General features: G+C 40.9%; 1 protein-coding gene across 1 annotated transcript; it reads right to left on the minus strand.

The window, feature by feature from the left end:
• Window positions 1-8,898: 8,898 nt before the first annotated feature.
• On the minus strand, window positions 8,899-30,724 carry LOC120999205 (amine sulfotransferase-like). The gene is made up of 7 exons (XM_040430079.1): window positions 30,577-30,724; window positions 30,317-30,497; window positions 27,684-27,895; window positions 25,754-25,883; window positions 20,161-20,255; window positions 17,813-17,993; window positions 8,899-9,089 (listed from the first exon to the last, which is right to left on the minus strand). Exons 2-7 carry the CDS (start codon window positions 30,492-30,494, stop codon window positions 8,899-8,901), a joined length of 987 nt encoding a protein of 328 aa, XP_040286013.1. The 5' UTR covers window positions 30,495-30,497; window positions 30,577-30,724.
• Between the last annotated feature and the right edge of the window lie 23,952 nt (window positions 30,725-54,676).

Raw genomic sequence — 54,676 nt, forward strand, 5'->3', positions numbered from 1 at the left:
ACTTTCCGAAATGGGGTCATTTGTGGGGTGTTTGTACTGTCTGGGCATTGTAGAACCTCAGGAAACATGACAGGTGCTCAGAAAGTCAGATCTGCTTCAAAAAGCGGAAATTCACATTTTTGTACCATAGTTTGTAAACGCTATAACTTTTACCCAAACATTTTTTTTTTATCAAAGACATGTAGAACAATAAATTTAGAGCAAAATTTATATATGAATGTCGTTTTTTTTTTACAAAATTTTACAACTGAAAGTGAAAAATGTCCTTTTTTTGCAAAAAAATCGTTAAATTTCGATTGATAACAAAAAAAGTAAAAATGTCAGCAGCAATGAAATACCACCAAATGAAAGCTCTATTAGTGAGAAGAAAAGGAGGTAAAATTCATTTGGGTGGTAAGTTGCATGACCGAGCAATAAACGGTGAAAGTAGTGTAGGTCAGAAGTGTAAAAAGTGGCCTGGTCTTTCAGGGTGTTTAAGCACTGGGGGCTGAGGTGGTTAAAGATGGTCACCCCAGCCTAATGTCATCGACTGGTGGTAATGTCGATCATGGACCACGGCATTTGGAGGCCCAAAAACCCGGAAGTGGGTGTGTTACAGCTTCCCCCGGCGAGGATTAGGGGAGCTGGAGTGTGTGCAGCAGTCTCTGTATTCCTCAGTATCGTCCTAGTTCTGTTTGCCATGCCCTTGAGTCTGTTCCGTGTGAATTCTGAATTCTGAATTCTGTCCTAGTCCTGTTTGTCAATTAATTCACTAGTTCAGGTTCTTACATAAAATTATAATATAAATGGTGACCTGAAAAAAGCAGAAATTTATTATAACAAAAGAAGAGGTAACTAAAAGACTTATTGCATATTCATATAATAAAGAAAAATGGGAGAAAATATGTCATATGGAATAAATAGTGTCTATAAAATAATATTTATACTTTTGACAAGTGTAAATAGATACTAGAATTTGTATCCAAAATCTCTGGACAAATCTCACGTTTACTGAAAAAGACTGATAAAAAAATGGAGGGTATATTCAAATTAAAAAAATCTGTCTATAATATACTTTAAATTAAAAAAATCATGAAAGCCAAAAAGCTCATTAAAAAAGTAAAATCAAATTCTTTACTAGACACATCTCCAATCACTTATTTTTTCGGTAAAACTATCCTCTTTGTATCAGTGTGGAAGCAAGTTTATTAACTTATAAATTCTGTAGCCAGTTTTCCTGATTTCAAGAAAGGAGAGGGACAGAGAGAAAATCATGCAACAGCGGGAGGACTGGTGGTGCAGAGAATAGTGCCAGAGAAAGAGGTAAGCATTTATTTTATTTTCTTTTTTTCACAGCATTCGGGTGCATGTCTGATATTTTTAGGCATCTCAGACAACCCCTTTAAGATAGCATAGACAGTTGGCAAATTAGCAAAGAGTTATTCATTTTGGCCCGAGGGTAAAGAACTAAATACAAATGTCAATAACTAGTATAGAAATATAGCTATGTGTTGTCATTATATGCATATATTGTTATACTGTAACCTTCAATTACAGACCTCTATATACGGTATACGTATTTACACTTTGAATTTCCATATGTAAATATTAACTGAAAATGTTCCCTCTCATGCCTCTCCTATTGTTTAGTTTCCCACATAAATACATTTTAAGGAAGATACAATTCTTGCTTACGAGCCACTTTCAGATACTGAATGACATGTGATGCAGTGCCATAGGGAAAAAAGTCTATCAAATATAGATAAGTCACCATGCTCTTACCCTATCTACCTGTGATATGGCTTCGACCCTAGTGCTAAGTTTCATTAACACTATACTATCCTTGATGCCACTAGTGTACAATAATATCTACAGGTACCTGAGCAATTGGTAGGGAAACACTGATCAAAGTGGGGGGTTTTGTCCCCAAAAGAATCAACCCTTCTATTTCAGAAGGTGTATTTAAAATATCATGAGCTTAGATAATTAATGTGACTAGAACATTAAAGGGGTTTTCGATGACAACAAAAAGATGTCCGCTTTCTTCTAAAAAACAGCACCACGCCTGTCCACATGTATATGCAGTGGTGGTCTTTACCACAACGCAATCCATGCAATTGCCTGGGGTCCCGTCTGTCCTCCTGCTTAGGACGCAGATACAGTTGTGAAAAGACAGGAAACCACCAATGGAATCGCTATTCCTGGTGGTGGACCCTTTAAGAATCAGGGCACGCATGCTGGACACTGCGCATGATGTCGTAATGCACAGGCCTGAGTCTGCGGGAGCAGAGCATGTGAGCTGCCCGCACTGTTATGTATTGACTCTGCTGTACCTAATCCTGGCTCTAGGGGTGTGTAACAGGGTGCATGACCCTGTCTTAGTAAGAGGGGCGTCAGATTAGTTTCCCCTAAATCAGCAGACCGAGCAGGGCTGCCATCAAATAGTTAATTTATAGCGCAGCAGGTGGTCTGCAAGCATCACCACTGCTGCTAGTAACAGCAGTACCTGCAGATATTTCCAGCAGAGCTCAGACCCAACATGTGATGGTGGTGGCAGCGCAAGGGAGGCTGTAAAGACCGAGCCTGCTGCCAGCTGCTGACAAGAAAGAAGCTTCCTGTGAAGAAAAGACAGATCTATCCCTACTCTGGGAAGCAGACACAACTTAATATCAAAAAGGTGAAACTACCAGACCTTCCTGACCCTGGGCTGCATGACTCTTCTTCTGCCGGTGTCATGACAGTCTGTTAGTTATCGTGCAGGTAAAGGTGCCTGCTCACTGATGTGAGTTATCATGAGCTTAAAGTTTAAATCATGATAATCACTCACTGTGCTCTCTGAGCCCAACACCCTTTCACCCCCTCACTCCTTGTATAGAAGATGGCTTCCCTGATCTGGAAGGGACACAGCAGCTTCCCTTTCCCCCCAAGCTGCTGTCAGACACCTCTCAAGAACCTGGTCTTTGGCGATGGGTTTCCCCAACCAAACCCCCAATGTTAATAAGACCTCAGATCAGACCCCCAATCAGACCTCAGCTAGGACCCCAATGTAAATGACCCCCAATCAGACCTCAGATAAAAACCCCCATGCCTGAGGAGCCAGTCCCCCCCCCCCCCCCAACTTAGACGATTGGGTGTCTTGGCTGGTGCCATCGTCAGCATCGTCCTCTTACTCCTCCTACTCCATGTCAGATTCCCTTTTTGTGTCCCCAACAGTTTTGGGCAGACAACAAGATGCGGTAGCTGTTCTTCTTCCGCCATCGTCCCCTGATACATGAGTGTCAGCATCTGTTGTAAGATAAATAGGAATAGTGACAAACGTTATGGCCTCTTCGGAGGGTTTCAGCACCCGGCAGGCATCTTGGATGAACTGCCACTGCCTGACCTCGAAGCAACACATGCTCCCTGCTGCTAAGGTTGTCTAGTGCATGACAAAATCATTCATGGCTTTCCGCTGCTCATACAGACGCTCAAGCATGTGATGCAATTTAATATCAATCATGCACAAATAAAACAGACTTTTAGGAATAACTGGAGAGCTCTCGAAAATGACCCCTTTTGTGTGAGAGTAGTGGAGTGATACATGTTTTGGAATGCCCGTGTGGGCTGCAATATGTGGGAAGAACTCTGAGAAAGTTGAATACAAGGATTAAGGGAACGCATACAAAATATTAGGAAAGGTTTGGAAACACATAGTGTATCAGTACATTTAAAAATAAAGTCATAGGGGTAGAATTGGTTCAGAATAAATGGAGAGGTGGAGATCCAGTTAAGAGTATTAATAGGAGAGAGGTGGAATGGAACTGTAACCTACAGTACATACCCTTCAATCGATGGGGCTTAACCCCTTAAGGACCTGTGCCGTACATGTACGGTGCAGATGTCCATGACTTAAGGACCAGGAGATGCGCCCGCCCGATCAGCAGAGTTTGTCAGCAGTTTTGACCATGCTAAACTGCTGACAGCACTGATTAAGGGCTGGGGAGAGCAGGATAAATATACTTTTTGGGGCCATTTTATTATCAGAAATAGTGTGTTTATGAATTTTTATTTGAAACTGCAGAATGCAATTGCCCAGGAGGTAGTGCTGTGCTTCACTGTGAAGCGCTCTTTGCTCTCTGCATTCAGTTGCCTTACAAGCCCTTCCTTCTGCTCTGTGTGACATCATTTTATCCCCATTGAGAGAAATCTGTGAGAGGAAGGGCAGGGCCGACTCCAGTTTCCAGTGGGCCCCCTTGTGGCATTTTTTTTACATGTCCCCCTGTGGCTTCCACACCGTATGATGACCCCCAGTGGCCCCCATACAGTATAATGACCACTAGTGGCCCTTCACACAGCATAATGCCCCCCCAATGCACTCCCACACAGTATAATGACCTCCTGTGGCCCCCCCATATAGTATAATGACCCGCAGTGGCCCCTTCACTGGGGTCATTATACTGTAGGGGGGTCAGGAAGCTAACAGAGGAAGGAGTGGGCAGAGGTTCAGATGGCTGCCTGGCAGCTACATGCCAAAGCCTGCAGCATGCAACTGCCAGGTAGTCATCGCAGCCTCTGCCCACTCCTTCCTCTGACGGCCTCCTGTTCTATAGCATGGATCCAGCTAAACTGACTGAGGAGTCTCTGGGAGAGCGGACCCACTAAACTAACAAACAGGGGGTTATCGAGGGGTCAGAGAGCCACCAACGGAAAGTAATTAGCCAAGATCTATATGTCGCTAGAAAAAGCCTGTTGGAATCCCCCTTTTCCTACCGCTGTATGAACATGCCACTGGATATGTCCACCTGTAGTCCATTTTCATCCAGGACGAGTATGCTAGTTTCTCTCTTTCTACGGCGGTCACAGATCAGTGCCACAAAACCACGCCTGTGCAGTCCTACAGGCGCAACGCACAAATACAGTATATATATCTTGTTTCACAGAAAGCTAGCTGTCAGGAGGGATCCATATTCTGTAGATTAGTCATTAGTGCATCATCTCTGTTTTTTTCTCTTTACCCTCCATGACTGCTGGGTTATCACAGACTGTAGTATCCCCGTCCTGCCCAGAGACAGTGCTGATAACGGGAGTGTGCTGTTGTGTGCCTCACACAGGTCAGGGACGTCAGTAACTGGGACACCCGCGGTGCAGAGCTAGGGACAGGGCTAAAAACAAGCCTATTCAGGTCGGGGAGGTTAGTGAGAACATCGCTATGTGAAGAGTTACGGCCAGCCTGCACTGGGGCCATCTGTGAAGCGTGCTGTGGGGGATGGGGGCTCAGGTACTTCATTACACACAGAAGCAACTTACCCCGTCAGATGTCGAGCTTCGCCTCTGCTCTGCCCCTCACTCTCTCTGCTCTTTCTCAATAAAAGAGACAGAATACACATAGGGGCCCGGCCCGGGGAATGCATAAACACTAAGTAGCTCTGACGGAAGGCTAGTCCGACACTGCCTTCCTTTAATGAATTAAGGCAGCCTGACAAAATCATAGAAGTACTGATCCTGAGCCCCTTGTCAGCTCAGGCTCAAAGCAGTTGCTTCCCTGGTAGCTAGGCCACTGGGCACTGCCATCTATATTGATGGAAGCGCTCATAGCAGTGCAGTGGCACCCCCCCCCCCCCCCCCCCCCCCCCCCCCCCCCCCCCAGAAGCAGCACTTGCCGGGGTATGCCAGGTGCTGACGCCGGCCCTGAGGAAGAGTATGCTGCTTATCGAAAAAGAAAATAAATTATGCTCTGAATACCACAAAATGTATTGAAACACAAAAGAGAAGCTGTAGTTATACAGTGGCGGAAATAATTATTTGACCCCTCACTGATTTTGTAAGTTTGTCCAATGACAAAGAAATGAAAAGTCTCAGAACAGTATCATTTCAATGGTAGGTTTATTGTAACAGTGGCAGATAGCACATCAAAAGGAAAATCGAAAAAATAACTTTAAATAAAAGATAGCAACTGATTTGCATTTCATTGAGTGAAATAAGTATTTGAACCCCTACCAACCATTAAGAGTTCTGGCTCCCACAGAGTGGTTAGACACTTCTACTCAATTAGTCACCCTCATTAAGGACACCTGTCTTAACTAGTCACCTGTATAAAAGACACCTGTCCACAGAATCAATCAATCAAGCAGACTCCAAACTCTCCAACATGGGAAAGACCAAAGAGCTGTCCAAGGATGTCAGAGACAAAATTGTAGACCTGCACAAGGCTGGAATGGGCTACAAAACCATTAGCAAGAAGCTGGGAGAGAAGGTGACAACTGTTGGTGCGATTGTTCGAAAATGGAAGGAGCACAAAATGACCATCAATCGACCTCGCTCTGGGGCTCCACGCAAGATCTCACCTCGTGGGGTGTCAATGGTTCTGAGAAAGGTGAAAAAGCATCCTAGAACTACACGGGAGGAGTTAGTTAATGACCTCAAATTAGCAGGGACCACAGTCACCAAGAAAACCATTGGAAACACATTACACCGCAATGGATTAAAATCCTGCAGGGCTCGCAAGGTCCCCCTGCTCAGGAAGGCACATGTGCAGGCCCGTCTGAAGTTTGCCAATGAACACCTGAATGATTCAGAGAGTGACTGGGAGAAGGTGCTATGGTCTGATGAGACCAAAATAGAGCTCTTTGGCATTAACTCAACTCGCTGTGTTTGGAGGAAGAAAAATGCTGCCTATGACCCCCAAAACACCGTCCCCACCGTCAAGCATGGGGGTGGAAACATTTTGCTTTGGGGGTGTTTTTCTGCTAAGGGCACAGGACAACTTATTCGCATAAACGGGAAAATGGACGGAGCCATGTATCGTGAAATCCTGAGCGACAACCTCCTTCCCTCTGCCAGGAAACTGAAAATGGGTCGTGGATGGGTGTTCCAGCACGACAATGACCCAAAACATACAGCAAAGGCAACAAAGGAGTGGCTCAAGAAGAAGCACATTAAGGTCATGGAGTGGCCTAGTCAGTCTCCGGACCTTAATCCAATCGAAAACCTATGGAGGGAGCTCAAGCTCAGAGTTGCACAGAGACAGCCTCGAAACCTTAGGGATTTAGAGATGAGCTGCAAAGAGGAGTGGACCAACATTCCTCCTAAAATGTGCGCAAACTTGGTCATCAATTACAAGAAACGTTTGACCTCTGTGCTTGCAAACAAGGGTTTTTCCACCAAGTATTAAGTCTTTTTTTGTTAGAGGGTTCAAATACTTATTTCACTCAATGAAATGCAAATCAGTTGCTATCTTTTATTTAAAGTTATTTTTTCGATTTTCCTTTTGATGTGCTATCTGCCACTGTTACAATAAACCTACCATTGAAATGATACTGTTCTGAGACTTTTCATTTCTTTGTCATTGGACAAACTTACAAAATCAGTGAGGGGTCAAATAATTATTTCCGCCACTGTATATACTGCTATAAACCACAGAGAAAGTTAAGCCAGCCAATGCCACACTCACTATGGAAGGTGTCCACGTCACTGCTATGGGGTCAATGGTGAGCGCAGCCCCACACTGAACTTATTTTCCTGCTTCCTGATGTTACGCAGTGAGTGTGTATCCACTGTGAACAGATTTGGCTTGGCACTACATTCAAAGGCGTTATCAAAGTGCTCCCCTGCTTTTCACCCTTTAACCCCTATACAGGGATCTGGACTTTGCTGCAGGGGAACCACTAGGACATTACCTCTTGGAGTAGTCATAGTTGAAGTGACTGCTGACCTATTTAGGTCAAGAGACAGCAGGGTGGAACACTGAAGGATCAGGCAAAACTGTAGTAAGGGACAGGTTGAGGCAATGGCAGACAGTATTTGTGCAATGTAATAGAGACAAGCATATAACATAACACTTTTGCATGACATAAGCAGAGTAGAATCTATTGGTCAACCACCCTCCCACTGGGGAGGGTGCATTAAGTACACCAAGGTGGGGAGTCATTGGCTAATGAGCTGGGGGAAGCATGTGCCCTACAGGTACAGTGAGAGGGGCTTAGCTGGAACAGGGGGACAGAGCTACCTCACAGGCTGGGCTCGCTGGGAAAAAGGGGACAGCAGGAGGTGGGTCTGTGCCCTTGGAATCAGAGTTCTGGAGCCGGGGAGCAGATTAGCAGCGGCCACGGTCTGCTGCTATAACACTCAACATGAAACAACAGCAATTTTTTCCATCCATCACTAAGGGGAGTTCATAGAGATTTTACAGCTCACCCTGAGTTCGATTGTAACTGTGTAAATTGTTATGTACTGGAGGCAGACAGTTTTATAATATACTCTGTGGGGGTAAATAGGGATATACAACAGTATAGATGAGATTTATCAATGCATTTATGCCAGTTATCAGATTGAAATACACTGAGAATGAGCACGGTATTTATAAAGCATCTGTTTCACTTCTTCAAATATGGAAGTCAGGTAAATTGGGTTAGGCAGAGCAGCACTCTAGGGGAGGAGGCCATTAATTAATTTTGCTAATGACACATCTGTGTCCATAAGGGAAGTCATTACACATAAGATCGCTGTCAGCTGACCGCTATCTGCTGAACAGGTAAATGTTCTCTGTAGGAAGAGGCGCAAGAAGCTGCTACCAGATACCTCTGGCAGCTTATCTCCCTGAATACAAAAGGCTCAGGCAATGCTCAATCAAAAATCCAACATGGCTCATCCTTATCTCCCTGTTGGAGGAGAGATGGGCAGCACCCATACACATTAGATGGCGCCAGGCTTTATGGCCAGCTTTATACATGCAGGCTGATCGACCTATAAAAAATTTACTCAGTTGCGCACAGTTCTACATATGACCTATGTTATGATAAAATGGGGGCACATAAAATTAGTTTTTATGCATATTTTGAAAATATTACAAAGAGAAATGTTAGACTTTTTGCACTTTGAGTCCCTTATGGGTTAAACGCATTACAAATGATTGTACTTCTTTCAGCTACAATATAGATCATACTAAATGGTTAACAGTAGATAAAAGATGTCAAGTTGTAATTGATCTCCAGACAAGAAGGGAAAAGGTTTCATTTCTTCATCAATGTCCCAGATAAATTTGAGTGGCAGATCTTCTAACTTCTCTTTCACAGCTTTATCAATCTTCTCGCTTTGTGCCACAGTCATTATATTTTTCCAGTCCCCAATAGTACCTGGAATAAGAGACATTCCTATATTATGACTACATTTAATGGACCATAGTTAAGCTGCTGCACAGTAAAAGGAGCCGATGGAAGAATGAACATATCATATGGTGTTTGCTTTGTTTCTAATAAACTAAGAGATTAACAGTGTCATGTGGCATTATAATTTGCTGTTGTTAATTTCAAAGTTAAAAGGGTATTCCCATCTCGCATATGCCCCAATGTCTGATAGGTGCGGGACATTTCTTGGATAAAACTCCTGGAAATGCATACATAATTTCATAATTGGGAGTTACCATTCCCCTTATCAATGAGGCATATCCTACACTGACACTGTACAAACGCTGTTACTGTTGACAGTGCCAGACTGTGTAGGGACACACTCTGTTGGCAATAGAGGTAGAAATATTTAGGTATATCAGAAAAATGGCAAAACACAGAGGCCCAAATTTACTTAGCTGTTTGCACAGAGAAACAAAAAGGCAGATTTACTATTACTGTCTAATACCAAGATGGTGTAAACTTACAGTAGACAGTCTTAAACAGTGCCAGATTTATCATAGTGGTTGATGCTGGATGATAAATCTGATACATCTTTAGACTATCAAGTCTAACTTTACACCACCTTTTTGTTGTCTTAGTTTGGTCTAATAAATGAGCCCAAATGTTGGCCCCTTTGGCACATGATTGCACATTGAAGTCACCCTCATTTCCCTGTGAAGTCAAACTCCTCCTGAGAACCCACAACTCTCTCATTGGACGAGATAGAAATACTGTCTAAAAGTGTCTAAAATGGTTAATAAAGCACTGTACAAAGAATATAGACCAGTTTTTTGGGCACAAATTGCACCGCAATTCTGGCACATAGTGAATCTGTCCCAACGTTTAAGTGAAATTTATTAAGCCGAAAGCCTGAAAGTGTATCTAATTGTGGCACAAATGTAGATTTGATTAGGTTCATTTATCATTCATTTGAGGTTGTTTTTGTGTCAGTTTTATATCTGGATTTGCTTTGTAAGCCTGCACCAAATTTATGAAATGGTGCACCTTAATAATATATGTGAGTGCAATGTGGTTTACACCTTTAAGTGTAAAAGTAGACCGGGGGCTTGCCTGGCGTAGTTTGCAACTTTTGCAAAAGTCACACTTAGTAAATGAGCCATAATCCAGTATAATCTCACTTTTAACTCTTAAACATAGACCACTGTGAAAAGCAACAATAGATAACAAAAAAGAACTCAATTTATACTCTTCGACCAGCCTATTTTGGGATTTAGTGACCATTTTTTTATCATCGTATTCCAAGAACTATAGTTTTTTTTAATTTTTCCATCAATGTAATTGTATGAGAGATTGTTTTTTGTGGGACAAGTTGTAGTTTTTAATGGGGTACACATAATTTACTAATTAACGTTTATTAACTTTTATGGGGGGAATGGGAAAAAACAGTAATAAAAAAACAGCAATACTGCCACTGAGTTTTGCGGCATTCATTTCTTGACATAAATAGCATGATAACTTTATTCTCTGGGTCAGTACGATTACTACGATTACAGTGATACCAACATCCATAGTTATAGGTATATTTACCTGTTTATATGTTTTTTTAACGTTTTACTACTTTTGCACAATAAAACCCCTTTATTTTTTTAGATAAAAAGAGAAAATGTTTTTGCATCACTGCATTTTAAGACTACAGTATGTGAGGGCTTGATTTTTGCATGACAACTTGTACTTTTCATTGGTATCATTTTGGGGTATGCAATTTTTTATCACTTTTTTTTTTTTTTTTTTGGGGGTGGATATTTGGAGGGGATTTGATTTTTGCTATTTTTTTTCCATTGAAAAGATGTACTAAAAAAACAGTAAGTGAAAACATGTTTTTAAAAATATTGAAAACTTATTTAAATCACCCCCCTTTCCCAAATTTACACCTAAAAATAAATAAACAATAAAAAAATGATGATAGGTAGCACTGCATCTGAAAATGTCCAGACTATTAAAATATAACAATATTTCATATTATGTACTGTTCATGCCATAACAGGAAAAAAAAATAGCTGATTTGCAGTTTTTCGGTCATTTGCCCCCCCCCCATCAACAAAAACAAAAAAAAGTCAGCATTGTTTTTTTTTCCAATTTTACCTCACTAAAACATTTTTTTTTTAATTGTTAAATGGTGCTGCTAAAAAAAACAACTTATCCTGCAAAAAATAAGCCCTATATGGCTATGTGAGCTGAAAACTAAAAAGTTATGGCTCTTGGAAGATGGCGAGGAAAAAACTAAAATGCAAAAATGAAAATTGTCTACATCCTTTGGGCTCATGCACACGACAGTATTTTTTCGTTCAGTATACTGGCCATTTTTTGAGTTCAGTATGCGGTACATATACTGAACCATTCATTTCAATGGTTCAGCAAAAAAAACTGAAGTGTCTCCGTGTGCATTCCGTTTCAGTATTTCCGTACCGTGAAAAGATAGAACATGTCCTATTCTTGTCCGCAAATCACGGTGCTTGGCTCCATTCAAGTCAATGGGTCCGCAAAAAAACGGAACACATACGGAAATGCATCCGTATGTCTTCTGTATCCGTTCCGTTTTTGCTGAACCATCTATTGAAAATGTTATGCCCAGCCCAATTTTTTCTATGTAGTTACTGTATACTGTATATGGCATACGGAAAAACGGAAAGGAAACTGAAACAAAAAATGGAACAACGGATCAGTTTAAAACGGACCGCAAAACACTGTCGTGTGCATGAGCCCTTAAGGGGTTAAAACTACTGACGTGATGGAATAGCATTCATTATTCTGTGACAAGGCATGTGATTCATTAGGCAGCAAGTGAACAGTCAGTTTTTGAAGTTGACGTGTTTAAGATGGGGAAAAATGGGCAAGTATAAGGATCAGAGTGACACTACCAAGGGCCAAATTATGATTACATGAGCGTCTCTAAAATAGTATGTCTATAATGGGGCATTCCCATTGTATAGTTGTTAATATCTTCCAAAGGAAGAACCACCAGGGAAATGGCAACAGGATCATCAGTACCCAAAGCTCATTGATCCTAGCAGAAGCACAACCACCCACATGATCACCACAGTGTACATGTGCAGCCTGGTGCCTTAGGGTGGGTTCACACTAGCGTTAGGGATTCCGTTATGGCTTTCCATTATAACATGGTTATAACTGAAAATAATGAAATGCCCAGACAGAATGCAAAACGGAAGCCTTTAAAAGTCCCGCTTTTCTGGCATGTATATGCATGGAAAAATCGCCTTATAAAGTACTCTTCTCCAGCTCCACAAGTCACGGTAGAAGTCAAGGGGGTAGCCCTTCCCTCACTCCAGGCTGTAACTCCCCTGCCCTAACCCCGCCTCTATGCAGTCTAATTGACACCCGGCTCAGTCGCCGGGACCGCGCTTGTACAGGTGGCACATGCGCCGTCGGACTCAAGCGCGATCCTGTAACTGAATCGCGCATGCGCCGTCCCCGATGCCTGCCTGTCTTCTCTTCCTCACGCGCGATTCAGTTACAGGATCGCGCTTGAGTCCGACGGCGCATGCGCCGCCTGTACAAGTGTGGTCCCGGTGACTGAGCCGGGTGTCAATTACATTGCTTAGAGGCGGGGTTAGGGCAGGGGAGTTACAGCCTGGAGTGAGGGAAGGGCAACCCCCTTGACTTCTACCGTGACTTGTGGAGCTGGAGAAGAGTACTTTATAAGGCGAGTTTTCCATGCATATACATGGCAGAAAAGCGGGACAAGACTGTATGATAACACAATGAGGATGATCTATAAGGTATTTTTGATAGTTTATTAAGTGAAATCCAGGTGAAAGGTTCGCTTTAAGATTTTCTATATCTCTTGTAACCTTTGGTATTATTGATATTATTGGAATTATTTTTATTTTGGAAAATGAATATTATATGTGTTTAGATGTTTCTAAACTTCATATTCCGGTCCAGAGGTTCATGGAGACTCAATTTGATAATTACATCACCCTCTTGGAGCGACTATTTAAAAACTCTTACTAGTCATATCAGATAACTATGAGCCACTGAAGAAGGAGCAGGGATTAGCTCCAAAACGGGTTTGGTATAAACTGTTATATACAATTCTATTAATTCCTGTGGATCGGCTGACTGCTGCCAAAACCTACTCCTCACCGCTAAAGTAAAAGGTGTTTAAACTTCTATTCACCTCCGAGGAGACAGTGCAATTGAATCAGGGAAGAACAAGCAGAACGCCCTACAGTGTAGGGCGTTCTGCTTGTTCTTCATCTGAGACGCCAAACAGAGCAAGCTCGCCGGTTTCTTTCCCAGGCTGAATTCAGCCATATTCCTTGCTTAATCCAGTGAGACAACGGAGCAGTAATGTACTGTGAATATACATATCAGCTACTGCTAGTTCAACATTAAAGGGAACCTGTCACCGGTTTTATGGTGTCCTAACTAAGGGCAACATAAATAAGTGACTGATTCTCTTAGCACAATGCTGGGTCACTTTCTTTAATTGACCCAGTCAATCTGCCAACATCTTGTATTGAAAAGCTCCAGCTGATAATGATGAGTCATGAATATTCATGAGCTCCTGACTCTCCCCGCCCACCTGCTGCTGAATGACAGTTTGTTTCCATATGAACCAGCAGCAGGTGGGCAGGGGAGTGGCTATAGCTCTGAATTAAATATACGCTGGACTCAATGACATCACGCCGGACTCCAATCAGCTCATTAGCATGCGGCATCTTTGTGTGTATATTATGAGGTAACCATCTGTCACACCAGTAAGTGAATACATCTAAGGTACTTTTTAGTAGTTAATGATTGTATATAATTAGTTAGATTATAATCAAATATCCACATGACAGGTTCTCTTTAACCCCATAGGGACACAGCCTTATTTCACCTTAAAGACCAGGCCATTTTTTGAAAATCTGACCAGTGTCACTTTAAGTGCTGATAACTTTAAAACGCTTTGACTTATCCAGGCCGTTCTGAGATTGTTTTTTCGTCACATATTGTACTTCATGACACTGGTAAAATGAAGCCAAAAAAAAATTTTTTTTTGCACAAAATAATACCTAATTTACCAAAAAATGTGAAAAATTTGCAAATTTCAAAGTTTCAGTTTCTCTACTTCTGTAATACATAGTAATACCCCCAAAAATTGTGATGACTTTACATTCCCCATATGTCTACTTCATGTTTGAATTGTTTTGGGAATGATATTTTATTTTTTGGGGATGTTATAAGGCTTAGAAGTTTAGAAGCAAATCTTGAAATTTTTCAGAAATTTACAAAAACTCAATTTTTAGGGACCAGTTCAGGTCTGAAGTCACTTTGCGACGCTTACATAACAGAAACCACCCAAAAATGACCCCATCTAAGAAACTACACCCCTCAAGGTATTCACAACTGATTTTACATACGTTGTTAACCCTTTAGGTGTTGCACAAGAGTTATTGGCAAATGGGGATGAAATTTGAGAATTTCATTTTTTTGTCAAATTTTCCATTTTAACCCATTTTTTCCACTAACAAAGCAAGGGTTAACAGCCAAACAAGACTGTATCTTTATTGCCCTGACTCTGCCGTTTACAGAAACACCCAATATGTGGCCGTAAACTACTGTACGGCCACACAGCGGGGCGTAGAGTGAAAGGTGCGCCGTTTGGTTTTTGGAGGGCTGATTTTTATGGACCGGTTTAGTTACACCGTGTCCTGTTTCAACCCCCCTGATGCACCCCTGGAGTCGAAACTCCCTAAAAGTGACCCCATTTTGGAAACTACGGGATAAGGTGGCATTTTTTGGGGGACTATTTCTAGGGTACATATGATTTTTGGTTGCTCTATATTACATTTTTGTGAGGCAAGGTTACCAAAAATTGAAATTCTGAAATTTCATCTCCATTTGCCATTAACTGTTGAGGAACACCTAAAGGGTTAATAAAGTTTGTATAATCAGTTTTGAATACCTTGAGGGGTGTAGTTTCTTAGATGGGGTCACTTTTAGGGAGTTTTTACTCTAGGGGGGCATCAGGGGGGCTTCAAAAGGGACATGGTGTCAATAAAAAAGGCCATCAAAATCGGCCTTCCAGAAACCATGTCGGTCCTTTCCTTTTGCGGCCTCCCTTTTACTGATACAGCAGTTTACGACCACAAATGTGGCATTTCTGTAAACTGCAGTATCAGGGTAATAAATATTAACTTTTGTTTGGTTGTTAACCCTTGTTTTGTTACCGGAAAAAACGGATTGAAATGGAAAAGTGCCAAAAATTGCGTTTTTGGCACCGTTTTTTTTTTTTTTTTTAACCGTGTTAATATGGGGGGTTAGGTCATGGGATATTTTTATAGAGGAGATTCTTACGGACGCGGCGATACCTAATAAGTCTACTTTTTTTTTTACAAATATTTAGGTTTTTGACTATATTATCCATTTTGATACAAAAATAAAATTTTTGTATCTCTAAAGTCTAGGTGTCATTTTTTTATTTATTTTTTATCTGATTATCTTATGTGGAGGCTCATTTTTTGCGGGACGAGCGGACGGTTTTATTGGCACTATTTTGGGGGCTATATGACTTTATGATCGCTTGCTATTAAACTTTTTGTTATGTAAGGTGACAAAAAAAAATCTTTTTTTGCACCTTTTTTTTCCTTGACCGTGTTAATCTGGGGGGTTAGGTCATGGGGTATTTTTATAGAGGAGATTATTACCGACGCGGCGATACCTAATATGTCTACTTTTAATAAATTATTTTCGTTTTTTTGGGTGTCTCAAGTCTGAGAACCAGTTTTTTTATCCGATGTCAGTGCTAAATTGGGATATAAATTTAGTACTCCATGGAAGTGTGATACTCCCTGAAGCAACCGTCAATGCAGAGGCCCGGATGATCGGGGCACGTGTCACATTGAGTAGTGGTGTCCTTCCGTATCCCCCTCCTGTGACACACTCTGCACCTTTTTTGGGTTCGTCACTTCTTTCCAGTATGGGGGACCACACCTGGAAAGTGTTGGCCAGGGACGATCCGGGCACCTACAGTTCCCGAGTGGCAGCACCCCTGGGGGGTCTAGGGTCACACAGCTGTGCTGTGGACCCCAGACACCCTAACTTAGGGTGATGCAATCAAAGTTCAGAAACTAACTTTCCCTTTTTTTCCCCCTGCCTAAACCAAACTTTCCCTGTGCTGTCCCTATGTACCTGATGGGGGGTCCTGGGGGCAGAGATCGGGTCCTGGGGGCAGAGATCGGGTCCTGGGGGTGCTGGCAGCGATGGCAGACACACGTGCAGGCAGCTCCTCTCTCCTCCGGCTCCGGAACACAAAAGGAGGAGGAGAGGAGCGCCTGCCTCTTTTGAATCTGCCGCCGGACCGCCCACAGACCAATCAGAAAGCGATCCTGAGTGGTGATGTCACCATCACCACTCAGGATCGCTGGATGGTGATTGGTGGAGTGAAATCACACCACCATCACCATCCTGTTCTGGGTTATCGGGTCTTCAGAGACCCGAATATCCCGGAAACGCAGAAAACCGCAGGTCTGAATTGACCTGCGGTTTTCTGCGATCGCCGACATGGGGGGGTCACAGGACCCCCCGGCGCATTTGCCCCAGGTGCCTGCTCAATGATTTGAGCAGGCACCGGGTTCCGATCACCGCCCGCCGAGCGGCAGTGATCGGAACCATTCATGACGTACCGGTACGTCATGTGTCCTTAAGTACCAGGACATCATGACGTACCGGTACGTCATGTGTCCTTAAGAGGTTAAGTTACTAATTATGTTTCAATCTATATATTGACTCCGGTCAAATAACCAGCCAGCGGACGATTACTAATGATCCATTGTGGCTGACCACATGTTTAAATGCAAATGCTTCTTTGAAACTATAATCAATGTGCAAACACTACATTGGGGTATATGTTATAAAAAGGATCTAGGCACTGTGCCACGCTGTTCGTTCGTAAGTGGACACAACTATTAATCGTATGATCTGTGGAAATCTTCTTTTAGCACTATGATGTGTTCTATGGTCTAAATACCCCAATTGGAAATACGTAGTGACCATAAGGATTGAAAAATAGCACTGGTTTATGGTTTCACACTCTAACTGCAAGAGTGCAGTGACCAGTAGAATTGAAAAATAGCACCTTATTGTATATATAGACACCATATGCATTTTTATCAGTCTGATTTTTATTTAACAATTTTTTTGTTTGATTTATCCTATATTTGGTATTTTCAGATCAAATCATATCTGCTGATATTTGTCGCTATATTCACAACAGCCAAGACTTGACCTCAGCGATTTTGCTGCATGTCTAGAGAATATAGACAAATATAGGATCCATCCATAATTGATAATGCCATATATCATATTGTCTATTATTATTTTATTATTTTTATTTTATTTGGGGGGCTATATGGTATATTTTAATTCTAATATGTTGAAAGGTTGAGTAATGTCGATATACAGTAACCTATAAAAAAACGATTTTAATAAAGGAGCTAATTATACAATCAGCTTACATCCATTTGTTCCGTGCAGCATCAAATGTGTGTGCCTTCATATATATACTTACCTACATACTTTAACCAAACGGTGTGCCGATGATAGTGCACCTCTGCTCATAATACTAAACTGGTGAGCCACTGTATTATTACCTTGATTATCTTCATGACTTACATGTACATCATGGCGTATCAAAGGATTACCGTAATTACTTTGTATATTACCTTTGTGAAGAAATGGTCCTTTACTTTGTCCTACAATACCATTTAACATCAATTTATATTTATCAAGTAGATCACTCTTCATATTCTTAAATGTTGCTTTTTCCACAATTCTGTTTACTGCTTGATTATCAAGCTTTATTTCCAAAAATTCACACATTTTTAACACTGCAGATTTTGGGGCCTAAAAATAGTAACATTTATCAAATGTAAAATACTTTTATCTTACACTTAGAAAGCAGAGAAAATAAACTATGCAAATCTTATGTATGTATCCCTGAAGGGAAATAAAGCATATTTATCTTACATGCCGTTTATTCGAAAAGCTTCAGACCCTTTCACTTTTTTCACATTTTGTTATGTTGCTGTCTTGTGCTAAAATTAATTTTAATAAAAGTGTTTCCCCCATCAACCTGCACTGAATCCCCCATAATGAAAAAGTGAAACAGAATGTTAGAAATCTTTGAAAATTTATTTAAAACTAAAATATTGCATTGATATAAGTTTTCAGGCCCTTTACGTACTTAGTTGAAGCACCTTTGGCAGCTATAACAACCTTCAGTCTTCTTGGGTATGATGCCACAAGGTTTGCACACCTGGATTTGGGGATTTTCTCCCAATCATCTCTGCAGGTCCTCTAAAGCTCTGTCAGGTTGGATGGGGACTGTCAGTGGACAGCCATTTTCAGGTCCCTCTAGAAATGTTTGTTTCGGTTTAAGTCAGGGCTCTGACTGAGCCACTCAAGGACATTCAGGGTTGTCCTTAAGCCACTCCTGTGTTGTCTTGGCTGTGTGCTTAGGGTCATTGTCTTGTTGGAAAGACTTTCCTCCCAGTCTGAGATCCAGATCACTGTGGGTCAGGTTTTCATTTAGAATATTTCTGTACTTCATTCAGCTTTCCCTCAACCCTGACCAGTCTTCCTATCCCACCTACTGAGAACCCACCCACAGCATGATGCTACCGCAACCTTGCTGCATGTAGGGATGGTATTGGGCAAGTGATAAGCAGTGCCTGGTTTCCTCTGGACATGATGCTTAGAACTGAGGCCAAATAGTTCAATCTTGGTTTTATCAGACCACAGAATCTCGTTTCTCATAGTTTAATAGTCCTTTAGGTGATTTTTTGAAAACTCCAAGTGTGTCTTTTACTGAGGAGAGCTTTCTTTCCAGCCACTCTGCCATAAAGCCCAAATTGGTGCAGTGCTGCAGTGATAGTTGACCTTCTGGAAGTTTCTTCCATCTGCACACAGGATCTTTGGAGCTCAGCTTGAATGACCTTTGAGTTCATGGTCACCTTTCTTACCAAGGCCATTATCCCCAGATTACTTAGTTTGGTGGGGCGGCCAGCTCTTGAAAGAGTCGTGGTTGTTCCAAAGCTCTTCCATGTAAGAATTATGGAGGCCGCTGTGCCTGGGAACTTTCAGCGCAGCAGAACTTTTTTGTACCCTTCTCCAAATCTGTGTCTTCACACAATCCTGTTTCTGGTCGCTACGTGCAGTTCTTTCCTCCTTGTGGCATGGTTTTTTCTCTAATATGCAGTCAGCTGTGATACCTTATAAAGACAGGGGTGAGTGTTTTCAAATCATGTCCAATCGACTGACTTTACCACAGGTGGACTTCAATCAAAGTGTAGAAACATTTTAAAGGTGATCAAGAAAAATAGAAGGCCGGAGCTAAATTGATTGTGTCATAGCAAAGCGTCTGAATACTTATGTCCATACCAAATTTATTTTCCTTTTTCAAAAATGTCAAAAACTCTGTTTTCACTTTGTCATTATGGGGTACTGAATGCAGATTAAAGTGGAAATCTATTTTGTTAAATTTAGCACAAGTTCACAACATAACAATGTGAAAAAGGTAAAAGGTCTGTAGACTTTCCAAATGCATTGTAAATTGCTTGAGCTTTGAGCATCTGAGATTTTGGTAATTCTTCCCTCCTATGGTAGGGACACATGACGCACAACATGTGCGAGCTGCAGTGGGATCAAATAACTGATTAGGGATAAAATATTTAGATGGTGCTAATTGTTAAGGACTATGAAGTTTTGTGGTTTCCGCACATCCATTTACGATGGACAGCGAATAAAAAATTCTGTGCTAATTAGTTAACTTGATTCTGCTGCAGCATGTGTCACCACACAGTACTTGGCTGCAAGGCCACTCCATCCCAACCACAGCATGGCTGTAGTGTGTAGCTCTGCTTTAATAAAGTGGTAGTTCAGAATGATTTTTTAATATAAATGCGGGTTATAAGAATAAGATAAGTAAAGCTAATAAAATTAACTTGAAGAATTGTACACTATATTTGACTTTTATATATTCTTTAAATTAATTTTAAAGAAAATTGCTTACCTGTATCATCTCTTCATAAGTTAAAAACAGGATATTAAATTCCTCCTTATGGCAGTACCAACCTCTAATGTGATCAAACCACAGGCCAGCTGGTGCTGTAAAGTAATATTTAGAGATGATTGAAGTATTGGAAAAATCGATTTTTGCCAAATTTTACAAAAAAATTTGCTTCATGATGAATTACTTCGTCACAAAGCACATTTCTTTGTAAGTAGTGGGTGCAATGACAGGGAGCTGCGATTGCGCTGCTCTCCATTATTGTACCCCTCGATGCCGCAATCATACATGATCGTGGCATCTGATAATAAATACACAGTGTAAAATTAACAGAACAATAAATTAAATCATACTTACCATTTTCTCGTCATGGGCCAGCCGCCGCCATCTTGATTGAAGATCTGGCGCGAAATCTTGCACGGCCTGAGATTACATCATCGCGAGAAAATCGAGGAGGTAGGTATGATATTTTTTTGACACTATTTCAGATAAAATCGATTCGCTACAACGAAGCACAGGGAAATTCGGCTTCGCAGCGAATCAAATTTATCCTGAAATTCAGATTGAATTTCACCTTGTCGGGTTCGATTACCCTAGCACTAGTAATATTCGAATAAAGCGTGCAAACAAACCCCAAAACCGATGACTAAATCAGAATACATTTCCTGGCAAAAAAGTACAAGAAAACTGTACCCCACCTTTACCTCAGTCACTTGCATAACTGGAAGAGTTTTTCAGGATTTAAGTGAACGATCCTGAACTGATTAACATGACTTTAGAGTAGGAGGAGAACATCCAGAACCTGCAGATTGAGGTGGGAGAGAGGGGAGATCACAAACATACAGGTAACATCAGTGTAGAGAAAGGAGAGAAGCCATGGCAGAATCCTCGAGGGGGGGGGGGGGAGGAAAAATGACACATTCACATGCAACATCAGAGTAAAGATTGATGGGAAATGGAGAACACATGGCTTTATCTGCAGGGGAGGGTAAGAGATCAGACACACACATAGGGGGTGATTTATTGTTCCCTGTGCAACTGAAAAGTGGCATTAAAAAGTCATCGGTGCCACTTTTGAAAAAATTGTAGGTGCCACTTTTTACCGTCCTCACCACTTTTCTAAAATGGGGCATGATAAGGGTGGTGAAGGGGGTGTGACCAGAAGCTGGGCCTCTATAGATAAACCACCTATAGAATTTCACTGAATCAGATTGTTATATTATAGACATGCTTTACATTGCATATAATACCTTCTCCTGCCATAAACTGTTCAAAGAAGTGTTCCACCGTCATTTGAAGATCATTTAGTGACTCCTGAAATTCTTGGACATTTATCTTCATGAATGCCAGTTTTTTGGTGTAAATAAAGCCAGAAATCTACGGCAGCTCTGAGCTGTCTTAGGTTTCTGGTTAGGCGCATAGACTGCAGGAGAATGCGCCTAATTTATGACAAGCTGTGTGCCTTGTCATAAATTAGGCCCATCCTCCAGCAACGTAGAGGATATTAAGACTGGAGCAGAAAGCACCAGTCTTGGTCAATCTCCCCATTGTGGGAAGCATCATTGTATACAGAGTAGAAATGGGATCACTTAAGGACTTTATTAAAAGGGAAACCACTACAGGAAGATCACACAATGGCTGTACTAGAAGGGGAAAGCACCAGAGGAATAAAACTTTGCTAGTACTTGAAATCTAGTGAACATCCAGCATATGTTACTGGGAAGGACATGCACATGAGAACTAAATCTAGAAGCAGTTGCAAAGTGTATATTAAAGGGATTATCTTATTCCCTATTTTACCTCTTTTACCTCTTTAGTTTGATTGACAGGAAAGTGGCACTGTGGTGATGTCATAGCACCACTTGCCTACATGTGTGCACTCCTGATGCACAATGTTTTCTCTATATTTAGATATAGCAATGCCTTAGAGTAGGTGTACTGTCTAAGCCCCGAAAAGCTTTTCAGAGCTTAGCAGCTGCCCTGACTCTGCGTCGGTGGAGTGAACAGCTCTAGAGCTACTGTGCAATCACTGGAGTTTTTCCATTGAGATTGGAGGAACTACAGAGCAGTGGCTGGATCAGGAGCTACAGCTCTTGTGGCAATATGCGCACTGCCGCATTCCCAGCCACTAGACTGAGGAGAGATCATCTTACCTCAGAAACGTGGCCACTGCTGCTGGATCACAGCGGTGTTCATAACCCTTGACAATGAGCAGTATATGAAGACAGAGAAGAGGAGGCCTAACAGGAAAATGTGGCACTTCTAAAAAGTGCCACATTCTATGTATTTGGTAAGTGCCTATTTTTGAATTTATCTACAGGATTTAAGTTTATCTACAGGATGGCATCCAATTATGGAGATCAAGGATTTGCAAATAAATGAAGTTTGCAAAACTAAATCTTAGTGTACCCTCCGCATAGGAATATGCAGGATAGGACTGGCCCACCAGAGTAAACTCTAATACCATAGTAGGCCCCAAAAGTCTAGGAGAAAAAAATCTTGCCTTTAGAGCCAATCACTTGCCACTAGGGTCTGTTTCTTTAGTTAAAAATCTATTTGGCTTAATTGATGATAGAAAGGTTGGGCCTTGAGAATTTTAATTATAACTCTTCCAGCCCCTTTCACTTCAATGGGAAGAAAGGGATGCAAATGAGCTCTTAACAAGCTCTGCCTCTAATGCTACCAGATGTAATGCAGCTATCCTCTAAGTCAGTGTTCAACCCTTTAAATAGGCCTTGAGACATGACTTGTATATTAAATAAGCCAGAACCTCATCTGTAGAGGATAGCTGCCTTACATGTGTTAGCATTAGACACAGAGCTTGTTAAGAGCTCATTTGCATCCCTTTCTTCTCAGAATTCCAGAGGAGCGTGTATGGCCTATAAGTCTCCTCATGCCGCTTAAGGCGCTCTCTCCTCAAGGAGAGATAGTACCCCCCAAAACTTCAATGGGAAGGAGCAGGACTTTTTGTCTGCCATTTATGCAGGAAAGTGGCTGGATCCCCATGGGATCCCATTGTAGTTAATGGGGATCCAGTGGTGCATGGCCCTATCCATCTATGTCGGAAATTGTTATATTAATTCTGTCTGATATAATTAAATAAAATAGGGGCTAGGTAAGTATATTACAACCCCGGGCATTTTCTGCCAATCTCTTTTGCAGAATTAATTTATCCCAATCTCCTCCTCTAGCTGGTGTTCTTTTTCAATGGCCTTGTGACTTTCTTCCTTGACCAGAGTTAGTAGTAGATACTCTGTGTATCCTAGATACACCCGTAGTGCTGTACAGTATTATTGCAAAGTTTATGTTATGCAGACTCCAACATTTAATCCCAGGATTTTTAGCTGCAGCAGCTGGACTTATATCTTGAGCTTTCCCATACCTATCCAATAAAATTCCTTTCATAATATTGCACTACATACTGTACTGTATTTCCCGCACTTTACAAGACAGATTGTGCAGAGAGAAAAATGGATAAGGACTGTGTGCATCTGTGTACGTCTAGTGGAGATGATCTGTGGCCTGTGTAAAGTGAACACCTCATAGAGAGAAGCCACGACCTAGACAGGCAGCATAGCCATCCATAATCGACAACAGAGGAATGCGTTAAAGTAGAGTGGTCTATGAGTTGGGTACCATGCCAGAGGAGCAAATAAGCCCGTTGTCACCAAGTAAGGGCTGTTTCACACGAGCGAGTCCATTGCGGGAATCACGCTCCATGTGTGAAAGTGTGATCCCCCGCTTTGGACTTGCAGGAGCGCACAGCATTATCATGATTTATAATGCTATGTGTCTCTGCATGGCCTTTTTTCGACAGAATCATAGTGACATAAAGCTGTCAGTATGATTCTGTAGAAATAAGGTCAAGTAGAGACACATAGCACTATAAATCATGATAATGTCCAGAGCGGAGGATCACACTCACACACGGAGCGGGATTCCCGCAATGGACTCGCTCGTGTGAAACAGCCCTAAAGAGATTGTTTATAACCACCAGGCCTGGTGCCTCTGAGAAACTCTGTAACTACCAAGTTAGTTGCCTCTTATAAGACTGTATAAACATTAAGTCAGTTGCCTTTGCTAAACATCATACTTGCTGCCTGCACCGTTAAGTAAGATCATTGTTCCAAATAACCACTGTGTCTGCCTGATTCTATCTGCTATGCTTGAGTAGGGAGCCAGCAACTTACTGGCCAAAGAATCTTGGGTAAGGCCTGATGATCCTATAGGCTTTAATACTTTCATCCTACTGCTCTATAATGTGATCTGTCATACCTATAAAAGCATTATATATTGGCCTATATAAAATGTTATACTTGACTAATGTCTGGTGGTTCACCAGCATTAGTATATGCCTCACTGCGTTACCTTAAATGGAGCTTTTTGTTTCCTTATGTAGCAACAGGTGTACAGGGCCACCCCAGCTGTAGCAGTCCAGTTATCATAGCCATTCAAATAAACAGCCAAACATATATGGCTCTTCGACTCTATAGATCAGGGGTGGCCAACCTTACAGACACAAAGAGCCCAAAAAAAAAACGTATGACTACCAGGAGCCACAAGCTATACATTTTCACACGAGTCACCGTATTTTTCGCCCTACAAGATGCACCTAGGTTTCAGCAAAGAAAAATAATAGAAAAAAAGATTTTTTTTTATCTGATCTGAGGTCTGATAAAAATATTTTTTTCTTATTTTTCATTAGCAGAGAAAAAAAGACCACTCAGACCTCAGATCAGACTCCTAAATCAGATCTCCAATCCTCCTCTGACCTAAAATAAGATCCTCATCAGACCTCCAAATCAGACCCCCAAAATAAGACCCACAATATTCGGATCAGACAACACAAATCAGACTCCCAGTGTCAGACCCTCAGTGCTCCGATTTCCCCCCTCCAATGCTGAGATCTCCCCCCCATGCTCAGATATCCCCCCTTCTCAGATCTGACCCCCCCATGCTCAGACATGACCAACCCATTCTCAAACAAGACCCCCTATGCTCAGCTCTGCCCCCATGCTCAAATCTGAACCCCCATGCTCAGATATTCCCATGCTCAGATCAGACCCCCATTGCTCAGATCAGGACCCCCCCCCCCCCCCCCCCCCCCCCCGAGCTCAGATCAGACCCTCATTGCCCAGATCAGGACACCGCCGACCCATGGTCAGATCAGAATCTCCCATGCTTAGATCTGACCCCCATGCTCAGTTCTATAATTTAAAAAAATCTCTTCCCTCTCCTGATCAGGCACTGGGCTCCTGCTCGGACACCTGCTACTCTGCAAGTCTGACTTGCTCTCCACTGTGCGTCTCCACGTACTACGGTCTCACACTGTGTGCATCAGGACGTAGTGGAGAGTGAGCTGGAGCTGCAAAGTAGCAACAGTGCCCAATCAGGAAAAGAGATCTGATCATGGGGTGGAGAGTGAGCCGCCTGACTGCTTCCCGGCTCCACAGCTAGAGCCGCACTTGAAGAAGCAAAGAGCCGCATGCGGCTCAAGAGCCACAGGTTGGCCACCCCTGCTATAGATAAACCACCTATAGAATTTCACTGAATTAGATTGTTATATTATAGACATGCTTTACATTGTATATAATACCTTCTCCTGCCATAAACTGTTCAAAGAAGTGTCCCCAAGTCATTTGAAGATCATTCAGTGACTCCTGAAGTTCTTGGACATGAAAGGATGATACCACATTATCTTTTGGATTTTTAGACACATAGATTACCTAAAACGTGGGAAACAAAAGTTGGCACCATCATCATGTATTCATCAAAGAGAATTATATAGAAAATGCATTATAATTCAGGTAAGGAACATAAGAGATGAGTAAAGTATCCCCATCCAAATTAACAAATAGGTAAGAAAAATATGGCACTCACTATTCAGTAACATTTATAGCTTTTATACTGGTAGCTGAAGTTGTATTTTTTCAGGACATTATTTAGTATTACCATATCCTTTGACTCAAAAAAACTTTTTGTGTGGTTAAATGAATTTAAAAAAAACATGCACTGACTTGATTACCTTCTTCTTCAGGTCAAATTGTACAATTGAACAAAGGGTTTAAATTAAAACTACTCCACAAGGATCCTGGCATAGCAAAACGGACATACTTTTCAAACCAGCACCTGCATCTGAATACTTTTGTAATTGCATGTAATTAAAATTTAGCATAGCTGCTGAGTTATTCAATATGATATATCAGTATAGCGCCACCTGCTGTTTGTTTTTTTTCCTCATTTCTTTGTCCTACTCACTGAGATGGCCGCACATGCTCAGTTTCATCCTTTAACTGCCTCCTAAGCTGTGATAGGGAGAGCATGGACACGCCCCCTGAGCTGTGATAGGGAGAGCTGAGACACACCTCCGTAGCTGCAGCAGAAAAGACAATCCTCTTGAGCTGCCAGCTTGATAAAAATCTAGCGGAGCAATGAATGTGGAGATCTCTGGATCCATGTGAGGTACAGGACTGGTTCTAGCTTTGATAGAAAGAGGTTGTTATGTACTATATGATGTCTGATTTTCATTTTTTTACATTAGTAATGGGATAATCCTTTTAACCTCTGGATAGGTCATCAGTATCTGAATAGTGGGGGTCCAACACCTGGGACCCAAGCTGTTAAGCTGTTTGAGAAGGCACCAGCGCTCCTGTGAGTGGTTCACCAAGCATAGCACCGTACATTGTACAGCGGCTGTGCTTGGTATTATCCTCAGCTCTATAGAAGTGAATAGGGCTGAGTGTGATACTAAGAACAGCCACTGTGCAATGTACGGTGCTGTGCTTGGTAAGCTGCAAGAAGGCTGCATCGGTGCCTTGTCAAACAGCTGATCGGCGGGAGTCACCAGGTGTCGGACCCCCACCAATCAGATACTGATGACCTATCCTCAGGATAGGTTATTTAGTATCAAAATCCTGGAAAACCCCTTTAATGGCAATGATGTAGGTTGTGACAGGTTTATCAAAGGAAGCATACTCTATGCAGTCATACATTTTTCACAAAGTCAATTAATTAGCTGAACTTTAACTTAGGGCAGGTTCTTACCAGAGTTATAAATTCTGTTATAGGATTCCGTTATAACAGAATTTTCGGATGGAATTCAAAGCTAAACCCTTTAAGAGGCATTCCGCTTTGCTCCATCCTAATACATGTCTATGGCCACAAATAACTTCCGTTTTGCTCCGTCATGTATAGCGGAACCATTATTTGTGGCCTTAGACATGTATTAGGACAGAGCAAAACAGAATGCCTCTTAAAGGGTTCCGTTTTGCATTCCATCCTAAAATTCTGTTATAACGGAATTTATAACTCTGGTGTGAAACCGCCCTAAGACATTTGTCAAAATGATACCACTTTTAATAACCTAATGCCTATATGTTTGTCAAAGAATATATACATAGGAAAACAGACTTACAATTGAGAAAATTACTGAGATCTACAACGTTTTTTGTTAAATTGTTCAGTGGCAGTGGTAAGCAGATCTCAGTTGATCTGACAGATAATCTGTAACATTGTAATAGAATTACCTTTCCTCCTTTATTTTCTTTCAACCCCTTTGGCATTAGGTAATATGGCAGATGTGATAAGAAGAGACGAGGAGAAGGACAACTCTCAAAGTCAACATTGTATACGTTATATTCAAGCCCAAGACCTCCAGCAATATCATCCGTGCCATCTGTTACATTCCCTTTACTTTCCTGAAGTATCAGAAAGATAATTTGTTGGGTCCAAATAGTTCCTATGAAAACAAATAATATAGTGTTAGGCCTTGTTCACGTGTCCCTTTCTGGATCTGAGCATTGCCAGATCCTCTACTTCACCACTGGATCCCCATTGACCGGCAGTGATCCAGATAATTTTTGTCAAAAATGCAGGGTTTGGCTGGAATAAAACTGCTTGGGATGGGGATCCAACATTGAAATAGAGGACCCTGCAGAACCTGGCACAAACAGAGATGTAAACGAGGCCTTACAGAACCTGGGACAACTTTTATAACCATATTTTTTTTTGTTCCTCAGTCTACCACAAAACTTATCTTTATTTAGTAGGACGCAAGGGACTTTCTTATCAGATAAAATCGGAGTAGCAGATGTCCAATATTTTTGTCGTTTGAGGGAAAAGAGTCATAAATAGTAAAAAATTAAGTTTTTCCAAATTTTCTCCTGCTATGTTTAAAGGGGTTGTGCAGTGGAGCATTATTGCTGACCAATACTCAGGATAGGTCATCTATATCAGATTGGCGAGGGTCTGACTACCAGCACCACCACCAATGAGCTGTTTTTAGGTCATCAATATGACTCTACTGCACAACCCTTTTAAAGTATTTTTTTTAAACTAATATTTTCCCCAAACACTAATCCTTTCATTCTCCCATCCATAGCAATGACAAATATGTGGACATTTTGTAACGTATGATGTTGCTATAATGCCAAAGTAGATTTGCCAGGGTAGAACAGGAAAAACCTGTTGGTCTGGCGTAATTATTATATGTAGTGTTGAGCGAATCGAGCTTCTGATCATAGATCCGAAGTTGATTGGTTCAAATACTTCGATTTTAATGCTGTCTCCTCCACAGCATTAAAATATATTGGCTCCATGGAGCCAAACTTCATTTCACCCGAATTTGCGAGAGACTTCGGTGAATTAATTCATTTCTGCATTTTAAATTAGGAATCCGAAGTCGGGTTTGGTACCGGCTGTACTAAAGCAGACTTCGCATTGCTATTTTTAAATGTTTTTAAAGATGCAGAAATTAATGTCAAATTAATTCACCGAAGTCTCACGCGACTTCGGGTGAAATTAATTTAGTCTACATGGAGGCAATACATTTCAATGCTGTACAGACACAGGTCTCCGAACAGCATTAAAACCAAAGTGTTTGAACTAATCCACCTGGGATCTATGATCCGAAGCTTGATTCGCTCAAGCCTAATATATGTTCAGTATAACATATATTCTATCTGACAGGAACTTATAAATGCCTAAGCACTTGACACCCTTGCAAAAACTATTTACTCCCCACAGAATGTCTAAAATTGTGAGTGCACTTTTTTTTTTGGTGTGTACCCCCGGGTATTATTTTTATTTTTTTACTTTTTGCATTTTTACATTTTTTACCTTTTTATTTTTCACAATTTTCTGTATATATTTATTTACTACCTTTTACTATAGGGGTAAAGGTTAGCAGGAATGCACCTCTGTGTTCCTGCTGTCTCTTTACTCAAATCACTGATGATCTCATGGTAACTTTCAATAGCTCACTGCGCTGCATAGAAAGTGGAACATCTGAGGAAAGAAGTGCTAGACCTAAAGAAGCACCAAATGTATTAAAGAGATTGACCCATCTCAGACATTGGGGGCATAACCTGCAGCTATACTTAGAATGGAGCCTGCAAAGTCCCAGAGGGCGCACAGCGCATATGCGGCCACTCTCCATTCATTGCTATGAGAATGCTGAAAATATATGAGTTATTCGCTTGGCTATTTTCGGAAGTCCCATTGAAATGAATGCGAAGTGCACCTCGCAAGCGCAGCCACCGCTCAGTTCATTTCTATGGGGCTGAAGGAAATAGCTGAGCCGACCTTGATAATTCCATATACCAGGTGGGTAAAAACAAATGCACTGTGTCATTCCTATTCCAAGGCTTGAATGGGAATAAAAAACTAAGGGAAAAAATAAAAACACTAAGGGCATCATTTATCAAACTGGTGTAAAGTAGAACTGGCATAGTTGCCCATTGCAACCAATCAAATTCCTCCTTTCATTTTCTAAAGGAGCTTTGAAAAATGAAAGGTGGAATCTGGTTGCTATGGGCAACTAAACCAGTTTTACTTTACACCAGTTTGATAAATGACCCCCTAAATATAGAAGTCCAGTACTGCCACTTTAGGCTCTGCTCTGTGTAATAGTGCATTAGTGTTTCCTGAAGTGTACCTTGGTAAAACATTTGGGGAGATTTATCAAAACTGGTATAAAAGAAAACTGGCTTAGTTGCCCATAGCAACCAATCAGGTTCTACCTTTTACTTTCCAAAGGAGCTCTTGAAAGATGGAATCTTTTATACCAGTTTTGATAAATCTCCCTTAAACCTCTACTGAGTATATTTTATATATATATATCAAACAGTAAATGACTAATATAATAAGCAATTAAACATACCTGACTTTGGATAAGTGACAAGAAAAATATCATCGTCTCTTACATTGATGTGTTCTACAGAGTCAATGATTTCAGGTGTAGTGTACTTTGCATCAAAGTATGTGCCCTTATATTTGAATAAGCCTGTGGTGGAGATGTCATCCAGTACTTTTTCATCCATCTCTTTGCTGTTGTGCATAGCCTGTATAGAACAGATATGTTTAGTGAAGGATATGGATGGATATTGCCATGTATCATAATCAAAAGTAATGTAGTATTACCTTAATTCCTGCAGGTCTCCTGGAAATATGAGATGGACAAAGATGATCAATAATCACCGAACAATGTAGCAGTGGAAAAAGTGTTAAAGCAGCAGGAGCGCTGTCTTTTTATAATGGAGTCTTATTTCTGGATGACTGCTAGTTTCAGGAAATACAATACATCTCGAAATAAACTAATGTTTATGCTACCTATGAGTATATATATATATATATCAGCTATTTAACCTAGCCACACCTACAGTCACAGAACTACCTGCCTACTATCCTGGACCATTGAAAAGAGCTCTAGGCAAAAATAAACAAGCCTCAAACAGTAATAAAGGCATCTCAATAAATCAATAACACCTACAGAAGTGTCCCCAAGGGAACAAATAATGATATAGCCAGAAACAGTATATACTAGAATATAAAGTTTTATTAAATAAAATCAAATATGATGAAAAAAGCATGATAGTGGCAGAAAATAACATCAGACAATGTTACCACAATTGTAATCCCTAGTACCTGGCCCACAAGTCACATATCCTCCTATAGGATGTACCACATGTCATATAACCACAGGTGTGATACAAAAAAAAATCAAAACTAAATAATAATACTAATCAGGAGTAGTGTTGAGCACGAATATATTTGAATATATATATTTTTTTTTAACACAGTACACATCAGGTGATCATCCCTCCCTTCTTCTAGCTTATGGGCCAATGAGAAGGCTTTGTCACAGCTTAGCAACATCACTAGCAACTAATAGAAAAGTTGCCTACCCCTTACTATATAAGAACCTCCCCAGCAGCTATTTTCTGAAGCTTCTTGTCATTGCTTCACAGTGTCATTGCTGTGCTCTGTGCTTTGTGTTATCACATTAGACAGTTAACTTATATACAGTATATAATTCAGATAGTTAGGGGGAGATAGTCAGTGTAGATTAGATTGATCTATAGTGTAGCAGATATTGCCGAAAATTCACAAGTGCAAACATATTGGAGCACTCTATCTGCATATAAAGCTATTCTAATGTTCTACCATGCCAACCATTTTCTCCAGTCTCAGGAAACTTCTACCAGCTTGAAAAATGTAGCATAAGTAAACCACGCCTGTATTTCGCGCGCATTACGCGAATATTGCATTGCCGATTTTTGCAATCAAGAATATAATATCGAATTCTCGAATTCGCGAATATACTGTATGACTAATATTCTACAAAATATTCGTGAAATATCACTAATTCGAATATTGCCCCTGCCGCTCATCACTAATCAGGAGCTCCCATATGGTCATCACTATAAACTGCCCAAGTGGGACGTCCCAATACAGTCCCAATTCACTAAAGATGAGACATTTCTGAAGTTACAAGAAGATATATTTAGGAAATTGGATAATGTAAAACAAGAGATTATACAGAAAAAGACAAAACAAATTCTCTATAACTTCTAATAAACATCATACATAGAGTACTATTCAAGCGACGTCCAATGGGGATTTACCAGCTGATCAAGTAAATGCACAGACTCAAAATAGATGTGTTGGCCAGTCCTTTTTTAGAGAAGAAGAAAAATCAAATCAGTGTACATTCACGGAAAAATACAGCCACAACATACAGAAAACTTCAAAAGCAATATCCAACCAATACTATACAAACCAAACAACCATTCCTCACAATACTGAATATATTTTCATTCAGCAAACAAATTCCGGTATTATTAACTACACAGACAATACAAGCCAACATACTGACGGCACACAATGTAACGACTACAGCACAAATAGACTTACAACCGGGACATACATTGGATAAAAAAAAGAGAATACGAAGAGGTGGAGTCAAACGAAGGCCCAAAATTGAAAGTGGAAAAAAAGTTGGGGACAATTTTATGAATTTAAGCTCTGTAAGTTTAAATGAGAGCTAATTGAATCTGTTGGGTAAAGGAAAGAAATTTGCACCAAGTGCTCCCCTGAACAGATTCGATGTATATGTAGGCATAGAAAAATGGAAGGGAAACTTTTTGTTTATCAAAATCCCACAACATCCACTTATCAACATGTAGATCTGAAATTTAAATCTAGGATGTTTCCAAGACAAGAAATAGGGAAGGAAATGTCGGCATTTAGGGTTGCAGTAGAAGCTGATATTAGAAAGCGGAGAGTCACCAAAAACAGTAATCAAAATTTGTCCAATGAAAAAATTAAGACAATTAAAAGTCTCCAGCAAAATCAGCAAATCACAATTCGCCCAGTGGATAAGGGTGGGGCAATTGCAGTTTTAGACACAGAGAAATATGATGAAGAATGTAAGAGACAACTTTCTGATATTGACACTTATTGTGTACTGGAGGAAGATCCAACGAGTAGATATAGTGAAAAATTATCATGTACAGTACAGACCAAAAGTTTGGACACACCTTCTCATTCAAAGAGTTTTCTTTATTTTCATGACTATGAAGGCATCAAAACTATGAATTAACACGTGGAATTATATACATAACAAACAAGTGTGAAACAACTGAAAATATGTGATATTCTAGGTTCTTTAAAGTAGCCACCTTTTGCTTTAATTACTGCTTTGCACACTCTTGGCATTCTCTTGATGAGCTTCAAGAGGTAGTCCCCTGAAATGGTCTTCTAACAGTCTTGAAGGAGTTCCCAGAGATGCTTAGCACTTGTTGGACCTTTTGCCTTCACTCTGCGGTCCAGCTCACCCCAAACCATCTCGATTGGGTCATCTGGCACGGCACCCCATCACTCTCCTTCATGGTCAAATAACCCTTACTTTCAAAGTTTTCCCAATTTTTCAGCTGACTGACTGACCTTCATTTCTTAAAGTAATGATGGCCACTCGTTTTTCTTTACTTAGCTGCTTTTTTCTTGCCATATTACAAATTCTAACAGTCTATTCAGTAGGACTATCAGCTGTGTATCCACCTGACTTCTCCTCAACGCAACTGATGGTCCCAACCCCATTTATAAGGCAAGAAATCCCACTTGTTAAACCTGACAGGGCACACCTGTGAAGTGAAAACCATTTCAGGGGACTACCTCTTGAAGCTCATCAAGAGAATGCCAAGAGTGTGCAAAGCAGTAATCAAAGCAAAAGGTGGCTACTTTGAAGAACCTAGAATATGACATATTTTCAGTTGTTTCACACTTGTTTGTTATGAATATAATTCCACATGTGTTAATTCATAGTTTTGATACCTTCAGTGTGAATCTACAATTTTCATAGTCATGAAAATAAAGAAAACTCTTTGAATGAGAAGGTGTGTCCAAACTTTTGGTCTGTACTGTATATGTCAGAAAGCTAAGGAAAGGAGGATTCTTAATAAATCTGAGTTTGATTTCATCTTAGGTACCCCAAAAAGATTACCAGTGTTCTACTGTATCTCCAAGGTGCACAAGGACCCAGTTAATCCTCCAGGTAGCCCAATATTCTCTGGGATTTTTTGCAACCCTATGTCAGAGAAATACCGTCCTACCTGAAGGATACTTCGTCAGTAGTGAAGCCTTTTGAAAATCTATCCTATCAACCCAGTATATATTATTATAAGTTGTGTTAAATTCCCAGATTGCTGACTCTCTCAAAATGCAGCACTACAATGCCCAGCTAGTTCAATAAGTATACAGTATTTCTGCTGTAACCACTGCAGGGGCAGTTTATAACAGGTGACCAAACTGTCTCTTAATTATGGTGAGGGCCCGGAGGTTTTTCACCCTAACCAAGATGCAGGAAAGTCTTAAGCCCACAGTGTAGTGTTACCTTTTTTGACAAAAGTTCACAGCACTTTCCTTTGTAGATGGCCACTATACTCTTTCGTAAGTTCAGTTTTCTTCCTCAGAGGCTGTTACTTGTTCCACAGGGTTTGTATTCTGTGGTTAGCTCTGTTGATTTTTGGCTCATTCTCCTTCTTGATGCTTTTTCTCACACACTGCTCCAGACTGCTAGCAGCTTCCAGCTACTGCAAAGAGACTGAGATGCTTCTAACTAGAGGAAAAGGGGTGGAACCTGCCCACACCCAGTAACCACCTAGCAACTGAGATAGGGGCTGGATAATTAATCCCATACTCTCCAAACTTTCCTATACCCAACCCATGCACAAATACAATGTCACAAACCCCTTGCAGTGGGCTTCCAGGACACTGCACATACACGTTACACGTATTTCTAGCTATAGAAAGATTAGAGTACTCCAATCTCCTCCATTGTGTATACTGAAGTCTGGTGAACCAGGACACTGCTGTGTTGCACCCATTCATATGCAGGGTTAACAAAGGGACACTGCTGAGTACAAGTTTTGATGTTTTTTTGCACTGGCATATCACATCACAAAGGAATTGTGTAAATTCTTGATAATTACAGAGGTTGGTTGCTTAAAACCTGTATTAGGCTAGCAAATGCATTATATATATATATATATATATATATATATATACTGTATATATACAGTTGTGTTCAAAATTATTCAACCCCCAATGCTGTAAAGGGTTTTAGGGAATTTAGTGTACATTTATAATTGTGTTCAGAATGAAATCTTACAAGGACTTTTTAAAGAACCAAATGCAACTAAAATGACATCAATTGTTTTTGTAATACAGTATTAAATGTTTTTTTTTTGTGATTTCTTCATTGACACAATTATTCAACCCCTTAAAGACTACCACAGAGGTTCATTCAAGTGTTTTCGATCAGGTATTGAAAACACCTGTGGATGTCAAGGAGCAGCAATCAAGCATAATAAGCACCAATTAGGCAGATTTAAAAGGACTGTGATACTCAGCTCCTTCTAGACATTTACTGGTGTGTTTACAAACATGGTGAAGTCAAGAGAATGATCCAGGAAGACAAGAGAAGAGGTGATTTCTCTTCACAGTAAGGGCAATGGCTATAAGAAGATTGCAAAGATGTTAAACATACCAAGAGACACCATAGGAAGCATCATTCGCAAATTCAAGTCAATGGGCACTGTTGAAACGCTACCTGGTCATGGCAGAAAGAAGATGCTGACTTCGACTGCTGTGCGCTACCTGAAGCGCAAAGTGGAGAAAAGTCCCCGTGTGACTGCTGAGGAACTGAAAAAAGATTTGTCAGATGTGGGTACTGAAGTTTCAGCTCAGACAATAAGGCGCACGCTGCGTAATGAAGGCCTCCATGCCAGAACTCCCAGGCGAACCCCCTTGCTGTCTCCAAAGAATAAGAAGAGTCGACTGCAGTATGCCAAAAGTCATGTGGACAAACCACAAAAGTTTTGGGATAGTGTTCTGTGGACTGATGAAACAAAATTAGAACTGTTTGGGCCCATGGATCAACGTTATGTTTGGAGGAGGAAGAACAAGGCCTATGAAGAAAAGAACACCTTGCCTACTGTGAAGCATGGCGGGGGGTCAATCATGCTTTGGGGCTGTTTTGCTTCTACAGGTACAGGGAAGCTTCAGCGTGTGCAAGGTACCATGAATTCTCTTCAGTACCAGGAGATATTGGATGAAAATGTGATGCAGTCCGTCACAAACCTGAGGCTTGGGAGACGTTGGACCTTTCAACAGGACAATGATCCCAAGCATACCTCCAAGTCCACTAGAGCATGGTTGCAGATTAAAGGCTGGAACATTTTGAAGTGGCCATCGCAGTCACCAGATTTAAATCCGATTGAGAACCTCTGGTGGGACTTAAAGAAAGCAGTTGCAGCGCGCAAGCCTAAGAATGTGACTGAACTGGAGGCTTTTGCCCATGAAGAATGGGCGAAGATCCCCGTAGATCGCTGCAAGACACTTGTGTCAAGCTATGCTTCACGTTTAAAAGCGGTTATAACTGGAAAAGGATGTTGTACTAAGTACTAAGATTGAATGTCACTTGGGGGTTGAATAAAACTGATAATGATGTGAGCACAGAAAAGACTTTTGTGGTTATTTCATTATAAATGTTATGTAAGTGCCTCTTTGATTTAATTGTAAACAAGATGACTGAAATGATCAAAATCAATGTCAAACTGGCCAAAACACTCAATTTCAGTGGGGGTTGAATAATTTTGAACACAACTGTACATATATATATATACAGTACAGACCAAAAGTTTGGATACACCTTCTCATTCAAAGAGTTTTCTTTATTTTCATGACTATGAAAATTGTAGATTCACACTGAAGGCATCAAAACTATGAATTAACACATGTGGAATTATATACATAACAAACAAGTGTGAAACAACTGAAAATATGTCATATTCTAGGTTCTTCAAAGTAGCCATCTTTTGCTTTGATTACTGCTTTGCACACTCTTGGCATTCTCTTGATGAGCTTCAAGAGGTAGACCCCTGAAATGGTTTTCACTTCACAGGTGTGCCCTGTCAGGTTTAATAAGTGGGATTTCTTGCCTTATAAATGGGGTTGGGACCATCAGTTGCGTTGAGGAGAAGTCAGGTGGATACACAGCTGATAGTCCTACTGAATAGACTGTTAGAATTTGTATTATGGCAAGAAAAAAGCAGCTAAGTAAAGAAAAACGAGTGGCCATCATTACTTTAAGAAATGAAGTTCAGTCAGTCAGCCGAAAAATTGGGAAAACTTTGAAAGTAAGGGCTATTTGACCATGAAGGAGAGTGATGGGGTGCTGCGCCAGATGACCTGGCCTCCACAGTCACCGGACCTGAACCCAATCAAGATAGTTTGGGGTGAGCTGGACCGCAGAGTGAAGGCAAAAGGGCCAACAAGTGCTAAGCATTTCTGGGAACTCCTTCAAGACTGTTGTAAGACCATTTCAGGGGACTACCTCTTGAAGCTCATCAAGAGAATGCCAAGAGTGTGCAAAGCAGTAATCAAAGCAAAAAGTGGCTACTTTGAAGAACCTAGAATATGACATATTTTCAGTTGTTTCACACTTGTTTGTTATGTATATAATTCCACATGTGTTAATTCATAGTTTTGATGCCTTCATAGTCATGAAAATAAAGAAAACTCTTTAAATGAGAAGGTGTGTCCAATCTTTTGGTCTGTACTGTATATATATAAATATATATATATATGTATATATATATATATATATATATATATATATGTATATATATATATATATATATATATATATGTATATATATATATATATATATATATATATATGTATATACAGCCCTGCACATGATCCACATGTATCCAGAGCTCTACCCATTCATTACTTCAATAGCTCTGCTAGATTTTTCCAGGCTGGCAGATCAGGTGGTGTGTCCTTTGTCAAAGGGATGAGTGTCACAGCTTCTAACAGGGGGTAAAGCTGGTAGCAGATAAAGGATAGAACTGAGCATGTGTGTCCACGTCAGTGATGTTACAAAGGTGGACAGAGAAATAAGGAAAAGAACAAACAGCAGTTGAAGCCATACAAATACATTTTATTGAATTACTCAGTGGCCTACTAAATGTTTTATTACATGCAATTACAAAAGTATACAGATCGAGGAGCTGGTTTGAAAAATGTAGATTGTTTTTTGTGGGACAACCCATTTAAGAAGACATTAAAGAGGTTGGTTAGGAAGGATGGGAAGGACTGGGACTGTCTTTACCTTTTGATGTTATAGTACATGAAGTTCCTAAATTATCCACAGGTTTCTCTCTATTAGAGCATGTATATGACATACATCTACATAGTTTCCTTGACTTACTGTAGTAAAAGAAACCTGGGAACATGTGCACACACATAGGAGTATAACTGAGCACATGACACTTGCGCAAGACAGAATTACTACTGTCATGCTAATAGTTAAAGGGGTTGCCTGACCTTAGAGTCAATAACCCCTGGGGTCCTAACCTTTGACCCATAACATAAAAAACACCACTCTCCTGTTCACGGTTGCTCTGGTTCTCGCCGAACAGAACCCCGGAAGCTGCTTGGTCTCAACACCACTGCGGCCAGTCACAGGCCTCAGTGGTCACATCAGTTTGAAAGCCACATAACAGCTCTGTGTTTGTATATATTGTAAGGATCGCTCTCTCTGTTTCGGGTGGCAATGCAAGACGTCTCATCAAACAGGTGGTTTTCAAGAACAAACAGTGCTTTATTTGTCACACAGCACACCAAACTTCCAAGTTTGGCATCACTTGGCACGATGAACACAATTCCAGTGTCACACAACAAAAATAAACAAACCTTGCCAGTCTAGGCTCTCACTAACACCGCACTTGCCTATCTCACCTATAGGTCAATGTTCACGCTGGGAAATCCAGCTTCACACAGACATATGGTCCAGCAGCCTCCTGGCTGTGACCCACATGACACATTGGGATCTTGGTCCACCAGTTCTGTTGACTGTGACCATGCTATACCTTGGGGGCATACGGTCCAACAGTCCTCCTGAATCTGACCACGTGATGCCCCTATTCTCCATGCATCACTGGGCCCCTTATATTCAAGCTTTACTGAGCCTTTGGGTAGGATAAATGGTGTATTAATCTGAAGCTATTTACTTCTTTTTTGGGGAGTAGACCTAGAGGAGACACTCTAAAATTCTCAAATGGTGGAGAAGAAAATGGTCCAGAAACAGTATTTTCAGTTATTCTTGAAATTCTTGACGCACAGAAAGTGCACAGAAAGTGCACTCGTGCGTATATTTACAGTTACCTTTACATTTGCATGATGTTTCGTTGAAAGAGAAACAGACTCCTTTTTTAGGGAGTTGGGGACGAAAATTGTGAGATCTTTGTGGGAGCATAAGATTAATCCATAATCCTAAATCCTTATGACCCCAGTTTAGATCTGGATAAACTGCTAGTTTATGATGAAATGACTCATCGTATGAGCACCAAGCTGTTCCTTCAAAATTTCTGTAAGCTTCTAAAATGCAGTCTACGTGATGGAATAATCCACTACAAAGTTTTGGATGTTTTTACCCTAATACCGCCGAGTATATACAAAATCCTTGCAACCAATTGAAAAAGGATTTTTGAGGACTTTTTCTTTTTTCTTCATCATCTTTTTTAAACTCATTTTTGGAGGGTAATAGTGAAAAAACATCCACAAATTCTTTATGCCATATTTTTTCTTTCACTGTTTTGGGTAAATGAAAACCCAATGGTGAGATTTGGCATGGCATTGTTTCACCAAATGCACTATCTTTCATTCCTCCACCTATCTCTACTGAAGGCACAAGACGTTTTTCATTAATTGAGTTTTTTGAGGTTTCAGGGTAAATCTGGCATTCTGAATCAGAAGAAGAATTATGTGATGACCAAGCATATTCCTGATTAGGCACTGATTCCTTCTGAGCCATGAATGCCAGAATTTCCTGAAAAAGTTGTATCATATCCTGGTTAATGGACTGGCCAATTTTTTCCTCAGGGGAATAGGGGGGTTTATTTCACTGCATTACTGCTTCACTGTTAATGTTATTGAATGTATGCTCACCATCCTGTGCGCTGACAGATGGGTATTCTTTTGCAGGTGCGCGAGATCTCATCTCCGACGTTGCAGCTGACCATTGGTGAGTTGAACTGATGTGCCGTTCTTCTCTTCTCGCGACTAGTGTCGCAGAAGTTTTTTGTTGTTTTTGAAGTCTGCGTCTTCCCCGTTCCTGAGATGGAGAGAAGGTCCTCCTTTCTTTTCTGATCCTCTTCTTGGGAGGGGAAGAAGGAGGAGCTCCGTTGGCCGCAGATGACGCGATGTTCTCCGTGATCCCGTCCAGCCACGCGCTCTTAACACCGGAGGCAGCGCAGGCTGTATCAGATGATTGCCGATGTCGATCCTCGCTTTGTTGTACTTGTTGGAGGCAAGCAGGGAGCCATGTTTCACCCCCATGTCCTTCTGCTTTCTTTATCAATTGCTGTAGAAGTTCTTCCATAGCTTGACAGGCGCAGGTCTGGTTTCTTCTCAAATCCCGATGTAAGTGCGCAGCACCTGCGGTATGCCAGACCGACAGGGGAAATTATACGCGAGGTCACGGTGAGTATTAGGTGGGCCGAGGTAAATACAGTTCTGGTTACTCACGGTTACGTCGTCCCTGGGCAAGCTTGCATAATTGAAGAGGAGAAAGGCACAAGAATTCTCTGGGGCACACTCTGGTGTAAGGGACACAGGCCAGATGGTGGTTCGAGGTGACCTTGATGGTCTGTATTAACCCCTTACGGACACATGACGTACCGTTACGGCATGGTTCCCGGACCCATTAATTTTCTATGGGGACGGAATCGATGCGGACAGCACACAGTGTGCTGTCAGCATCCGCATTTGCGGAGTGCGGCCCCGATCTTCAGGTCCGCAGCTCCGCAAAACATAGAACATGTCCTATTCTTGTCTGCAGCTTGCGGACAAGAATAGGCATTTCTATAGAGGTGCCGGGCAGGTGTGTTGCGGGTCCGCAACACACCACGGACGTGTGAATGGAGGCTTAGGCTCCATTCACACGTCTGCAAATGGGTCCGCATTCGTTCCGCAATTTTGCGGAACGGGTGCGGACCCATTCATTTTCTATGGGAACGGAATGGATGCAGACAGCACACAGTGTGCTGTCAGCATCCGCATTTGCGGAGCGCGGCCCGATCTTCAGGTCCGCAGCTCCGCAAAAGATAGAACATGTCCTATTCTTGTCTGCAGCTTGCGGACAAGAATAGGCATTTCTATAGGGGTGCCGGGCGGGTGTTTTGCAGATTGGCAATTTGTGGGTCCGCAACACACCACGGACGTGTGAATGGAGCCTTACTCATACAGCCAATGCATTCCAATACAGAAGTATTGGAATGCATTGTAAAGGAATATACCCCCAAAAGTTCAAGTCCCAAAGTGGGCCGAAAAATAAAGTGAAAAAAAAAGTTAAAAAAATAACATTTCCCCCCAAAAAATTACAAGTTTCAAGTAAAAATAAACAAAAACGTCATTTTTCCCAAATAAATTTTAAAAAAATTGCTAAAAAATAGGGGGGAAAAAAGTATACATATTAGGTATTGCCACGTCTGTATCGACCGGCTCTATAAACATATTACATGACCTAACCCCTCAGATGAACACCGTAAAAAAAAAAAAAACTGTGCTAAATAAACCATTTTTTTGTCACCTTACATCAAAAAAAGTACAACAGCAAGCAATCAAAAAGGCGTTTGCCCACCAAAATAGTACCAATCTAACCGTCACCTCATCCCGCAAAAAATGAGCCCCTACCTGAGACAATCGCTCAAAAAATAAAAAAACTATGGCTCAGAATATGGAGACACTAAAACAATTTTTTTTGTTAAAAAAAAGCTGTTATTGTGTAAAACTTACATAAATAAAAAAAAGTATACATATTTGGTATCGCAGCGTTCGTATCGACCGGCTCTATAAAAATATCACATGACCTATCCTCTCAGATGAACACTGTAAAAAATAAAAAATAAAAACTGTGCTAAATAAACCATTTTTTGTCACCTTACATCACAAAAAGTGTAATAGCAAGCGATCAAAAAGTCATATGGACCCCAAAATAGTGATAATCAAACCGTCATCTCATCCCGCAAAAAATGAGACCCTACCTAAGATAATCGCCTAAAAACTGAAAAAACTATGGCTCTCAGAATATGGAGACACTAAAACATGATTTATTTTTTGTTTCAAAAATTATATTATTGTGTAAAACTTACATAAATAAAAAAAAAAGTATACATATTAGGTATCGCCGCGTCCGTATCGACCGGCTCTATAAAAATATCACATGACCTAACCCCTCAGATGAACACCGTAAAAAATGTAAAATAAAAACTGTGCTAAATAAACCATTTTTTTTGTCACCTTACATCACAAAAAGTGTAATAGAAAGCGATCAAAAAGTCACACGCACCCCAAAATAGTGCCACTAAAACCATCATCTCATCCCGCAAAAATCATACCCTACCCAAGGTAATCTCCCAAAAACTGAAAGAATTATGGCTCTCAGACTATGGAAACACTAAAACATGATTTTTTTTGCTTCAAAAATGAAATCATTGTGTAAAACTTACATAAATAAAAAAAAGTATACATATTAGGTATCGCCGCATCCGTGACAACCTGGTCTATAAAAATATCACATGATCTAACCTGTCAGATGAATGTTGTAAATAACAAAAAAATATAAATGGTGCCAAAACAGCTATTTCTTGTTACCTTGCCTCACAAAAAGTGCAATATAGAGCAACCAAAAATCATATGTACCCTAAACTAGTACCAACAATACTGCCACCCTATCCAGTAGTTTCTAAAATGGGGCCACTTTTTTGGAGTTTCTACTCTAGGGGTGCATCAGGGGGGCTTCAAATGGGACATGGTGTCAAAAAAAACAGTCCAGCAAAACCTGCCTTCCAAAAACCGTATGGCATTCCTTTCCTTCTGCGCCTTGCCGTGTGCCCGTACAGCGGTTTACAACCACATATGGGGTGTTTCTGTAAACTACAGAATCAGGGCCATAGATATTGAGTTTGGTTTGGCTGTTAACCCTTGCTTTGTAACCGGAAAAAAATTATTAAAATGGAAAATCTGCCAAAAAAAGTGAAATTTTGAAATTGTATCTCTATTTTCCATTAATTCTTGTGGAACACCTAAAGGGTTAACAAAGTTTGTAAAATCAGTTTTGAATACCTTGAGGGGTGTAGTTTCTTAGATGGGGTCACTTTTATGGAGTTTCTACTCTAGGGGTGCATCAGGGGGGCTTCAGATGGGACATGCTGTAAAAAAAAAAAACAGTCCAGCAAAACCTGCCTTCCAAAAACCGTATGGCATTCCTTTCCTTCTGCGCCCTGCAGTGTGCCCGTACAGCGGTTTACGACCACATATGGGGTGTTTCTGTAAACTACAGAATCAGGGCCATAAATATTGAGTTTGGTTTGGCTGTTAACCCTTGCTTTGTAACTGGCAAAAAATTATTAAAATGGAAAATCTGCCAAAAAAGTGAAATTTTGAAATTGTATCTCTATTTTCCATTAATTCTTGTGGAACACCTAAAGGGTTAACAAAGTTTGTAAAATCAGTTTTGAATACCTTGAGGGGTGTAGTTTATAGAATGGGGTCATTTTTGGGTGGTTTCTATTATGTAAGCCTCGCAAAGTGACTTCAGACCTGAACTGGTCCCTAAAAATTGGGTTTTTGAAAATTTCTGAAAAAAATTCCAAGATTTGCTTCTAAACTTCTAAGCCTTCTAACATCCCCAAAAAATAAAATATCATTCCCAAAATGATCCAAACATGAAGTAGACATATGGGGAATGTAAAGTACCAGTAATAACTATTTTAGCATTAGGTAAGCATTAGGTACGGGGACAGGGAACCTCCACCATTAGGGGGCCACCCTGGGCACAGCAGACCTCTAGGGACTCTAGGGGTAGTTGGTTCATGTTCCTAGCCCTATACACACCAGGCCAGAAATTAATAATTAATTTCCCGTACCTATTCATCTTAATGGTTACCGTGTCATTATGTATGTTTTTCTTGTTTAAGGGGCCACTACTCCCCTACTGAGTAATCTCAGCCAACGTAGTTCCTTCACAGTTGGTATATATATACCTATACCCACTCTTATATTTATTAAAGGTATTTTTAACAAGTCACTCCTTTTTCACAAAATGCTCTTTAGTTTATAGAATGGGGTCATTTTTGGGTGGTTTCTATTATGTAAGCCTCGCAAAGTGACTTCAGACCTGAACTGGTCCCTAAAAATTGGGTTTTTTGAAAATTTCAGAAAAAAATTCCAAGATTTGCTTCTAAACTTCTAAGCCTTCTAACATCCCCAAAAAATAAAATATCATTCCCAAAATGATCCAAACATGAAGTAGACATATGGGGAATGTAAAGTACCAGTAATAACTATTTTTGGAGGTATTACTATGTATTATAGACGTAGATAAATTGAAACTTGGAAATTTGCATTTTTTTTGCAAATTTTTGGCAAATTTGGTATTCTTTTATAAATAATTTTTTTTTTTTTACCTTATTTTACCAGTGTCATGAAGTACAATATGTGACGAAAAAACAATCTCAGAATGGCCTAGATAAGTCAAAGCGTTTTAAAGTTATCAGCACTTAAAGTGACACTGGTAAGATTTGCAAAAAATTGCCTGGTCCTTAAGGTGAAATAGGGCTGAGTCCTTAAGGGGTTAATGTGCTATGGCAAGGTCCCTTGTAGTCATGACACAGTACCCTTTTGTATGGGTACAACCATTTACTGTAGTGTTAAGTGTAACTGTAGTGTTAATTGAGGAACTTGAGACTGAGACAGGAAGGATGAATCCAGGGTGGAACTTTACTGAGATAAATCCTGGTAACAGTACATCCATGTACCCCGGTGGCCATCATTTTAACAACCTGTCATAAGGGGGACGTGGTTGTGCTCGTTTCTCTGTACTTGAGGTACTCCCATTACCTGAAAGGAAAGGTGATTGGGACAAAAAGATTCTGAAAAAAGAGGCTTCTTGGATCTACCGGTTCCAGTCTCAATCTCCTCTGGGCCTTAATGAAAGATTAAACTTTACATGCTTCATCTAGTATTTTTTCCAGTCCCTAATATGTTTCTTCAGTCGGTGTTTAGTTGTAATTATCAATTAGGTATATTAGCCCTCTTAACTGCTCTAATCGGTGCGTAAAGCATCTTATTGTATAGGTGATCCTTCTATCTGATCTCCTCATCTTTATTAAGATTTCTGTGTGGTCCCCTTCCAATAGTTAGGAGACTACGCGGATAATTATTAAATGTTCATTTATAATTTTAATATCATTTCATACTAAACATAAAAAACGTCCATAAGGTCCCTCTGCCTTTCCCTTTTAGACCTTTGTTTGAGGGTGGGGAGACATTATTTCTTCCTAGCAGCTATCTTCCACTTGGGTCTCTAACCTGAAGGGGCCTCGTGGAAAGGGCTCCTGCAGCGCCTGTGGATATCAGTGGAGCATTTGCGGTCCAGTACTGCGTTCCACTTGGCTCTAGTGCCTGACGCGACGTCACTTCCGGTTTCGTTATGCGCTTCATCTTGCGTTTCACGATCCCGGAAGTGACTCGCATTCACTTGCGTTCCAACGTGCGCTCCAGAGGCCGGAAGTCGTTTCGGAGCGTCCGGAAGCTAGCACTGCCTGGCGCGAGTCTATAAATAGCTGACTACTCTGCAGCAGGGGTCGCCTTTGGACCCAGAAAGCCCGACCCTCTGTCTGGACAGACCCCCATTTCTCCCACCTGTAAGTCCTAAGAGTGCCTCATTATTATTATTCTTTTTGAATTGTTTTAGTGGCTTCATGGATTTGTATTAGTAACTTAAAACTTATGGGAATGTTATACCTTCCTGATCATTAACTAAACCAATGATTCTATATGTGTAACTATGCCGTATATCTCTTGCTGAGGATCAGTCTGGAGCCCTGAGAAGGCATCTTTTGTGCGGCTTCTGATCTGTGTTTGTTGGTTCATCCATAACAGGCCTCCTTTTAGTTACACCTTTATTTATTTACTTATTTCCAGGCACCAATGAGCGGGATGAAAGAGGTCCATTTTCTTCTTTTGGGGACCAGCAGTGAAATAACTATCGTGGTCTTTGTATCTGGTCACAAAGCTAAGTACCACAATTCATTTTACCCCCTGATGAACCTAATAAGTTATTAGGCGAAACGCGTCGGGGATTATTGGTGACCCTTAGTGTTGGGAACCAATAGTGACCAACAGATTTGGTTCTTTAGAGAGTAACGGTGACAGACATCTACATTGAGCTCCTGTTATTCTTTATATTGTCTATCCTGGAGTTTTTATATTAATTTCCTTTGTAGGGATTTCCAGGGACCGGTTAGCATTAGGTACGGGGACAGGGAACCTCCACCATTAGGGGGCCACCCTGGGCACAGCAGACCTCTAGGGACTCTAGGGGTAGTTGGTTCATGTTCCTAGCCCTATACACACCAGGCCAGAAATTAATAATTAATTTCCCGTACCTATTCATCTTAATGGTTACCGTGTCATTATGTATGTTTTTCTTGTTTAAGGGGCCACTACTCCCCTACTGAGTAATCTCAGCCAACGTAGTTCCTTCACAGTTGGTATATATATACCTATACCCACTCTTATATTTATTAAAGGTATTTTTAACAAGTCACTCCTTTTTCACAAAATGCTCTTTAGTTTATAGAATGGGGTCATTTTTGGGTGGTTTCTATTATGTAAGCCTCGCAAAGTGACTTCAGACCTGAACTGGTCCCTAAAAATTGGGTTTTTGAAAATTTCTGAAAAAAATTCCAAGATTTGCTTCTAAACTTCTAAGCCTTCTAACATCCCCAAAAAATAAAATATCATTCCCAAAATGATCCAAACATGAAGTAGACATATGGGGAATGTAAAGTACCAGTAATAACTATTTTTGGAGGTATTACTATGTATTATAGACGTAGATAAATTGAAACTTGGAAATTTGCATTTTTTTTTGCAAATTTTTTGGCAAATTTGGTATTCTTTTATAAATAATTTTTTTTTTTTTTACCTTATTTTACCAGTGTCATGAAGTACAATATGTGACGAAAAAACAATCTCAGAATGGCCTAGATAAGTCAAAGCGTTTAAAGTTATCAGCACTTAAAGTGACACTGGGTAAGATTTTGCAAAAAATTGCCCTGGTCCTTAAGGTGAAATAGGGCTGAGTCCTTAAGGGGTTAATGTGCCTATGGCAAGGTCCCTTGTAGTCATGACACCAGTACCTTTTGTATGGAGGTACAACCATTTACTGTAGTGTTAATTGAGGAACTGATGACTGAGACAGAAGGATGAAATCCAGGGTGGAACTTTACTGAAGATAAATCCTGGTAACAGTACATCCAAGTAATAAACAGTCTCTTGGTACAGCCAGATATTAAATACAGTCTCCCAGGCATATGGGGGAAAGAAGAATGCAGTCCTTAGTGGAAACAGGCTCTTTGTAATGAATATGAAAGCTACAGTAGGATGCTAAGTTTGGGCACCTTGTTAATCGTCATGATTTTCCTGTATAAATCGTTGGTTGTTACGATAAAAAATGTCAGTTAAATATATCATATAGAGACACACACACAGTGTTATTTGAGAAGTGAAATGAAGTTTATTAGATTTACAGAAAGTGTGCTATAATTGTTTAAACAAATTAGGCAGGTGCATAAATTTTGGGCACTGTTGTCATTTTATTGATTCCAAAACCTTTAGAAACTAATTATTGGAACTCAAATTGGCTTGGTAAGTTCAGTGACCCCTGACCTATATACACAGGTGAATCCAATTATGAGAAAGAGTATTTAAGGGAGTCAAATGTAAGTTTCCCTTCCTCTTTAATTTTCTACTGAAGAGTAGCAACATGGGGGTCTCAAAACAACTCTCCAAAGACCTGAAGACAAAGATTGTTCACCATCATGGTTTTGGGGAAGGATACAGAAAGCTGTCTCAGAGATTTCAGCCGTCTGTTTCCACAGTATGGACATATTGAGGAAATGGAGACCACAGGCTAAGTTCAAGTTAAGGCTCGAAGTGGCAGACCAAGAAAATCTCAAGATAGACAGAACGACGAAATGGTGAGAACAGTCAGAGTCACCCACAGACCAGCACCAAAGACCTACAACATCATCTTGCTGCAGATGGAGTCACTGTGCATCGTTCAACCATTCGGCGCACTTTACACAAGGAGATGCTGTATGCGAGAGGAAGCCTTTTCTCTGCCCACAGCACAAAAAGTGCTGCTTGAGGTGGGCTAAAGCACATTTGGACAAGCCAGCTTCATTTTGGAATAAGGTGCTGTGGACTGATGAAACTAAAATGTAGTTATTTGGCCATAACAAGGGGCGTTATGCATGGAGGAAAAAGAACACAGTATTCCAAGAAAAACACCTGCTACCTACAGTAAAATATGGTGGTGGTTCCATCATGCTGTGGGGCTGTGTGGCCAGTGCAGGGACTGGGAATCTTGTCAAAGTTGAGGGACGCATGGATTCCATCTCAGTATCAGCAGATTCTGGAGACCAATATCCAGGAATCAGTGACAAAGCTGAAGCTGTGCCGGGGGCTGGATCTTTCACAAGACAACGACCCTAAACACTGCTCAAAATCCACTAAGGCATTTATGCACGAGAAACAAGTACAACGTTCTGGAATGGCCATCTCAGTCCCCAGACCTGAATATAATTGAAAATCTGTGGTGTGACTTAAAGAGAGCTGTCCATGCTCGGAAGCCATCCAAACCTGAATGAAACTAAAGATGTTTTGTAAAGAGGAATGGTCCCAAAATACCTTCAACAGAATCCAGACTCTCATTGGAACCTACAGGAAGCGTTTATAGGCTGTGTAAGGCAATCTGGACTCTTTGCCTATATGGTGTCCCTGACACCAGACCTCGGTGATCAGCTTGGATTAAGCCTTTTCTGGTACCAGGAGAATGAATCAGATTGAACATCAAAACACGTGTCTTGTTCCAATCCATTCTGGTTTATTCACAGTCAGCAAACAGTTATAATAGAGGGGGTTGAACTTCCTTTACATCCAATCATATGTTAGCATTTGTTTTAACCTATAGTTGAATAACATGAGCTCAGCATTAACCATAATAGATGACTCATAGTAACAGCATTTGACCACTCAGGTATAGACATATATGTGCTTAGTATGGTTGAGCCAAGATGACCCTATAAGGTAGACTGTTAAAACTACAAACTAAGGAATGTATGGGTATCTGAAACCGCACAGGAAGTTTCTCACATTCCCAAAGGGGGAAAGGGGGGATCTTGGAACTGTGCATTGGCCAGATGTAATCGTAATACACGATGCTGGAACAGACAAAATGGAGTTACTTATACCCCATCAATCCCTCTTTAGAACTTATATATACACCTTATACTATATGGTTCTCTTCTCTGTTCTCCCTTGGTTTGCTTATAAGCCTTTAGGTATTCCATATACCCTTCAGGAGTATAATCCTGCTTTGTTGAGGTTGTGTTTACCTCTTCTACCTCTACCGGAGTATAGGAGGAATGTTGAGTGTACCCCTCTTTCGGCTACATTTTTACATATGGCAAGAAGGGAGGGTACCACTGTAGACAACAGCAGAGGCACACTGATGCAGCGACCACGGCGATTACCACTCCTAAACATACCTTATTTGAGCATAGTCAGGTATCCAGCCAAAAAGCTAGTCCCCACCAACCTTGGTCAACATCTTGTTTTATTGTTTAATTCATCTCTTCTAATTAGATTATTTTATCTTTTATTCCACGGGAGTGATCTGATAAATTGAAACAACACATCTCCTGCGAATCGCTGAGCATCCTATACCCTGTTGGAGCAATAAATAGTCAATAGTTGCCCCTATTCTGCAAGATAGCTTTTTTATATGATTGTATATCCAGCAGCATATCTCGCAGAACTGCACTAGTGACATTTATCTGTTTTACCATAAAACAGGCAAGTTTTGATATTGTCCTGTGGTTATCTATGGCCAACCCTGGTACTCATGTATTTCAGCTCTAGAGAGGAGATTCACATTATAATCACAATTTCTGGTAGCTGTAGGGAAGTGCTCTCGTGTGTCGTGCCTGCATAGCTGGGACTAGTGGATCATTGTTAATGTTAACCTAGCTTTTGTACAGGGTCCCTCTGTAATATTGTCCGGTATGTATGTGTAACTAGTATTCCCACAGGCCAATACCCATCCTATTGGTAGAGGTACATGTTTGTCTAGGGATGGTACTGTTTTTGTAATATTACATTGATATTCTTTCTGTTACTATCTTTTACAGCTACCTAGATCTTATCACAAATATTTGGCTAGTCTTATTCTGCATTTTTGATGTATGCAGGGGTGCAATAGTTTCTAATCGAGGGAGAACTTGTAACATATTTCTGTGGCTGTAACAAGACCTGTAATCATTTCTATCATGTTACTTTGCAGAGTCTCATATGTAGAACAATTATAACAAGCATGATAAGGATTTACATATCCATATTTAGCATCATGATCCTGCAAATCAGTGTCATTCCATTGGGAACGTAGGAGCCCCGTCCATACATCTACTGGGGTGGGGACTGCTACCAGACATGTCTCAAAATGTTAGATGCAGATAAAGTGGTTTGGAGACAGAAATCAGTTAAGTTCAGAGTTTTGGCCAGGTACAGCCATAAGTTCTCCTTTGTCTTGCACAGATTGTCTTCCCCCCTGCATTCCGTTTTCAGGTATTTCTGTCTGTTCCACAACCATGGGACAGTGAATAGGAGACACAAAACTGCAATTATCAAGTCACTACATTTCAGCCATCTCGAGGAATTTCCCGACTGCGTCATCTCGTTGGGGGTCAAGGCTGTCTGCCTCCGTTAGTACCCCTTCTGTATCTTCTTTGAGGTCAAGGCTGTCTGCCTCCGTTAGTACCTCCGGGCCTCGTTGGAGGTCAGGGCTGTCTGCCCCCGTTAGTACCTCCTGTCCTTCTTCAAGGCCAAGGCTGTCTGCCTCCGTTCCTGCCTCCTCTCTTTCTCTCACAAGCTTCACTCGGGTGGCGTGGATCCAAATTGGAGATTGTTCAGTCAGCACAGCTGTTCCGGTTACTACAACCACGGTAGTAGGTGGGCCATATACGAAATCACCTTGAGCTCTTCCTTTCTTCAGTGTTTCGACCACCACCTCATCCCCCACCCTGTATGGGTGGGTGGGTTCCTGTGGAAGAGAGGGAGACTTACAAGCAACTTTTTTTTCCCTCAGTTTTGTTAAGTACCTGTATCAATTTGGTGACAGTCTTCCCTTATTAAATCAAGGTCTCCTTCCTACACTATCATTGGGCCCAGGGGGTGGGGAAAGGCCTCCCCATGAGTATCTCAATGCTGTTTATGTCCTACTCCGTGGAAATGTGCTATTAAGATGGAAGCACTGTGTTGGGGAATGCATAGCTTCCCCTCTTCGCAGACTAATCCTGTCTTAGGATTTTTCTGCAATACTGGATAACACTAGTCTTACTGTTCATGTTCAGTGGCATACCACTGAAGATCAGTAAGCATTTGCAACATCTCAGGGGTTGGAGGTGCCAGACATGGCATCTCCCAATGGTTACACAAACCTGTGAGGTTGCATTTGGCCACTCATTTCGCCACCTTATCTGCCAGCGCATTGCCCTGTGAGACATGATCCTTACCATCTGCTTCCGTGAATCCTCTCCTCTGCCAAATCATACCATGGTCCCACACTACACCATGTGTGTACCTACTCTCAGTATAAATGGTGACAGGTCTATCAGTATGTAGAATACATGCCCTAGTGAGTGCAATGAGCTCAGCTGCCTGCTGTGTTGAGTGTGGATGCCCTTGAGTAGGCCCACAACATCATGAATGGTGTGCAAAAATGGTGTAATGTCACATTGTGAAAGGAGTTGCCAACCCTACCATTATAGTACAGGCTAAAAGAGAACACAGACATGCCGGCATCCCTTGAACAGGGGTGGGCATTACCTTTGAGAAAAAAATACACAAGAACGCAACTTGCCTCTGTTTTCTTGTATCAGTACACCCGCCATGGCGTGCAAACATGTGGAAGGGCATATTGTTGTCAGGGAGGCCCAGCCCTGGACTCGACATGAGTAAACATTTCAGATAATCAAATGCATTGTACATTTTCAGAAGACCATTTAATCAAATCTGGATTTTCGTCCAGAGCGGCTTGTCTCAAAACATTGTCATAATAGGAGCAATCAGGAATCCATTGTCTACAGTAGTTTATCATCCCAAGGAAAGATAACATTTCTTTCTTGGTGTGCGGGGTGACCAGACCCGTAATAGACTGGACTCTTTCTGCGCTGATTCTCCTTTCACCTTTTGTGAGGACAAAGCCCAAGTATTCAACCTGCATTTTACACCATTGCATTTTCTTAAGTGTCACTTTGTGACCACATCCTGACAACCATTTTAACAGTGATAAACCATCCTGAATGCTGGCCTCCGCTGACATGCTACACAGTAACAAATCATCGACCTATTGCAGCAGCACAGAACCTTTGGGGGGGTACCATGGTTTTAACATGGCTTGGAGGACTATGCTGTACACTACAGGTGAATCAGCATATCCCTGGGGCATTTCTGCACCAGGTCAGTTGACGTCTGTCAAAGGAAAAAGCAAAAAGTAGTCTGGTTATCTTATCAACTGGGATAGAAAGGAATGCATTTTTCAGATCTATCACACTGAACCAAACAGCGTCTGCTGGAATGGCAGATAATAATTGAGTGACATCAGGTACAACAGGGGCTATAGGCACAATGATGTTGTTGATAGCCCTTAAATCCTGTACAAAGCGGGTAGTACCATCTGCCTTTGTCACTGGATTCACGGGCGTGCTGTAGGGTGAAATCACCTCTTCCAGGATTCCCTTTTGTAGGAATTCTTCTATCATTGGCCTAAGTCCATCAAGTTTCTCTTTTGACAGTGGGTATTGTTTCTGGAGCACTGAGATGACACCTGGTTTCACAGTAGCTTTGAAAGGTGTGCAATCTATGAATCCTGTGTCATATTCATTTGAAGACCATAATGCAGGGTTAATGTTGTTAAGTTCTGGGTGGTCCTGTATGTTTGCAAGAATCAGTGGCACTGGTGTAGAGATTGGAATGAGACCTGAGTGTACTCATATGTCCTGATTCTTTGCTGATACCTGCAAGTCAAGCTTAATGAACAAATCTCTCCCTAACAGGCTGACTGGGCGATCTAGTATAATGCTAAGTACATGATCTGTGATGTATTCCCTGTCCATGGTCTCGAGGGGTAGTGAGTCATCTAAGTCCACCCCTTTTAGTGGTCCTCCTTCTGTCTGTCATTAGTGTCCCAGCTGCCCATAAGAACAAAGCTCTGATGTTAAGCACAACACTTAACATGTAACACATAACTTCAAACATTGAAACAAACAGATCTGACAATACAGACATGAACACACAAAGGGCCCATAAAAACTTTTCATTGACTTCAATAAAAAAAATAATGTACAGCTTGATCAATGCTGTTGGCACCAATAAAAACCAAAAACTTCCAAGAAAAATAAAATTTAATTCTCAATGCGCATATTATATGGAAACAAATACCGTACTCCATACGCATTCACATTTTCATGTACTCATTTTCACAAACAGCTCATAACCTCGCCCTCGTACATAAAAACTGAATTGCACACACAGCTCTGCTAAAAACATCTCTCAGTCTTCTTACATTTTCAACTCCACTACAACTCAGAGCCACACCCATTCACATTCCACTGAATCATGTATCTTCCAACCCAGTCAAACAATTTCTTTGTTACATTCCAAAACTTGTAGAACAGACAAACACAGCTTTCCTGGAAACAGATATCCACACCACACCCAGAATTGCTAATGGTCTGTCACTGTTTGTGTTTCTTTTTCCAATGTCTTCTGGTCTTCACTCTGTGATTAATCAACTCTTATAAGAAGACAATATACATGTTATAATCATACAGTAATTTTGTTAAAACCCAAATCATCTTATATGCCATGTGGTCTTAGTTTAGTGTTGCACACATCGTCACTTACTCTATATAATTCCCCTTCCCCCATTTCCTTTGCCTTGCGTCTCTTATCTCAAGAATGTTTCTTTGTTTAAGGCAGGAGAAGTAAATCCGTCCTTCACAGAACGTTCAACTTAAATATTCCTTAAACTTTTACTCATATCTGAATAAGGACTTAGAATGGGTGCAACCTTAGATTGATAGGATTGGACACTTCTTATTGGCATCATAGCACAATCACTGTGAGCACTTTCTTAACTAGTGGATTTGCAAACATCATTGGATCTAATCCAATGCTGGAGCCCTGTCTGTAAGATCTATAGATAACATACATTAGTATCTTCACAGTCTGCAGATGCATTACCAATTACCAGCCCCCTCCCCCCCCCCATATGGAGGGGGGTTGATTCCTCAGGGGGGTTTCAGTAACAGCACATTCCAGAGAGAAAACAGGAAAAGTTCTTGTGGAACTACAAGTAAAATAATTACTTTTGAATGTTACAGCAGATGTGGTGGGGGAAGGGATGCCACATGACAACTTCTTTGTTCTCTGTAGGATTCAAAATCCTCCATCTTGTAATAAGAAATGCTACTCATTTCTCCAACTTTCAATTTCTCTCAGTCACTTCCATGGACACTTTTCACCATAACTCAGTATGCACCA

This window comes from Bufo bufo, chromosome 4, assembly GCF_905171765.1.
Source record: "Bufo bufo chromosome 4, aBufBuf1.1, whole genome shotgun sequence".
Classification (NCBI taxonomy): domain Eukaryota; kingdom Metazoa; phylum Chordata; class Amphibia; order Anura; family Bufonidae; genus Bufo; species Bufo bufo.

Bases quoted from the DNA above. Each gene is read 5' to 3' on its own strand.
- LOC120999205 (XM_040430079.1), bottom strand. From the start codon at position 30,494: ATGCACAACAGCAAAGAGATGGATGAAAAAGTACTGGATGACATCTCC. The intron at 25,884-27,683 runs GTAATTCTATTA...CCCACGTTTTAG, and splicing joins AAGAAAATAAAGGAGGAAAG to GTAATCTATGTGTCTAAAAA. The intron at 9,090-17,812 runs GTAATATACAAA...CTCTTATTCCAG, and splicing joins AGGACCATTTCTTCACAAAG to GTACTATTGGGGACTGGAAA.